This window comes from Sciurus vulgaris (assembly GCF_902686455.1).
Source record: "Sciurus vulgaris genome assembly, chromosome: 5".
Classification (NCBI taxonomy): domain Eukaryota; kingdom Metazoa; phylum Chordata; class Mammalia; order Rodentia; family Sciuridae; genus Sciurus; species Sciurus vulgaris.
The window spans coordinates 170,449,416-170,518,051 of record NC_136465.1 but is presented as its reverse complement, the minus strand read 5'-3'; the positions used below and the strand labels follow the sequence as shown (position 1 = coordinate 170,518,051).

Here is a 68,636-nt window from a genome sequence, read left to right as displayed (position 1 = left end):
CAGTATCTCAAGTAGATAAAAGAACACGGTGCCTGGATGTCATGGGCGCTGCACCCTCTCTGTCAGGCTGCAGGGGCTCCTGGGAGCCATGGGCAGTGCTGTTGGTGTGGGCACTGTCTGAAGGAGAGCGGGGCTCTGAGCCAGGCTTGAAGATGGCCCTGGAGGTTGAGGAATGCCACCTTCAGGCAGCCTAGGCGCTGAGGCAGGGGTTGGCCCTGTGCCCAGCCACGTCACGGGCAGGAAGTAAAGAGAGACAATGGTCGACGAGTTCGTCTTTAGGTGTTGTACAACTAGAGCCTTTCATGGGGCTCAGAAGGAATCACCTTGCCCTCTACCTAGAGAAGAGGGTCCTTCCTGACCTGGCCCTTGGCACACCAGGGCCAGACCCTGGGCACATGTGGCCTCCAGTCCACTCAGAGAAGGGACCACCCGGGGCCCACGTGTGTGCCCACCTGCCTCTGGTCACAATGTGTATTAGGGTTCTCTAGAGGAACAGAATCCACAGGAAGTATGATTATAAAAGAGGATTTATTAGATTGGCTCACACGACCAGAGCTGGACAGTCCACCATGGCCGTCTGCAGCTAGAGAGCCGGAGGAACCAGCAGCTGCGCAGTCCAAGAGGCCGAAGCCCCAGAACAAGAGGGAACAGTGCTGCCCTAGTCCCAGACCAAGGCTTCTGGAAACTCCCTGGAGAATCCCTGGCAGAGTCCGCTTTGGAAGAGTGAAGAAGCGAGACTCCGATATCCTCAGAGGATGGAAGCAGCGATCAAGAACCTGCTCAAGTAGAGTCCTTGTTTGTTCTTCCAGCTTCTATTCCATCCCAGCCACCATCCTATTGGGCGGTGCTGTCCCTGCTTAGGGAGGGGCTTCACTTCAGTTGGCTACCCCACGTGCCAATCATTCCTAGACACGCCCTCATGGACACACCCACAGGCCTCTTAATCATGGGCATCTCTCCATCCAATCAAGCTGACAATTCAAATTGACCATTACACAATGCAATGGCTTTTGTCCCTGTGGGTGTCTGGTGCCACCCCACACTGGCTGCGCAGCCCCCACGGGGGCCTGAGGCTGGGTGACACCTGGCTTCCATCCAGTGACTTCCCAGCGAGACCTGCCCAGGTGAGGGCATGCTGCACTGGGTGGCCCGCACCATCCGGCTCCTGTTGGATTTTTCAGACAAAAGAACATACATCTGGGCTGGGTCGTGGCTCAGTGGTGGACACTCGCCTAGCACGTGTGAGGCTCTGGGTTCGATTCTCAGCACCACATAAAAATGCATAAATAAAGGCATTGTGTCCACCTATAACTAAAAACAGGAAAGAAAAAAAAAAAAAAGAAAGAAAGAGAGAGAAAGAGAACCCGCCTGAAATTTCAGGAAATGATGCTGGCCTGACGGAATCCAGTTCAGAGAGAGGCCGGATTTGGATCATATCTGCAAATTCATCAAGATAAAGGCCATGAGACTTCCTGGTCAAAACACTGTTTCTGTTTGTCATACCCCAGCTGGCACGAGTCCAAATCTCAGTGTCACATCTGCCAGGGCAGCATACAGGACCCTGTGGCGAGGTCCCCAAAGTCATGTGCGGACCAGGATTGAATCAGGATGTTCTCACTGTCCTGTGGAATGAGAGGCCCACAGCAGGATGGCTGGAAGCCGGGAGTCTGAGACTAGCCTGGGCAACAGAGTGAGGCCTGTCTCAAGCCAAACAGAACTTTAAAATTAGGAAGTGATGCTGATAGTAAGTGAGAGTTTCTTTTTCCATTGTTCTTAACTCAAAAATAAAATAAAAGTTGATATTCCCCCCCCACACACCTGTTTTAAAACTTCACCATCAATATCAAGGAGAAATCTGATGGAGAAACTGCACGTGTGGAGGTTTGGAGTAGAGGCCAGCTGGCTCAAGGGAGGGAGGTCCCCGCACTCTGCAGATCAGAGTGTCTGGGAATCAGGAGCCTGGGAGGAGGAGTGGGCCCCGGGTTGCTGGCTCCAGGGTCCAGGAGTCCCTCCTGCCCTGGCCTGGCATCAGAGCAGGGGCACAGGGCTCAGTCACAGGGAGAGGAGGGCCCAGAAGCAGAAGCAGACAGGTCATTACCGAGACAGGTCCCGGAAGCGTGGCTTGAGGCCGGGAGATGCCTCTGGCCAAGGGCACCCGGGAGCAGCCGGGCTCTGAGGAGGCAGGCCATGCTGGCAGCCTGCACAGCACAGGGAACTGCCTTCATGAGGAGCCTGGCAGGGAGCTGGAGGAGAAGGTGGCCTTGGGAAGGCCTCCATCACTGCCACTGACCAGGACCTGCCAGGACCCGCAGGCTGCCCCGCTTCCGGGTCCTGTGTTCCTAGTTGCAAATGTATGCAAATACACTGGGGGGCAGGTGGGCAGCTGAGAACCGCTCTTCTCTGGACTGACTGTGGTTAGACTGGAACTTTCCATGGCTTTCCAGTGGATAACTTGATTCTTGGGGATGGGTAGCTCTGAATGACCAGGAATGGGGAGCACATGTCTGAGGATGGGAATGGGGGTGCTGGCGCGGGGCTGCCTCAGGGCAGCAGGCCCAGGGCTGAGGCTGGGGTCAGGTGGGGCATGAGCGGCAGGCGGTGGAGTCAGCTCCTGCATGGCCACACCAAGGCGAGGAGAGCCATCACCCACCGTGTGCTGCAGAACAGCCCCGGGGGACCAGCCCCCGCCCCAGGCCTCCCTAAGGGCCAGAGTGAAGGAGGGAAGGGCTCAGCTGGGTGGCTGTGGCCATGGGAGCTGACCCCAGTGGTCAGCAGCTTCCCTGGCCCCTGGCCACTGTACTGGGCATGTCGCAGTTTACATCAGGTCCTCCACCAAATGCTGTTCAAGAATAAATCCTAAAAAAGGACAAAATTGTGCAGATATGAAAGGAACACGTGTAAGGATTTTATTCAATTGGTTATTAATGAGGGACCCAAGCAGGTGTCCCACCCCATTTAAGGGGGGCCCAGAAATCCAGACGCAGCTCCCCTCAGAGACCAGGAGGATTGGGCTGAGTGGTGCGCCTGAGGCGAGGCTTGGGGACCCCTCCAGGGAGCGGGGTTCCTTTGCACATCTGTAGACAGGGGTCAGTCTACGTCCATCACGCAGTTTGCAGAGCTGTAAAATAGCGGAAAGGCAGTGACAGCCTAGGATCGGAGCCCACCCCACCCGGGGCGCCTGCGCAGTGAGGCGTGATGTTCCCCTGGAGACTTCCGGTCATCGTTTCTGCGTGTTGCGTTTCCTGAAGACACAAAAAGGAATTAAATATTTGGTAAAACGGGTGAGTTTTCAGCAAAGCAGGGAGGGACAGGAAACGGGTTGCCGCACACCCACGTTTGGGAAAGCAGATGGGCCTCGGCTCAGCATTCTCCTCTGTGACTCGGGCTGTCTTTCATGTCCACTTTAGTGATTATGAAAATGTAGGTCTAAGGACTTTCAGAACCTGAGTGGCAAGTCTTAGGCGTTTGACTTTTGTTACTCCCACTTGGGGTGAAGGGATGTGACAGGTGCCCCAGCCCAGCCCACTGGTCCCCTTGGGATTCGTGGATGTCCTGGGTGGCGTAGGGAGGCTGGGACCCTGCTGTCGTCTCCACGAGATGCTTCAGGCACAGGGGGGCGTGGACCGCTCTCACGAGAGGGTGAGGCAGGCTCAGCCCCAGGGGTCAGGGGCCAGCTGCCGGGGAGGGCTCTGGAGAGTCCCCAGTGCAGCCCAGCTCCCGGACACTGGCCCAGGGTGGATGGGCTCCTTGCTCCCCCCGCTGGCCCTGGCCCCCTCCGCAGCACCTCGTTGGGGAAGGGGCGGCCCAGGCTCCGTGGCCCCCGCGTGGTCCGCAGACACAGAGCCCCTTTCTCCCTCGGCTTCTCCCTGCCGCGGCCCCCAGGACATAGTGTGGAGCCCACCCTGACCTCACTGGCTCCTCACAGCGACTTTTCTGTTCCCAGGTCATGGATGAGGAAGTCGAGAGCCAACTGTGGTAACTTGTTTGGGGCCCACAGCTTGGTGGCAGAGCAGGGCTCCCCGGGGCCTGGCCGCCAGCTGTGACTCTACCTCAGGCCCCTTGGTGGGGCGTTGCGCAGGGGGATGGATGTTCCTGGCCCCACCCTTGGGAACCCTGCCCTCTGTGCCCCCCCCACCAAGCAGCCTCTGGCCTGTCTTTGGTCAGAGCGAATGTGTCACTTCCTTGCAACCCCGGGTCAGCTGTTGGTGTCTCCTTGGCCTTCTTGGTCCCTTTTGGGAAGAGACTTGCGGTTGAGGAGGGTTGGGGGTATGACTTTTTAAAAAAAAAGAAACAGGGTTGGCTGTATTTTAAAATCCAAAGGAACATGCCAGGAATTCATGCCATACAAGAAAAGGGGGCCTGGTCCATGGGTGAGGGCTGCGAGAGGGGTGCCCTGGAAGCAGGTGGGAGGCGGTGACGGGAAACAGACGCCTTGAGGCTGGGCCTCGGAAGGCCGAGGCCCAAGTGCTGCCTCCGTGTGTCTTTATCTTTCTTTCTTTCTTTTCTTTTTGTGCCAGAACTTGAACCCAGGGCCTCGCACATGCTAGGCAAGCCCTCTATCACTGAGCTACAACTCCAGCATCTTACTTTCTTTGACTTAATTGTAATTCAGTTCACTGATAAGGTCTCACTTAGTGGCCCAGGCGGACACAGAAAAGGGCGTTCAGCTGGAATCGATTTGCTGGATCTCTGTGTCCGAGTTCAGGAGGCTTAATGTAGGAAGATGGACGGGGCCCACCCGGCGGCCGTTCCCACGCGCAGGGGACCGGCTGACGGCCGCATGAGGAGGGGTTCCTCCTGAGCAGAGGGCTGAGCGCCTCCACTCAGAGGTGCACTGGGCCAGACGCAGGGGAGCACAACCGGCAGATGCAGAGGGAGTTGGCGGCAGACCCTTTGGCACTAGGTATTCTGTCCTGGGTTTTAATTCTTTTTTTATTTCCAGGTTGGGATTTTATCTTTTTGAAAAATCTGTTTTCTGCCAGGCACGGTGGCACCCGCCTGTCATCCCAGCGGCTCAGGAGGCTGAGGCAGGAGGATTGCGAGTTCAAAACCAGCTTCAGCAAAAGTGAGGTACTAAGCAACTCAGTAAGACCCTGTCTCTAAATAAAATACAAAATAGGGCTGGGGTGTGGCTCAGTGGTCGAGGGCCCCTGAGGTCAATCCCGGTACCCACTCCAATCTGTTTTCTTGTTAAATACAAGTACCCCAAACCGCATGAGAATATTTGGCTTACTACATTTCTAGGAAACTAACCGTGCAGTTGTCCCCCAGGAGAACAGAGGCCCGGCCTCCGGGAGCCCTCTGCCGCTCCCAGGCCAGCCCGGGTTCCAGGCAGGCTCCTGTCCTCACTCTGCAGGGATCCTGCACAGGCGCCCCTCAGCACGGGCCTGGGGCTCCCTGTCTAATCCGTGGGATCCCTTCTTTACCGTGTACTAGGCTTATGCCCTTTTTTTGGCTTATGTACTTTTTGTGCTGAAGTGGAACCAGTCATTTGTAAACACATATTTATTATGTCAAGAGGAAAATGCTGCCATAATTAATGATGGAGAAAGCTATTAACTTTATGAAGACAAACCATAATTAAGAACTCTGAATCGTTGGGTAGGGAAATAGACTGATCATTAATGCAAATATAAAGAGAGGTCCTTGCTGGAGGGTGGGAGGAGGATAGCGACAGGATCCAGCCCGACTGGACTGCAGGCCTCTCCAGCCACGGCTGCTGCTGAGTGTCCCTGGTGCCTGGCCTCCAGCACAGCACAGGTGAACTTAACCATGGGAGGGCGGTGCGGGCCTCTCAGGGGGACGATGTGCCTGGCGTCTCTCATGTTGACTGGGTACAAACCAGGCACATTCCAGCCTGGGTAAAACCACCTTTGTCCACGGCAGAAGCCCGAGCATCCCTCTGACCCAGGGTGCAGGGTCCACCTGTCTTGCTGCCGCCTTAGTCTCAGCTTCTGCCAGTCGATCTCACTCTGGATTCCCATTCTGCCTGCTTCCTTCTTGTCTCTCAACGCCTCTGTCCATGATAGTTATTCTTTTTCTCTGGATTTTCCCAGAACAATATTGTAGATCGTTTGAGCTTATAGAATTTAAATAACAACAAGAGGCAGAATCATAGCGATTTTATTATACTGCAAATCTAATCTTTGTAGGGCTTTTATTGCTTAGAGAAGTATCACTTAATGCTTAAAGTACGAGCATTCCTTAAACGAAATGCAATCCTCTGAGGAACACTATGTCTTCTTTAGGGCCATAGATCCTCCACACAGAAGCTGTATTTGAGAATTCTCCGCATCTCAGAAGGAGTATATCAGAAACAAGATTTCAACTTTGCCAGGTCCACCTTCAGAAGGAGAAAACAAGTTCAAAATCAAGTAGAAGAGCCATGATCAAATGTCCTTGATCCAGACACAATAAAGACAACGAAGAGAAAGGAGGGAGACGCTGTGAATGATGAGCACGTTTGTTTGTTATCCATCCGCAAAACGACAGGCTTTGCGAGAATGTGTCAGCAAAGAAATCCCTCGTGGGTTTGCATCTGGGGGGCTAGAACATAAATAAAGCACCAGCAATGATTGCCAGAGACTGCCAACAATTTTCAGAAGTTGGAGACAAAGACTGCGAGTATCTCCCCGAGCCGCTAATCTACAGGACAGAGATTCTTCTAGAAACTTTTACTTAAATAATGTTTGACTGAGCACAGAAAGATCAGGGCTGGTGGGACAGGAGCGGTTGAGTAGCTTGCCCAGGGCCACACAGCTGGAGAGAGGCAGGACAGGAGGCTCCAGCTATACCATAATCCCTTCTGGGACGTTGCTTCTCCTGACGCCCCTTCCAGAACTGTGTGGCAGCAACAATGGCCCCAAACTTGCCCTTCCTGTAGTACCAGAACTGTCCACGAGGTTCCCTTAGCATTATTTAGCTTAAAAGTATTTTATGGTGTAATGTATTAATAGCTTCGTTAAAAGATAATGAGGAAGTTCGTTAAATGAGATGATTTGCACAGGGCCACCCCGTCAGCAATACCAGGGTGGCAGTCAACCCAGGCCTGTGTGGCTCTGGTCTGTGACCACCTCCGTCATTTGCAACCCCCTGAAGCAAAAGGAGGAGATCCCATTGGAGCCAACTGGAAGCACGGTTTGCAGACACGAGTGGTGTGGAAATCTTCCAGACGCAGGAACAACCTTTGCCCAGTCAGTAATGCCTAAAATAAAATGAAAAATAGCCGATATCTTGATGTCCCCAGTTCTGAGAAGCCGGGAGTTGCTTCTGAGAGACATTTGCGCTTCCTCTTCCTGCTCCTCCTTTTCCTCCCCAAATAGGCAGCCCGAGGCTCGCTGCTGCCTGGAGGCTCCTGAGGAGGCTGGCGCACAGGTAGGGCTGGCTCCAGGGCAGGGCTGAAGGCTGGCGAGGCCAGGAGGGAAGGGACAGGGAGCTGGGGTGGCGAGCGGCGGCTTGCTCTTGGGACTTGGGAGGTCGGGGATCAGGCCCCCCAGGCAGGCACTGCGGAGAGGTGGGAGGGGAGAGCCCTGGAGCTGGGCACTTGTGCTCTGTCCCTTGCTTTGCCACAAGGTGCCATGTTGAAGGTGCTGGTGTCAGTGAGGATACTTCCTCGCCGCTGGGGTCTCTGCCTCCACATCTTTACACCAGGCACATTGGAGAGGATGGTTTCTGAGACCCAGCTTGGACCCACCCATGTGCGAGTGTGTGTTTGTGCGCGTGCAAGGGGCCCGCAGGCGGGAGGTGCAGAGAGCAGACAGCAGGCTGGGGACCTCCGCTCTGTTAGGCTCGAAGCCCCGGGTAGAGCTGCCCTTGTGCAGAGGTGTACGAGGACATGGACTCTCCAGGAGCACCAGCCACCCCTTCCTGTCATCTTGTGACCTTGCTAAATCCACGTGATTTTAATAGCTTTTTAAAAACACTTCCCCTAAGCCTTTCTGTCGACGTGAGTAGCATCCGTGAGTAAAGACAGTTTACCTCCAAAACACCTCCTACTGCCCACAGCCCCGTCGCGCTAGTCGGGTGGGTCGCTGAGAGACTGAAGAAGTCACCCAGAGACGTGGTGTGAGACACTTGGCTCAGGGAGAGGGTTCTGGGCAGAGTCAGTGGCTGCACAGATGCACCTCGGCCCTGGGTGCCCCCCATGCGTTGCCAGAGACAGTGCCTCTGTCCTTCATGACACTGTCCGTGGTGCCTGGGGAGTCTTGCCTCCCTCTGCACGGCGCTCTGATCTGCACCAGGCTCAGTGGGGGTTACAGCTTCCGCTACAGAAACAGCATCGGCTTAGCTGGCTTCCTCCCTTTGTGTGACCAGCATCCCAAGGACCCTGGCGTGCAGGCAAGAAAGCAGCTTTCCACGGTCAGCACAAACTCCCCCAATTCCCAGGGTACGTGAGGGAAAGCCAGGACACTGGAGGTAACCCGTATCTGGGCGTTCCGACCCAGACTCCTCTCACAGTGCCCTTAACGTGACCTGGTTCTTGGGACATGGTGCATCCCTGTCCTCCTTTTCTCCAGGGGTGACACACCCCACCCGCCATGGGTCTGAATGCCCTCACAATCTCACTGTGCCCATCTTCCATCTTTAGAGACGTCCCTCTGGTGGCAGCCAAATCCCATAACTGTACCAAGAACGTCTGACTGTGTCAAGCGCTGCCGTAAGCGCGAGTGGAAGAGGACCAGAGCTGGGTGTGCAGGGATGAGGTGGGTGTGACCCGGGGTCGAAGACTCACCATGGCGATGGGCCGGGGATGTGCATGACCCTGTTTCCGTGAGGGCACAGGCGCCTCCCTGGGCTGCAGTGCCCACTCCTGGTGCCACTCTGCTCTGAGGCTCCACTTTTGCATCTGGATTCTTCCTTGAGCAAAGCTCCTCCTCAGTATTAAGGCAGCAGGTGCCTGCTGGGCTAGGGCCTCGGTCTGGAACCCAGTGTCCATGACGAGTGGGTCAGACAGCTCTGTGCCTGACTCCGGTCACATCCTAGCAGGTGGGGGTCACAGGTACAGTGTGAGGCACCTGGGCTATTCAGTAAGCTCCTCCCAAGTGCATGGGCCGCACCAGTTATAAGCAGGCGTGACCGTCCACGGGTGCCGTGCCTATCCGGTCCCGAGGGGAGGGATATGCTCCTGAACGTAGGGAGGCCTTATTTATTGCAGTCAGCCTCTGTGCGCATTGAGGTCCCCGTTACACCTGCCAGCGCGTGCCACCAAGTGCAGCGCACCTCAGCAAAGCTCAGCCATGTTCATTTGTCCCTATATTGACAGAAGCGTCCTTAAAAGACAGTCTATTTCAGTCCAGGTCCACAGGGCAGTTGGTCAGCAGTGACCACGCATCGTGGATGCTGCTCCAGCCTGCTGTGCCTCTTTGCAGCAGGGCGGCTGGTTGTAGAGGCCACAGAGACCAGTAGGGGGCGACAAAGGAAGCGCATTGCAGGCCCAGCCGTTGGTTCAGTTCTGCGGCTCTGAGTTGCCTGCGTGGGACAAGCTGAGCTATAGGGTGAAATGCAAGGACTTCTAAGAGAGCAGATCTTGTTAGCCAACAATACACGAGCAACCTGACCAGCCTGAGTGAGGCCCAGCCTGGGCCCCAGGCTTACGGTACTGTGCCCTGTCTGTCCCTGAGGAAGACCATCACAGCAGGCGGTTGTTACCGGCCACAGTGCAGCGACAGGTTCTTCTGTGGTGATTAAGGGCCCTGGGTTAGGGATCTTATTAGAAGAAAGATCCTCCCGCTCCAGGCTCGGGTCCGTCTTGTTCCAGTCCCCTTCCCGGGGACCTAGGAGCCCACACCAGGCGGCCTCGGTTGCCCTTCCCGTGGCCGGCAGATGCTCTGGGCCCCTGCGGTAGGTCCTGCCCCGGCAGCCACAGCAGACCATTTGGTGTTCTTGTTTGGGGTGCAGGGTTTCCTTAAGCCCTATTGCTTGGATCTGAATGGCATCATCAGGTCCTTGGGCTGACATTCGGCAGGCAGTGGGGCGTGGGCTGTGGCTGTGTACACTTGATGGACATCATGGTCACTTGGTCCACGTTGCCAAGGACCCACCTTCCATCTTTAGTTGTTTTGGGGGCCACCCACCCACCCATTCAATTAGCCCTGTTGCACCTGGTTATAAGGTCAGAGGAAAGGACGGCGCATGCCCACATTTTGGGCCCATTCCTGCAGCGTGTCACCAGTAGGGGGTCTCCTGTCAGCGTCCACGTCAGCAGGGATGCCGCACGTGGTGCCAAGCATTTCAAGGTCGTGCATGGTGGCTCTCCACGGGCCGTTCTGCAAGCACAAGCCTGCCGTACGTAGTCCTCTGCGTGCGTCTTCCCGCGTCGGGTGAACTCGAAGCCCTCTGAGCACAGGGGTGCACTGAGGTCAGCCCATCTTTCCACAACCCGCCATCTTTCCGCAGCTCCTTCCTGGAGCCCTTCGCCTGCTACGCAAGGTCTTGGCTGTGGTCGTTGGTGAACAGGCAGGCCAGGGTCACGTGGGAGCACAGTGTCTGGGCCCCTCACGAGGAGCCCTGCTCTTCACTGTGGCCCAGGTCTCCAGGGGGCCAATCAGTGCCTGTCAGTCGGCACGTTTTCCAGCCCACAATCGCAGCCGGCACACCTGCCTCTCGAGTGCCTGGCAGACACAGGGCTGGGTGCTGCCACAGGCCATGGTGGCAGTTGTTTCTGAATGTCTTTTCATATCTTCGTTCCCTTTCATAGCGGTGACTAAAATCCTAAGGGAACTCTTGCCTTGCTGTTGCCCTTGGACTCACCCAAACCCACCAGGGCAGCTGGACCTGTCCAGCACATAGGGTGGCTCTTGGGCCACTAGGCCCGAGGCTGGTAATTCCTTTACAGTGGTTTGAGAAAAACCGTGGCGCTCAGCTTCCCGGACTCCCCCCCGCCACACACACACACTCCCTTTTTTCACTAAACGGCAGAGTGGTCTTAACATCTCTGCTAAATATAAAGTGAAGGGACGCCCGGCTTTAACAATCCCAAAGGATCTGCACCTCCTCGGGCCTAGTCAGGCTAGGGAGAGCTTGGACTCTCCCTAGGGTGTGGCTGGTGGCACCGTCCCCACCCAGTCTGCCCCAGGACTTGACAGGGAGCCCTGGTTCTTGCAATTGCAGGTGTGACGGGTCCATCCGCTCTCTTGGAGATGAGCCACCGTTCCGATTGCTTTTTCGAGGTGGGGCAAACAACCAGAAATTAGCATTGTATTAATGTTCAATTTACTATCCAAACCATGACAGTTAAATTTAACTTCTCAAAGTGTTTTCCCCAACAACCCCCGTGATGGCTGGTACCATCGCGTCTTCTAACCTACACAGAATGGGGGTGAACCCTGGCCCCAACTGCCAGGCCCTGAGACAGCCTCCTGTATCCTGGTGTGTGTTGGGGCCCGTCTGCCTGGGTCTGCGGCACAAAGGCAGAGGCAGTGCAGAGGCTGGGGCGTGTGGGCCCCTGGACAGCAGCTTCCTCCCTCCTGTTCCAGTGGCCCCGCTGCTGGCCCGCCCGCGCCTCTGCCAGACACCATCTTCTCCGGCACGGTCAGTTTGTATCCATGGTGCTTGGGACTCATGCCAGCTTTTGGTGGGAGCGATGGAGTGGTGGTGGCAGCTGCAGGCCCGGTGCCCCTGCCAGCAGGTGGCTCTGGGCACTTGTGTGGCCTCCAGAAGACTCCACTTATTTTGTCCCCAAGTTCTCCAGGCAGCTGCCATTGAATCTCGGCCTTGGTGCTCACCTGCACAGCTGTGAGGAGGGGCCCCTGGCTGCCGTGACCTTAGGGAGATGTCGCCCCTGTTTAAGTCGCGTCGCTCACCAGCAAGCGGCAGTATTTCCCCAAATCCACGGGGCGGGCTTCCCTGTACTCACCCAGCTGTCCCCAAACGCCCATGATAGCTGTCACTCCCCATGGCGGCTGGGGCAGAAGGCCATCCCTGGAGTCTCCCCCTGTAATGTCCTCTCTTCTCAATTGCCATAGTTCTGATGACCCTGGGAGAGTCCTTGCTCTGGCTGGCCTGTCAAAAGTACTATTCACCGCCAGATGTACTAGGGCATCGGGGTGGGTCACCAAGAGACCAAAGAGGACACCTGGAGATGGGGCGCAAGGCATAAGCGTTACTGAGAAATGCTTGCAGGCAACAACCGTGGTGACAGGCTTTGCCAGAAAGTCCAGCATCTACAGCCTGGACGGGTCACCCGTTCCACATGGTACCTCTAGGGCTTTGCCAGAAAGCAGCACTTCTACCCCCAGGTGCTTCTATGTCCTCACTAGATGAGCACTTCCTTCTCCACAGTGCTCCGATCCAGTCCGGGCACCAGAGAGAAGGCTCTGGAGGACTAGGTCACGGCCAGGTGTGGTGGTGAACACTGTGATTCCAGCACTCAGGAGGCCCCAGACACCCTCTCTTTTCCCTTTAACTCTGTTTTTGAGAACAGTGAAGGACACTTTAGGGACATGGTACTTTAGTGTCCTCCTTTTCTCTAAGGATGACAAAATTTTACTTTTTTTCTTAACTTATTGCATTGACTGAGATCTCTAGTGAAATGTTCAAAGGCAGCTGTGATAGCCAGCTTTTCACTGATGTAACCAAAATACCCAGCAAGAACACGTGAGAGAAGGAAAAGTTTATTTTGGCTCATAGTTTCAGAGTTTCATGGTCAGCAGACTTTATGGCTCTGGGCCCAAGATGAGGTGCAGCCTCATGGCAGAAGAGCAGAATGAAGGGAAACTGTTCAGGTTGTGGCAACCAGGAAAAAGAGCAGGGAAGGGGCCACAGGGAACCCCCCCCCCCACCCAGTACCACCCAGTCGGTCCATTCAAATGATGGAGGGGCTGATTAGGTTATGGCTCTTGTAATGGAAGCATTTTACCTCTGAACACTCCTGCATGGATGTGGGAGCTTTTGGGGTATCCAAACCACAATGGCCGTGTGAGACTGTACATTCTCACCTTGTTACTTCTCTTGGGGGAACCAGCTTAGTTTGTTCACGGATTCTCTTGTTCAGATTGAAGAGGTTCCTTTTTTCTCCTGCTCTGCCGTCAGGACTCTTGGGTGCGCATCATGGGTGGATGCTCAACGTCTTCAGATACTTTTCGTGTATTGGGAGAAACGTCTCAGTTTCTCTTCTTTAATCTGCTAATTCGATAAAGTCTATTCACTGATTTTCAAACCTCAGATCGACCTTGCATATCTGGTATAAACCCCGCTTGCCCACTACATTTTCCCCAAACTGTGGCCCCTTGAACAATGCTTTCTTTGCCCCTCCTGGCAAGATCGAAAATCGTCACATAACATTTTTTGTGCATCTGTGATGCTGGAGATTTTATTGTAAAAGATCACTTTTCACTGACATGCAAAATTCACTGGAGAGAGAAACTTCTCACAGGGAAATAATGAGTGTCACACCTATTTTAAGTGGATTCAGACAACACTTGAGCTCACTGCAATACCAGTGGGCAGTAGCTACAAAATTAGTACAGTGCTATAGTGTGTAGTGTCGTTTCTTTGTGCAGTTATGATTTAATATTACACTGTTTCTTTTGCTTACATTTTTCTTCTCTGCACGTCTCCATGTATTCTCTATAAATGTTCATGTGCATAAGTTTTGATAAATGTTAATTTTTATAATAAATTCATATTTTTTTGGTAGTAAGTGATAAAATAGATCATTATCTACACACACACACACACACACACACACACACACACACACTTTTTTTTTTTTTTCTGTACTGAGAATCATACCCAGAGTCTTGTGCATGTTGGGCAAGGGCTTTACCACTGAGCTACATCTCCAGGAGCAGTCTCCATTTACTTTACGTGTTTGTAACATACCTTACTTTTTCTTGAAGATTTTCTTTGATTTCTGGGCTGAGGTTCATCTATAAGTTTTTCCAAATTGTTGCAAATCTTTTAAAAAATGCATATAAGCAGACCCACACAATTCAAACCCATGTTGTTGGGCTGGGGAGATGGCTCAGTTGGTAAAGTGCTTGCCTTGCAAGCACAGGGCCCTGGGTTCAATCCCCAGCACCGTCAAATAAATAAATAAATAAATAAACAAACAAACAAACAAACAAACAAACAAACAAATAAATAGGATAGATTCAAACCCATGTTGTTCAAGGATCGATTGTGTATGGTGGATTCAATTTGATACTATCTTATTAAAGATCTTTGTGTTTGTGTTGATGAGGAAGAGTTAGTCTAATTTTCTTGCAGTGTCTTTGTAATGATGACCTCATAAAATTAATTTGGGAAATAGTCTTTTTTTCATTTGTGAAGAATTAATGTTATTTATTAAAGGCAACTGGGCCTGACATTTTTTTTTTTTGAGATTTTTTTAAACCATAAATTCAAAACTTTAATAGATACAGGGTTATACAAATTTTAAAATTTTTTCTTGAGTTTTTGGTAATTTGTGTCTTTTATCTAAATTGGTCAAAATATTGGCATGAAGTTGTTCATAAGATTCTCTCTCTCCTCTCTCTCTCTCTCTCTCTCTCTCCCTCTCTCACTCTCTCTCTGGTTCCAGGGATTGAACCCAGAGGCACTTAGCAACCGAGCCACATTCCTAACCTTTTTTATTTTATATATTGAGATAGAGTCTCTATAAGTTGCTTAGGGTCTTGCTAAGTTGCTGAAGCTGGCTTTGAACTTGTGATTCTCCTGCCTCAGCCTCCTGAGCTACTGGGATTACAGGTGTGTGCTACCATACCCAGCTCATGAGATTCTCTTGTTGTCTTTTTAGTATCTATAGAATATCAAGTGATGCTTCTGCTTCATTACTGATATTGGATATTTGAATCTTCTCTCTTTTTATTTTTGATTAGCCTAGAACTAATCAAAACTTAGAGCTTTATACATTTTATTGACTTTTTAAAAAACAACATTTGGATAATCTCATAATTCTTCTATTTCTTTTTTTTCCCTTCTATTTCTTATTTCAATGATTTCTACTCTTAATTACTTCTTCCTCTTACTTACTTGTGTTTGATTCACTCTTTTTTTTGTTGGTCCTTAAGTTAGAAGTTTAATTGCTTTTATACTTTTATTCTTCTGACAAAATTACCTAAAGCAATGAATGTTCCTCCAAATGCTGCTTTAGCTGCATCCCATACATTTTGGTATAATGTGTTTTCATTTTCATCCATTTCAAGGCATTTCTGATTTCCCTTGTGGGTCCTTCTTTCACTCATGCATTATTTAAGGATGGCAGAGTTCTTCCTTAGGAGAAGACCGTCCTGTGTGTTGTAGGATGCCCAGCGTTTGGCATGTAGATAGCTTACACACAGCAGTTGATCTTTTCAAGGCTTGTTTTTGTGCTTTCTTAGCATAGCTTTGGCGTGGCCTTACTCTGGATAGGTTAGTGCTTCTACAAAGGTGCTTTCTTCTTGTTTCCTGGTCAATGTGCTGGGGGCATTCAGTGAGGACTTTCTATTCTGCCTGGTTGGAACTCAAACCTGTTCTGTCCTCTGAAAATTGTTCGGGATCTGCTTTCTGCTGCTTGCACACTCTTGTGGAATTTCATCATACACCTGCATTGTTTAGCATTGAATAATTCATACAAGGAGAAGCCTATGCACATTGTCTGGAGTTCTTTCTCTCTCTAGCTCTGTCCTCTCTTGTTTTCCACACCCAAGTTTCTTCTCCTCTGCCTCAGATCCCTGTCTCCCTAACTCAGCAAGACCTCCCTGGCCTCCTTGGGGTTCCTGTCCCTGTACTGTACTCCAGGAAGTGTTGGAAAGGCAGGGTGATCCCAGGACCCACGTCATCTGTTTCCCTTCCATGAGAGATCACAGGCCTATGGTGACTATTTTCTAATGTCTGAAAAGAGACTTCTAATATATTTTGCCCAGTCTTGTGCTTTTTAAAGCAGAAATTTAAGTCCAGAAAGTTAAACTCCCCTCATGCCTATCTCTTTCCTCTTCTCCTCCACTGTGAGACATTTGTGTGTGGTTGGCATGTGGGTCCGGGGTGTTGGTGTGTATGTGATTGTGGGTGTGGATGTCTGTGCAGTGGGCGAGTGTGCCCGACTCTCCATGGTGGAGGCTGGGCCTGAGCAGGGGTGGCAGTGGAACTGGAGGTGTGAGGAGGGAGGGTTTCTCCTGGGGACTGGGGAATGTCACATGGGGGGTCTGGCAGCATTAAGGGCCCAATCCTGGGTCACAGTCATCAACTTAAGTGAGACTAGTTGGTTTGGTTTGTTCAACTGTGCAAGGGCAGGACACATGAGTTAGAGAAAACCAAGATGGCGGGCTTGCCTAGATGTAGAGAAAGAAGGGGAGGGAGTCAGGGGAGCTGATGGAGGGTAGGACACGATCCTTTCTCTACCTAGAGGTGCTGGAGCCGATCACCCCTTCCTCCCTCCTCGCTCCTTCCTTCTTTCAGCATTTTGAAGAGCCCTTGTGGGCAGTCAGTTCACATCCTGGTTTTCTGAGCAACTGTGTGTAGGTGTGCAAGAGTGTGCATGCTTGTGTGTTTTATAGGTTTCAAAATTTTTGAGGAAGAAAAGATAAAGTATTTGTACTAAATCCCAAAGGCGATCAGGGAAACAGGAGCTGCCTCAGTTCCTGCAGGGCAAAGGGCATGGGCAGAAGCAAGCTGGGGCAGGGCAGGAAGGACAGCTGAGCACGTGGAATTGGGCGAGGTGTGGCCCAGAGGTGACATCCCAATGACCCAGAGAAGGGAGGCTTGCTCTGTAGGCGGAGGATCCCAAAAGTGTGTCAGTCCAAATCACGAGGGGTGCAAACCCAAGAGCAGAACGTCAAACAGGTGGAGTTCACTCCAGCTGCAGGTGACAGACGCACAGCTGCAGATGAGGAGACCAAGGCTGATGGGAAAGTCAGCACCCTCTACCTCAGCTTCTCTCTGTTCTGGCCATGTGGAGGCAGGGAGGCTGGTACGATCCTCTTCCATATCTCCTTTCTTATTTCCTGAGCAAGGAGCTGCTGGCAGTGAACAGAAAACAAAGAGCTGGCCAGATCTCTGGCTGTGAAGGACACTGGATTAGGCAGTGTGGACCTCCACCCCCACCAGCCAGGCCTCCCCTGGACGGCCACCTGCAGATCCACAGCTGCCTGGGGAATGGCGCTGAGCTGGGGGCTGTTCCTCCTGGCCCTGCTGGCCCTGTGGGGGCGCGGGGTCGCAGGGGCAGAAGGTGAGTCCGATGGCTCCCTCCCCTCCCCTCTCCCTTCCCTCCCCCTCCCCTCCCCCTCACTGCTGGGCCCCGAGGGGGCCGCTCCCTCTGGAGCCCCCACACTCCCAGAACCACAGCTCCCCCCCAAGCTCCCCTCATGGCTTCTGTTGCTTCTCCCTGGACCTCCCCTGGCCCCTGGCCCTGTCCACCCTCTGGCTTCCTGGAGAACCTGGCGGAGGCCCGGTCACTGCTCTGCCCAGGTTCCTCAGCCTGGCACTCGAGGCCCTGCCTCCACGCTGGTCCAGGCCCCTCTGGCCTCCCTCCCCACTGACCCTCTGCTCCTCTGGCGGCATCAGGGTCCCACCTCCAGGCCCCGGGGTCCCTCCCGCTTCAGCCCCTGGTGAACTCGACTTGGGGGTGACCCCGGGAACCTCGTTGCCTTTCCACACTCAGCCTGGCGGCTGTGGGCAGGGCGGGGCCCGTGGCGTCTTGGGCCTGGCCCTGCCTCTCCTCCGTGGTGCCCGTGGGGTCAGGGCAGGACGTGCGTGTGAGGCAGGGCCCTGTCCTGAGGGCCTGGAGCAGCATGGGGCAGGGGCCCCGAGTGGCCGGCAATCAGCCCACCTGTGTTTCTGTCAGGAGGGGAGAGTCCCCGCCCGCAGAGCCCCCAGCCCACGCAGGCCCAGGCCCTCGCGGGGATCCAGGACCTCTCCCCAGGGCTGCACATCCCGAGGAGCTGGGCGGTGGCCAGGGACACGGGAGGGGACAGAGTGACCCCTTGCGCTCTGCCGTCAGAAACCGTCCCGCTGCAGACGCTGAGCTGCTACAACGACTACACCAGCCACATCGCCTGCAGGTGGGCGGCCGCCCGAGCCGCCCAGGGGCTCCTCAACCTGACCCTCCACCGCAGCGTGAACGGGTGAGCCACCGGGCGCCCGGGCGGAGGCAGGGCAGCCGCGTCGTCCTCCCTGGAGTGGAGGGGGCAGGTGGGGTCAGCGTGGGTTGGACCAGACAGGACAAGGGAGGAGGGCGGCCCAGGAGCCCTGCCCGGCCTGCCTGCTGGCCTCTGATGTCGGGGGCCCAGGGACAGACGGGCCTCCACACTGAGGTGGTGGTGGAGGTGACGGTGACCTCGCCTGGGCAGACTTTCCCCACGTGGCCTGTTCATCCTCCCTGGAGCTGGACGGGACAAGGACACCAGGCCTGGTTCCCAGAGGGGGAGATGGAACCCAAGGTGGGGCCGTCAGACACGGGGAGGGCCGCCGGGACAGGCGGCAGCACAGAGGCAGTGTCTGCTGCCCGCGGGGCTCCTCACCCTCCGGCCCCTCCACCTCCCCACGAGGGGTGGCCACCTCCTGTCCCACGGCCTCTGTGCGCAGGCCGCCTGGGAGGTGGCTGGCCTCACTCTGGCCTTGGGGCTCTGAATCAGCCGCAAGTGGAACAACGAAACGGCCCGGGCGTCTCTGCACCCGCCTCCCTCAGAGCTCTCCGGGACTCAGTCCTCCCTGTGCTGTTCCCTGTCCCCTGTGCCGCCTCCCACCCCTGGTGACCACTTCCCCTGCCTGAGACAGCAGGAGCCTGGGCGGGGAGCCCCTCCCCTCCCCCACCTGCCTCTCCCTGGACCTGGCTGGTGAGGGCCCCCGGCCCCCCAGGGAATCATGTCTCAGCCACTGTCTGAGCCTGAGGCTGGACCTTCAGGTCTCACTGCTCAAGGACGTGGCTGCCACCACGGTCCCCACCCTCCCCTGTGTCCCTGATGGTGCCCTCAGGTCATTCCCATCACCTGGCAAGTGTGGCCCAATGCCCGGTCCCAGACCCAACAGTGACTGCAGCCCCGGGGCAGCTCCTGGGGCTGCGTCCCGAAGCCCCAGCCCCTCCCTGCTTTCCCGGATGGCTGTACTCCTCTGCTGTACCCCCCTGGAACTGTCTGATAAGGTTTCCACCCCCTGCCTCCAATTCCCGCTGGTCAAGATCGCCCATGATCTTCTGTCCTGCACCTGGGCATTGAACTCCCTGTCTTCTTACGTTGACCCACGGGCGTCCCCAGAGGACATGACCCCACCACTCGTAGCTCACCTTCCCCGGGCTCCTCCTGCGAGCCCTCGTCTCACCTTGGTTCTGGAACCTCTGCCTCTGCACGGCAGCCTGCGCTGGGCCCTGTCCTGTACTCTCCCCAGTGTCCGACACGGTCCCTGACCTTCTGCAGCAGGTTGCACTCGGGCAATGCAGCACACCTGAGTCTCCAATGCGGTTTTCCCACTACTTCTGTGTCAGTGTCTGGCCTGTGTCTCTGTCCCCAGGCAGTCAGGGCAGGGGTCTGCGATGCTCACTGATGGCCCCGACCCTGGATGACCCAGCACGTGGCAGGCAGCAACTCCCCGACTGTCTATGAACGGATGCTTCTAGTTCTCTTTAGCGGACGCTGTCCTCTCCTGACAGGGACCCTCCGCAGCCCGTGTCCTGTGGCCTCAGTGAGGACACGCCCTCGCCAGCCTGCCCGGCTGCCCCGTGTGTGCACAGAAGCTGCCGCATCCCGTACCAGGACTTCGTCATCGCTGACGAGGACTACTACTTCTTCCAAGCAGACCGGCCTCTGGGCGTCCAGCTCTCGGTGCTACTGACCCAGCACGGTGAGGAGCTGGGGCCTGGCCAGGGCGGGTCCCGTCTACCCAGGGCCACCAGGGGTGAGAGTCTCCAGGTCTGGACCCTGTCCTGGGTGGGGATGGGACGTGGCGTCCTCACAGTGCTGGCCTCTGAGCGGCCTCTGAGCGGGTGCCATGACAGCACCCTGCCACCTGCCAGGCCCCTGGCTGCCAGCCCAAGGCCTCCCTCCAGGAGAGCCCTTCCCAGGAGGCTCAGGGAAGCTCTCACTGACAGGAGCCGCCATCTTTGCTGCCCCCTCTCGTCTCTGCGACAGCCCTTGCTGTGGATCAGGCCCTTGAGGCCCAGGAGTGCAGAGTCACCGCTGAGCAGACGCGGCCGTGACAGGCCCACTCTCCCACGGGCTTCCCACACTCAGGCAAGGGGTGGTCTGCTCACGCCCTCGCCGGGGCCCCGGGGCCGCGTGGTGGGGCTACGCAGGCTCCCGAGGCCGCCTGGTCGGGTGCAGACACGCGTCTGGAGCTGTGGTTTGACCTGCTGTGTACGAGAGGGAAACGCGGTGGCCCTTCAGACTCACGGACTCAGGGAGGTCAGGGCCGAGGAGGCCGAACACGGGCCGGGGCGGCTCAGTGGTGGGGCGCCGGCCGAGCCGCATGGGGCCTGGTCCATTCCCAGGCCTGGGGAAAGGGGAGGGGGCTGTGAGGAAGGTTAGGGGACCGTCCAGCCAGTGCACGCAGGGCTCGTGGGGAGGCTGTGTCCATGTCCACCTCCCGGAGAGCAGGGCCAGGGAGGGCTGACCTTCGGCCTTTGACTTCCATGCTGCTGAGGCGGGAGGGAGGGGCCGTGCCCGCCGCTGCCCAGCATGGGGAGCTGCACTGAGCCTGGGCCCCGGCACGTGGCCTTCCTGCCCCTGACCCAGGGCCGCCCGCTACTCGGCAGCTTGGAGGGAGCCCGCTCTGTCCCTGCCCTGGCCACAGGCCATGCAGCTGTGCCCTGGAAGGGGCACGTCAGGCCACTGGGAATTCCTCTGAAGGGTGTTTGCAATGCGGGCTTGGAGACAGAGGGTCTGGACCCCAGGGGAGCTCAGCACTGCAGCTGAAGCACTTCCCGTGTGAGGCCACCTGGAGGGGACATGCACCAGGAGAGGCAGGGGCCAGGGCTGAGGGAGCAGGACAGCTTCCCAGGGAAAGGAGGGCCTGGCAGGATGGGAGGGATGGAGCCAGGGCAGGAGGAGCCCCTGGCAGCGGTGACCACCTGGGCAGGACAGGAGGCTCAGGAGACTGCGGCGCTGGAGAAGTAGGTCCTTGAGTCCAGGGAGCATCAAACTGTCCAGTCCAGGCGGCGGAGGGCAGAGGTCTCCATTTCCTGCACAGGACTGGAGAGGCCCCCTCTAATCACAATGGGAGGCTGGCATGAGGATGCTGGAGGCAGGCGTGTGTGTGCAGAGTGGACGAGAGGCCAGGGAGGCAGGGAGGCTGGTGTCCATGATGTGGCCGGAGCAGCCTGGACGTGTGGTCTCTACGCAGCGGACAGACAGGGACAAGAACGTGGGAAGGCACAGGCACAGGACGCGGGCGCTTCATCTTCTGCTTGTTCTTTCTGTGGCACCCACGGGAACCAGGAGGCGTGAGCAGACCACTGGCAGCCGTGCCCTAGGGAGCTCAGGCCTGGACGCGGGAAGGGCTCTGGGGAGATGGGCCCTGGCAGCTGGGAGGGAGAGCGGCTCCGGCCTCCTGAGGGCCGGGTGTGTAGGACGTCACTCCCAGCCTGAGTGCGCTGGCTCTGACTGGGAGGCCGGGAGGCGAGGGCACTGATGTGCATCTGGCCTCTGAGGCTGCCCTGCAGACCTGGGACAGTCACCTCCTCCGTCACTATCTCCACCTGTGCAAGGAGCAGGTGGAGGAGAGTCGCTGAAGTCCCGTGACCAGGGTGGTGCCTGGTCCCCAGGCAGCCTCGCTGGCTGTGTCCGTGGAGCTCGGGGCTGAGGCTCCCACGCCCCGTCAGCCTCAGAGGCGGGAGTGCGGCGATCCATTACTGATGCCTGTACCAGCCGCGGGTGGGGACAGGGTGGTTTCTGTGCTGAGCACCTGCCATCCTGGGTTATGACTCCTACAAGGCTCCAGCTGGGACTGGCTCTAACACACCATGTCCCATGGCCACCACGGGACACTCACCTGCCTGAAGTGGCTGTTTAGAAGTCGTCTCCCAGCATGAGCCACAGAAACGGGCCCCTAGGAGCCCCTGCACCTCGATGGCCTTCGGCGGGCTAGCCCAGGGCGCCCGAACACCTGCTGGGCTAGAGACTGGTCCCTGTGCACAGTGACCTGCCCCGGGGCCCCTGCTCACACCCCGGTCCCCGTGTTTGTGCACATGAGGGGCCACTCAGCCTGGGCTCCTGCTCATGGTCACCCTGCTGCCGGGGCAGCTCTGGGCTGGCACTCAGGCACCCAGGCAGGTCCCGTGCTGCCCTCACGTGCCCTCTGCTTCCTCCCCTGCAGTCCAGCCGCCCCCACTCAAGGACCTGCAGATCAGCAAAGCCAGGGACCATTTCCTGCTGACCTGGAGTGTGGCCCTTGGGGACGCCCAGACACCCTGGATGGCACAGGGGGACCTGGAGTTCGAGGTGGTCTACAGGCGGCTTAGCGACTCCTGGGAGGTAGGATGGGGTCGGCTGGGCCCTGTCCCGGGGAGGCGGTTTGGCCCTTCCTGCAGCGCCCTCTGTTCCTCAGGATGCCAACAGCCTCCGCTGCAGCTCGTCCCAGGCCGTCTTGGAGGCAGAGCGCCTGGTGCCCAGCAGCACCTACATGGCCCGGGTGCGGACGCGGCTGGCCCCCGGCTCCCGCCTCTCGGGCCGGCCCAGCCAGTGGAGCCAGGACATTCTCTGGGACTCGCAGCCAGGTACTGGGGCCCGGGCAGCAGGTGTCCCTCTGGGGCGGGGCCTCCCAGGCAGAAGGGGTCTAGGCGTCCACTCCGTGGCCTTGCAGGCACTGGGGCTATGTGTCCTGAGCCTGGGGCAGCCCCGTCTGTGGGCGCTCTCTGGCCGTCCTGGGCCCCGCAGCTTGTGTCCTGTGAGCTCTCTGGTCACCAGACACTGTCCTCACAGCTGTGTGTGAATGAGCACCACAGGCGGGCCTGGCCTCGGCCGCTGTGTCCAGTTCCCCATGAGGAGCTTGGAGACGTCCCTGCCTCGGGCGTGGCGCGGACCTCCCGGCTCCTCGGGTGCTGTGGGCACCTAGCTGGCAGGTGCCGGCCGAGGGTGAAGCCCAGGCTGCTGCCCAAACCTGAGACCTGCCCGTGCTGAGCCCCTGCTGCCCCTGAGCGCTGAACCGGGCCGGCAGTGACCCAGGATCTTCCCTGCCAGGGGACGAGGCCCAGCCCCGAAACCTGCAGTGCTTCTTCGACGGGGCCCACGCGCTGAGCTGCTCCTGGAAGCTGAGGGCCCCCGTGGCCAGCTCCGTCTCTTTCGGCCTCTTCTACAGGGCCGGCCCCCAGGCGCGGTGAGTGCCTCCCGTCCTTCTGCTCTCGGCCGCCCAGGTCAGGCCTCCTCCTGTGGCTGGGTCTCAGCTCTCCCTGGTCTCCGTGTCCCCCGTCCCTGTCCTCAGGGAGGAGGAGTGCTCCCCGGTGCTGAAGGAGGCGCTCAGCAGCCTGGACGCCCGGCTCCGCTGCCGGATCCCGGTGCCTGACCCCGTGACCGGCGGGCTGTACGTCGTCTCTGTCCGCCCACGCAGGGAGGGGCGGCTCATCAAGAGCTCAGAGCACAGTGAGTGGCCCGCGTCTGGGCGCCTGGCTCTGGGCTTGTCCTTCCCGTGAATGCCCCCAGTGTCCCTCCTGGCCCGTCCAGTGTGTCCCTTGGAGGGAGTACTGTCCAGTGACCAGAAGGGTCCTGCTCTTCAAACCTGCCCCCTGGGCCTGGGTGTGCTTAGCCTGGGGCAGCCCCTTCTGCCAGCCCTCTCCGTGTCCTCTCCGGCCTTGCAGCTGCCCCAGCCTCTGAGACCTTCCAGTGACCGGAAGTGAAGGAAGCGTGGTTGAAATCCCCATTTGAAATTCTCCAGCAATGCCCCTGCTGCACTTGGCCACCTCCCAGGACCTGGTTGAGACGTCCCCTTCCCTTCCCAAGGATTCTCCCTGGAGCTCAGGCCCCTGTCTGAGTGGCCCTGCTTTGCCCCTGCCCTCTCCACACCTCCCTGGAACATCCACTGGCCATTTCACAGTGGACATGTCCCAAACCCAAAGTCCCCGTGTGCCTCCCAGCTTGCTCCTCACCCCTCCCCCGCCCTAAGTGGCCCTGTGCTCTTCATTTGCTCAGTGGAGAACTTGGGGTCTCCCTCGTCCTATTTCCTGAATGCCTCCAAACTCCGCCACCGCCTTCCCTGGCTCCCGGTGTTGGCACGGGTCCCCGACGCTCGCTGAGCTCTGTGCCCGGCTCCGCCTCCCTCCTCTTGGCACCGCCTGCTCACTGGCCCCCTTGCTTTGCCACAGCTGAGTCCCCCTCCGGCAGCCCCTGTGACTCGCCATCCAATGCGCCCATCTTCTGCCCAAACCTCCCCAGCACTCCACCACAGAGTGGCGTGGCGTCCCCAGCAGCCCACGGTGCCCACCACCTCTGAACAGCTGTGCTCCCCACCCCAGCCTCGCTCTCCCCACCACACGGTGGCATCTCCAGCTTGGTCCTGCACCAGGGCCTTCACGACCAGCCTCCTCTGCTGGGTTCTTCCCTCACCTGCTTGGGGCTGTTGTTCCAATGTCACAATCTCCGTACGCCTCTGAAGTCCGCACCTGGGTCCCCCTGCATCTTTACTCGCCCAGCTCTAACCACCACCTGCCACGTCACCCATTTCTGTGTCACACTGGGCGCACGTGGGCGGGGACTCTGCCCCGCTGACTGGGCTGCTCCTGTGCCCGGCACGGAGCAGGAGCTCCAGCATGCACGGCATGTTGTGTGTGCCCTTGCCCGCTGTCCCTCTGCTCCCTGTCCTGTGGTCTCCCCCGCAGCCCTCCCTGGTCCCACTGCACCTGCCCCCCCCCATGGGCCTTCTTAGGTCGGGAAGGAGGGGGGCTGAGGAGACCCCCACCCAGGGACTTCCAGCAAAGCAGAAATAAGAAAGTAACCGAGTGGGCGAACGCGCCCCTCATCAGGATGGTTCCTGGCCCTCTGTGCTTAGAGGACCTGAAGACTCGCTGGAGGCTGTCCCCGGGCGCCTGGCCCCTGGAGGACACCCTGCCCGATGCCCAGCCATGGAGATGGAGCAGGCGGAGCTGGGCCGAGGAGGGGCGTTTGGCAGGCAGGGCCTGGGCCCTGCCACAAAGGGCAGGTGCCTGTAGCCAGGGCCACTAGGAGGACGACCCAGGCCACCCAAACGACCTGGAGTCAAAGGCACGGCAAGGGCAGCTCAGCTTCCACAGCGACCATGGGAAACCAGGAGTGCGGCCACCTTACTGCGAGGAGCAGCGGCCTCTCAGCCCCAGCCAGGGGAGGGCTGCTTGGGCCACCACAGATGTCGACTTCAGAATTAGGACAAAAACACCCCAAAAGCGTGGGTCGGGGTGACCAGGCCACGCGGGATCACAGGGAACCTCCCGCTGGAGCGCGGACGTCATGGCCTCCTTTAAAATCCCCCCTGCAGTCAAGATGATGCGCCCGACCCTCAGCGTGACCAGAGGTGGAAGCAGCTACGGCCTTCGCTGGCAAGCAGACGCGAGGAAGCTGCTGGAGCCCACCTTCCAGGTCCAGCACAGGAGGGACGCCGAGCCCTGGGAGGTGAGAGCAGCCCTAGGGTGCCAGGCAGAGGCCACCACCGGGATGTGGGACCATGACCCGGTGGCCAGCAGGTCCTGGTCCCATCGCTTGGGAAGGAGCTGAGGCTGAGTGAGGTGGCGGGTCCCGAAAGAGCCAGCCTGGGATGCAGGGGGCTGAGGCCCTCAGGGCAGGCTAATGCCCTGGGATTCGGGTTCTGGACAGTCCTGAGCCCGAGCTTCAGGGCAGTGCTGCCTGTGCAGACCCCGCAGCTCCTGAGCCCGGAGCAGAGCCCGCAGGGCCTCCCTAGAGCTCCAAGCCGGGAATGGGGAGGCTGAGGCCAGGAGGGGCTCGGCTGGAGGCAGCAGAAGGTTACAGACTGCGGGGCTCCTGCCTCAGGGCCCAGAGCCGGGTCCACTGCACTGAGTTCCTGGGACAGCCACAGGGAGCCCCCGGCAGGCGGAGAGTCCCCAAGTGAGGGCTGGCCAGGAGGCCCCAGGCCCGGGCCTCAGTGTCCCCGGGAGCTGAGAGCAGGGCTCCCGGCCCCCGGGCAGCACTGTGCTTCAGGGTCCCCGTGGGCACCAGGTGGTGGCGGGGCTGCAGGGGCGCCGTGGGACAGGAGGGGAGGAAGGAGGCCAGGGCTCAGCCACCTGCCCCCCAGGACAGCAAGACGGTGACCCTACGGAGCGCCCACAGCATGGCCCTGCCGGCCCTGGAGCCCTCCACCAAGTACTGGGCCAGGGTGAGGGTCAGGCCCACCCCCGGTGTCTACAACGGGATCTGGAGCGAGTGGAGCCAGGCGCAGTCCTGGACCACTGACTGGGGTAAGTCCGGGCCCACCTGCCCTCCCGGGTCAGCCCACGGGGCAGAGGACACAGGAGGTGTGGGCACAGAGAAGCGAGGCCCCAGACCCCCACTACCCAGCCTCTGTTCCCCTAGCGTGTCTGTCACTGGAAGGGACACCTGCTGTGCACAGGCACCTCAGGTGAGGACTTGAGAAAGTAGAGGAGAGTAGGTCTCACGATCACTCCTCCTTCACATAAGGGCTTCTGCCTCTAGTAATACGCCCCTGCTAGTATGAGCCTTTTTGACAACCTCTGCCCAGCGGTGGTCAGCCTTGGCTTCCTGTTACCATGGCAGTGAAGACACCAGGAGCTCTAGGCTGGGGCCTGGGATTGAGGTTTTGGCTCTGAAGATTCGTGTTGTCTCTACACTTGTTGCTCTAATTTGGCCCTCGCCTTTTCCATGGTGACTGTCATGGTTTGGATCTGGAAAGTCCCCCAAAGCCTCATGTGTTGTGGGCTTGGTCCCCAGAGCAACAATCTCCAGTGGTGGGGCTTCTATGAACACACAGATTGTGAGGACTCTAACTTCATTATTCTTTGATGGATTAGTAATGTGGACGGGCTTGGGGAGGTGAAGGAAATCTCAGGAGGTGAGACCTGTGGAGGAAGTAGGCCACAGAGCTCTTCTCCTTGGCCCCTTCCTTTCTCCTTCTGCGTCCCGTCTACTGTGAGCTGAGCACTGTCCTCTGCCACATCCTTCTGCCATGATGCTCTGCTTCACCTCAGGCCCCAAACATTGGATCCACCAGCCCATGGATCTGAGCTCCGCAACCATGTGCTAAAATAAAATCGTCCTCCTTTAAGTTGTTTATGTCAGGTATTTTGGCCACAGTATGAAAAGATGACTAACCCAGACATTGATACACAGAAGTGGGATCTGTGCTGTGAATATATATATGGCCTTGTGATTGAGAAGCCTTTGGAACTGGTTTGCAGGATGAGATGCAGCCAAGGGAAGCCTTGGGATGTCGTACGCAGACGCAAGTGGCCCATTCTGAAGTGATCTTGGAAGACCAGAATGTTGTCAGGAGCACGGACAGTAAAGACTGTGCTCACGAGGTTCCAGATGGGAATGAAGACTTCACTGGGACCCGACTAGAGGCCGTTCATGTGAAACCCTGGGGAGAACCTGCCTACACTTGTCCACATCCTGAGACTTTATATGACGTTACATTTAAAACTGAAAAACTAATTAACCTGGTGGAAGAAATTTCAAGGCAACACAGCATTTAGGTGGTGACTTGGGAGTTTCTGGCAGTTTTTAGCCAGTTCTATAGTGAGGATTGGAAGCAAGAAAAGCAGAAAGATTTTTAAAATCTACAATTTGGCCAGAAAAGCCCATTTAAACTCAGGGCCAGGGAAGCTGTGGATGCTGAGATTATTCCCCTAAAAAGGAGCTAAGTACTTAGCATCAGGACAATAGGACTTCTCAGTAATCATCAAGATCTCAACCATCACAGACTCAAGAGTATAAAAGGGAAAGTTCTTTGAAAATACTGCTTGGAGAAGTTCCTGGCTACCCTGCTGTGTGGGAAGTGGTTTCCCAGGATTTGTTTCAGCTGCTCAGTCACCCAGGCATTCAGAGACCTCAGCAGCTGTGGTCCAAGTAAGACCAGTACTGCTCGAGCTGGTGGAAGACCGGGCCTTGCCTACATGGTGCTGGTTTTGCAGGAATGTGGGATTCTGGAGTTAGGGGGTCATAGAGGCTTCCCCCAAGACTTCAGAGGAAGGCCCAGGAAGCCACACATCGTGTAGGAGGGGTGAACCCTGTGGCAACCCCTGTGACCATGGCACATGAATCTGTGAGAGAAGCTGAAGCTGTAATGAAAACCCCCAAGAAGCTGAGGTTCCAGGAGCACGAGTGTCTGCGGAGGAAATCTGTAGGCAGTGAGCAGGGCCATCGTGCGAGAGAGGCCACGTGGGCTGCAAACCAGCACAGTCGTGGGGGTAAGGCTGGCACAGCCCTCTGGACTCACATCTCCACCAGGTGCCAGACATGAGCTGCAGGGTTCCATCCTGCTTTCCCCTTCCATCCTAAGATGCCCTTATTTCTCCCTTTTGGAATGGGAATGTTCACTCTGTCCCATTGTGTGTAGGAAGCTTGTCACTTGCTTTTAAGTTTTACAGGTGCTCACAGCGAAGAGTTTGCCTAGACTCTGAAGAGACTTTCAACTTGGACTTTTTTTTTTTAACGTTCACTTTTTTAAGATTTTTATTTTATTTTATTTTAATTTATTTTTATTGTAAACAAATGGGATACATGTTGTTTCTGTTTGTACATGGAGTAACAGCATATCATTTGTGTAATCATACATTTACATAGGGTAATGAGGTTTGATTCATTCTGTTATTTTTTCTTCCCCCCACTCCTCCCACTCCTCTTTTCCCTCTATACAGTCCCTCCTTCCTCCATTCTTGCCCCCTTCCCAACCCCCATTATGTGTCATTATCCACTTATCAGCGAGATCATTCGCCTTTTGGATTTTTGAGATTGGCTTATCTCACTTAGCATGATATTCTCCAATTCCATCTATTTGCCTGCAAATGCCATAATTTTATTATTCTTTATAGCTGAGTAATATTTCATTGTATATATATATACCACAGTTTCTTTATCCATTCATCAATTGAAGGGCATCTAGTTTGGTTCCACAGTCTGGCTATTGTGAATTGAGCAGCTATGAACATTGATGTGGCTGTATCTCTGTAGTATGCTGATTTTAAGTCCTTTGGGTATAGGCCGAGGAGTGGGATAGCTGGGTCAAATGGTAGGTCCATTCCAAGTTTTCTAAGGAATCTCCACACTGCTTTCCAGAGTGGCTGCACTAATTTGCAGCCCCACCAGCAATGTGAGTGTACCTTTTTCCCCACATCCTCTCCAATACCTATTGTTGCTTGTATTCTTGATAATCACCATTCTAATTGGGGTGAGATTGAATCTTAGTGTAGTTTTGATTTGCATTTATCTTATTACTAAAGATGGTGAACATTTTTTCATATGTTTGTTGATTGCTTGTAGATCTTCTTCTGTGAAGCATCTGTTCATATCCTTAGCCCATTTGTTGATTGGGTTATTTGTATTCTTGGTGTAGAGTTTTTTGAGTTCTTTATATATTCTGGAAATTAGTGCTCTATCTGAAGTATGAGTGGCAAAGATATTCTCCCACTCTGTAGGCTCTCTCTTCACATTGCTGATAGTTTCCTTTGCTGAGAGAAAGCTTTTTAGTTTGAATCTATCCCAGTTGTTGATTCTTGCTTTTATTTCTTGTGCTATGGGAGTCCTGTTAAGGAAGTCTCGTCCTAAGCCGACAAGGTGAAGATTTGGACCTACTTTTTCTTCTATAAGATACAGGGTCTCTGTTCTGATTCAACTTGGATGTTTGATCCATACTGGAACTGTTAAGATAGGGGAACTTTTGGACATGGGATAAATTTTGCAGGGGTGGAATGTTATTATTGAGATCTGGAAGGTTCTTCAAGGTCTCATCTACTGCAGGCTTGATCTCCAGAGTAGCAATGTTCAGAGGTGGACCTTCTATGAAACCATTGATTTCGAGGACTCTAAACGCATCAGGGCCTAATCCAGCTGATGGATAATGATGTGAAGGGATTTGGGGAGGGGAAGGAAGATAGGAGCAGGGAGATCCACTTGGAGGAAGCGGTCACTGAGGGCACTGGAGGCGGGGTCCTGCAGGGTGTTTCTTGTGTCTGGCCCTTTCCTTTCTGCCTCTGCTTCCTGGCTGCCATGAGCGGGGCCGCTCTCCTAAGCCACATCCTTCTGGCCATGATGCTCTGCCTTGCCTCAGGCCCAAAGCCTGAAACCTCTGACACCATGAGCCAAAACACAGCTCTCCTCCGTAAATTGCCGAGGACAAGTATTTTGGTCAATGAGATGAGAAGCTGACTAACCCAGTGGCCACCTAGGCACACGTGCAGTACGAGACCAGCCCCAGGGGTGTCCCCGGCAGATGCAGGAGGTGTGGAGGAGCCCCGCCAGGCAGTTTGTGGAGGGAGGAGCCCAGGGAGAGGAAGGAGGGGTCTGGAGGGGCCTGGCCGTGAGAGGCTCAACTGCCTGACAGGAAGTGTGGGGCTCCAGGGCCTTTGCACCTGCTGCCCCTCAGCTAGCTCCCCACTCCCTCTGCACCTCTCAAGTTCTCATGGTGCCTGGATGTCAATGTCCAGACCGCCTCCTCCAGGAAGTCGCCATGATGGCTTGGGCTGCAGCCAGCCAGAGCCCCGGCCACAGCACCTGGTCTTTGCCAGGCTCGAGACCCCGGGTCCTCCCTGACCCCTGAGCACGGGTGGGGCTCAGCCAGGCCCCCTCGGGGTGTCTGTCCCCACCCCGTCTGGCAGGGAGCTTCCGCAGCCTGACAGGCAGGGTCCTGGGGTCCCTGGTCCTGCCCTGGGCCCGCAGCCCTTCCCTCCCCATCCTGAGTGTCCCCCCACTGCCGGCAGTGCTGACCACGTGGGTGCTGGCGCTGGTCCTGGTCATCGTCACCCTGCTCTTGCTGCTGGCGCTCCGCTTCTGTGGCGTCTACGGGTACAGGTGAGCCCTCCGAGGGTGAGTGGCCAGGCCCCGGGCGCCCGAGGGCTCGGCCTGGTGCCGCCAGTCCCTGCTGTCCACCCTCCCTGGCCTCGGCGTCCCCTTCCTGGGCACGGAGCCCCGGCCTGCGGTCTCTGCAGCTGTCCCTCCCTGGTGCCTGCTGCAGGCTGAACAGGCAGTGGCAGGAGGAGATCCCCAGCCCTGGCAAGAGCCGCCTGTTCCAGGTAGGTCGCGGGGAGGGCTCCTCGGCCGCCCTGTCCACGGCTGTCCTGGCCCTCCCTCCCCTTCCCGGGGGGTCCCGGTGGGGTGCGGGTGGGCCTGGCCGCAGGAGCCGTCCCTGGGCGCCTGCAGGAGCAGCAGCCCCGGCCCGGAGCCTGTCTTCTGCCTGTCCCCACCTCCCCGGCCCCCACACCATGGGCACGAGTGTCCTCTCTTGCAGAACGGGAGCGCAGGCCTCTGGCTCCCAGGCCGCCTGGGGGCTGCCCCCCGCTGGAGCCCCCCTCCCCAGGGACCCTGGGACAGCCTCTTCCCTGAGCTGGAGAGGTGAGTGAGGGGCTCCAAGGGGCTCTGGGCCTCTGGGGAGCAGGCGGGCACTGCATGGTGTGCTGGGGCGTCTCTGGAGGTGTCCCTGGCTGACCTTGAGGAGTTCAAATGTCCATTTCTTCAACCTGGAGTGGGGTACGACTGCCAACCTCATCGTCTTGTGAAGACCCACTGCGGGGAGGGCAGTGTCCCCGCGGAGGGCTGTGGCCATGCTGCCAACCCCAGGCCTCCGAGGCTCCTGGGCTGTGCCCTCACCTGGGCCGGCCAGCACTTCCTGCCCAGGCGGGCGGGGGGAGCCGTGGGTCCGCCAGCCCTGAGCTCACTGGGGTTGAGCTCCAGCTGTGGGTGTCTGCTGGGGAGAGCTGGCAGGCGACCACCCCACGTAAGTTCCTTCTCCTGGAAGCTCTGGTCCCGGGTACCCAGTGTCCATGAATTAGCCAGGGTGACCACGCGGGCTCCTACGGTAGGAGTTACCCACAGGGGGATAGGAGAGTGTCCAGCTTCCCCCAGCCCCATGTGTGTCCCCCTAGTGTGACCGTGATCCTGGAATCAGCAGCAGCTGCCCTTCCCGAGCCCCGTGTGGGCCCAGCCAGGTGCGTGCACGGGCTGGTCACTCTCCACTGACGCCCATCCTTCTGGATAGAGATCGAGGCCTAAATTCCCCACAGTCTGTCCTGGCACAGGGCAACCTAAGTGGCACACTGTTCCCTCTGCCTTGACATCTCCCTCTGTCGCCGCGGGTCCACCAGCCCCTGGGGGGAGGGGACCTGGGTGCGGGTTCAGGCGAGCGTCCCCCAAGCTGTGGACCCAGCAGGAGTGCAGCTTCAAGCCTCTCTCGAAGGTCAAGGCTAAGGTCAAGGGCAAGCTGCGGGCCGTCCCCAGAGCTGCAGGGCCGGTGGAGGGTCTGCCGGGCAGAGCTCTTCCTAGTGCCAGCCAGGAGGTCAGCGGTGGGCGTGTGAGGCCTCTGCTCCTGTCCCGGGATTTTGCTTTTTAATTGATTGTACAGCCGATATGACCCCTAGGGAAAGCTCAGGGTGAGGCAAAGCGTGCTTTGGACTCTTTCCCAGCCTCTGAGGGCCCGTTCATCTGTTCTGGTCCCCTTGGCTACAGGCCAGGAGATACTCAGGAGGCCCTGGCCTCAGGTTGGCCAGGTCCGCAGCCTCCCTGCCTCCACACATCTGCAGGAGCCTGGGTTTCCTGGTTCCCAAATTGCAGGGGTGTCTGGCTGGGGTCTCGTCCCTTCCTTTGCCTGGCAAGCAGAGAGAAGCTTGGGCTTCTCCTCCTTATAGATGGACAGATGGACAGACAGGGAGGGAGGCTCAAGTGAGACCACACATGTGACAGATGCCTTACAGAGGGACCTGTCCTTCCAGAAGGTGACCCCAGCAGGGAAAAGGACAGCCACTGTGCAGAGCACCTGCTGGCCAGGCTGGGGAGGCAGCTGTAAAGGAATGGGTGGGCTGTCCCTCTAGGGACGCACCATACAGGGAACAGGTGTCCACAGCTGCCTCCTGCCCAGGGTCTGGGGTCGGGTGGAGGAGTACCGGTCACTCAGGACCAGGAGCAGAAGGGCAGGGAGGCAGGGCCGGTGGAGGTGGAGGGCAGGGGATATGCTGCGCAGGACGGGCAGGCCTCTCCAGTAGAGGCACCTGGAGGCAGCTGTGAGCAAGCTTGAGGCCCGAGCACAGGCCTGAACAGGAATGTGGCCAAGGGCCAGAAGAGGAGGAGAGTGGGAGACAGCCCCACAAGAGGAGGAAGCCAAGATGGTCAGGGCTGCCCAGGACCCAGGCAGGGAGGGACACGGGCTGCTGGCCCCTGAGCATGCAGGCTGACTTGGTGACCTTGACCCAACCAAAGGGCGGGAGGACAGTCGGGTGCCACGGGGCGTGAATGTGGCACCCTGAAGGGTCAGGAGGGGTGGGAAGAGAAGCAGCTGGGATGGAGTAAGGTGGACCCTCACGGAGAAGGGGGCAGGGGGTCTGTGGTCTCCTCCCAGGCCTTTCCACCTGCGCGAACCCTGCTCCTTCCCCAGCCCCATGCATGTCCTTCACTGCCACATTGTCCTCTCTGTTCCCCCCGCAGCGCTCCCTCTGCAGACTTTGGAGACTGCCAGGTGTCACCTCTCACCACAGAGGACCCTCACGCTGTCTGCAGTCCACCCTCCGGGCCCAGCACCACCCCAGCTGCCTCGGGCCCGCACCCCGAGCCGCCCCACAGCCCCCCGCCAGGCCCGCCAGCCCCCTCGGGCAGGCCTGCAAACCGGCTTCCCAGCTTCGACTTCAATGGCCCCTACCTGGGGCCGCCCCTCAGCGGCTCCCTGCCTGACCTCCCGGGCCAGCCGGCGCCTCCCCAGAGCCACAAGCCAGTACCGGCAGGCTCCCTGGAGTACCTGTGTCTGCCCCCTGGGGGACAGGTGCAGCTGGTCCCCCTGGCCCAGGTGACGGGGTGGGGCCAGGCTGTGGATGTGGAGCGTCAGCCCAGCCCGGTGGCCGAGGGGAGCCCCTCCCTGGAGTCCAGGGGAGGCCCCGCCCCTCCCGCACCTGGGCTGAGGGTGGGTATATGGGACCCGGAGCCCAGCCCGGCCCCTCTGCCTGTGAGCTCTGGAGACCCCGAGGTCCCTGGCATGGACTCTGCCTATGTCACCACGGCAGACCTGGCTCTTGCCCTGCCCTCGGGGGCCCCATCTGCCTCCCCTGCTCCCCCTCTGGGCTTCCCCTTAGTGCACAACCCCGGCCTCTGTCCTGGGCCTCCAGGTGGACCCCCTGGAACCCCAGACCCCAGGAAACCAGGGTTTGAGGGCTATGTGGAGCTCCCTCCAACCGTGGGCCAGTGTCCCAGGTCCCCCCTGGGCAGTCCTGCCTCTCCTGTGTCCAGCACCCACATCCCGAGCCCAGGAGAGCCCCGGGAGGAAGTGGCCCTGCCGTCCCCACATGCTGAGGGGCTTCTTGTCCTGCCGCAGGTGGGTGACCACCACCTGCTCTCCAGTACTGGAGCCTGATGGCTCCCTCCCCAGGCCAGCTGCCCCTCCTGGAGATTCAGGGTCACTGAGACTTACGTCCTGACTAAAACGTCCTTGTCTGGGCCTGTGTCAAGGGCCAGGTATAATGTCCCTCTTCCAAGCAATGAGGGCAGCACTGGCCTGTAGAGTGACCAAGGCTGGGAGTGTGGCTGCCTCTCTACCACAGCTGGGGCCTTGGCACCCACCTCCGTCCTCGGCCATGCCTGCTCCTTCCCCAGAATGTTCTATGTGCCTGGAGGAGGCCTGGTGATGAAGAGGGTGGTTCTCCCACGTAGCCGAGTGCCTCCAAGCTGGTCAGGACAGAGTTCAGGGTCAGTGGCCTGGGGCAAGGCCTGGGAGGGGACACTGCCAACCAGCCCCCGGTTACGCTGATGCTGTCGAGAACCCTGCCTTCCCGTCTGGAGGGGAGGCTGGAGGAGCCGGCCTGCGGGGTCGCGGGGATGGAGGAGGGAACCACGGAACGGGAGACTCTTAGGGCAGCGAACCCGCTCTGGATGCAGGTAGACAGGTGTCACTGTACGTTTGTCAAAGTTTGTCGAGTGTGTGGCACCAAGAGCACACCCGGGTGGACACCAGGGGCTGTCTCTGCGGAGTTCCCTCGGTCGTAGCCAATGTCCTGACCACCGACGGGATGGACGAAGCCTTCTGGCCCCCCAGCCTCGTCTGTTGAGGCCCTGACCCCCAAGGCCCTGGGAGCAGGAGAGGAGGCGTTAGTGCCCATGTGTAAGAGACCCCGGGGAGACGCCGTGCCCTCCTGCACGAGCGCAGAGCAGGAAGACCCCCCAGGAAGCGGCCCTCCCTGGACGCCACGTTCCACGGCATCTTACCTCCGCTCCAGCCTCCAGAACCGAGTCCCACCTGTCTGCTGTTTATAAACCCCCGAGGGTATCGGTTTCCCTTTCTTTTGGAGTGGTCCAGATGGATTTAGAGCATGGGGTGAGGACGCTGGTCACAGGGCAGGAAGGGCGGGACTGGGCACGTGGGGACCTGTGGCCCTTGTTCTCAATTTCATTGTGAACCTAAAACTACTGTAAAAAGCTATCTGCTCTAAAAGTAGCATAAGCCGGGTGCAGTGGCCGCACCTGTAATCCCAGTGGCTCCGGAGGCTGAGGCAGGAGGATGGCAAATTCAAAGCCAGCCTCAGCAGTATAGTGAGACCCAGTCTATGAATAAAAATGAAAAAAAAAAAGGGGGGGGGGCTGGAAACACCCAGCACCCCTGGGTTCAATCCCCATACCAAAAAAAGTAAATAAATTTTTAAAATTCTAAAGAGCTCAGTGGTTAATCACCTCAATCCCCAGTACCAAGAAAAAAAAAAAAAAAAAAGTAGCTTAAGAATACCAGACCTCCACACATTCCCAATCCCGAATGTTCTCAATGGTTCCCCACCCCCAATATTGACCAACCTGGTAAGAAAATGTATTTCATTTTAATTTGAATATGTCTACTTACTAGTAAGGACAAGAAGCCCACCTTTTATTTATTGCCATCTGTGATTTTTGTGGATCATTCAAATCATTTGACCATTTTTTTTCTACCAAATTCTTATTGATTTGTGGAGACTCTTTATTTACCGTGGCTACTAAGCCTTTCTCTGCCATCTTCAGCCCCAAGTCAGCTGGGGCTTCCCAGCCCTGAGCTTTCAACATAGGTTGCCTCAAAGCCCCATACCAGTGCCCCGGGATGTCACCCCTGCACCCCATGAGTCCACATTCCCAGAGGTGTCCAGCGTCCCTCCAGACTCTCCAGCTGCTTGCCTCTAGGAGGCTGGTGGCTTCTGGGAATGTGGAGACATGAGGCAGCAGGGAAAACTTTACAGGACCTTGGATCATCCCACATCCACGTGTGGATCTTTAGAGGAAAGGCCTCCCTTTCAAGGGCAGGCTCTGAGCCTCAGGGCCAGGGTTTGAATCCTGCTTCTGCTTCTGAACAGCTGGTTAACTGGTGGAAAGTTGGGCAACCTCTCTGTGCCTTAGTTTCTGCCTAAAAAAAAAAAAGTCAGGATAAAGTCAGTGTCTCCATCAGAGGGTCATGAAGATTGAATGAGTTCGTCCCATGAATCGCTTGAGTCAGGGTGTCCGAAAGAAGCTCTCAACCATTCTCGGCCATTGTTAGGAGTAGCCCAGTCTCTTGCTTAGTTCTGCATTCTCCTGACTAGTATTCCAACACAGGACGCCCAGGGAAATTTGAGTTGACATCAACAGGTGATCATTTCCAGGTGTGTTCCTCCCTCCCTCCGGGATTTCCGCAGACGCCCACCTGCTCCTCTCTCCACCGATCTCTGCAGGTGCCCGTCCCACACAGAACCCGGCACTCACTCAAACTGACGCTGCACTCACAGCAGGGCCCAGAGACCAGGGGCCCTCGGTCTTAAGAGTCCCCCTCCCGGGATGCCCCTCCCCACCCAATGCGTACACACGGGGTTAGCCTCGGTTTCACTTTATATTATAAATATTTTATTGCAATGTCCACCACTTGACAATGCCCAGGCATTGGGGGATCAACATTCTGGACTTCCTCGTGATACACCAAGGTCCAGCTCATTCCTTTTCCAAAGACGGCTCTGCTCTGGAAGGTACCCACACGCGGTTTGGGACTGGATGATGAAGTCGTTTATGATTCTCTTCAACCACAAACAGCTTTAACGAAGGGGGATTGACAGACAAAAGACGGGAGGCCCCCCCCGCCCCCCACCAGACCAGTCACAAAACCAGGGCCCTCAGGACCGTGGGTACCGTGGAGAGGAGGAGGCCAGGACAGGAAGCCCAGAAACCACAGAGTCCATTCTAGAACTTTCCTCCTTGTAAAGGTGGCATTTCAGACCCATGGACCAAACGGGCAATTGAAAGCGGCAAAGACACCTGGCTCACATTGATGGGTTCCAAAATAATAAACCTTTGACATGAAATGCTTGAAGCACAAAAAGACTCGGAGAAGACATGAAAGCAGGGCAAAGGCACCTCTGCACCACACGGCCTCGGTCAACCTGGCACCAAAGGAGGAGCGGTTGGTGGCCCCCCGCTGGGAGCACACGCGGAGCGCACCCCGCGGCCCCCTGTGCAGTTTTAGGGCGAACACCCGACCCGGGGAGTCACGTGCACTTTGGATGAAGGGCCATATGGGATCAGAGGAGCAGAAAACCCCCAACAAAACCGACCGGCTTAGCCCAGCAGGAAGCAGCAGCGCAGGGGACACGTAGGAAGGCCTGGGCAAGCCCAGGGACCCTCGGGTAATGCCAACCACACTAGGTAATGCCATGACTTTGTAGATCAGAGAGGCAATCCCCAGGGCCAGCCCAGACGCGCCCCACCACTGCCGCTCGGCTGTGGACAGCGGGACCAGAGTCTCTCTGGAGGGAGGGCAGCGGGCCCGTCCAGGCTGGACGCCCTGGAGCATGGCTGTCCTTTGATCAGCCCCCGTGGCCCCCCAGGGAGCAGTGTCCCCAGCTTCTGTACGGTGGACAATGTGGGTTGCAGAGTCCCTCCTCTCGCCCCACCTGCCTCTAACTGTGGCCCCCACCCGGCCTCATCCAGATTCCTGGGTTCCCTACGTGGCAAGGGCTGCTGGTCTCACGAGGCCCGTCCCCTGGAATCTCTGCGAGGACCAGCGGGGCTCCCCAGGAGCCCTGCATGCTGCCCCCCACGCCGTTGTTCTGAGGGACAGTTGGGATGGGTGGGGAACTACCTGCGGCTGCCGTGAGGACCCCAGTCCTTGTGCCCCATCAAGGTCTGACCCCCAACCTGGAGCCTCCTGCCCGCTCCACATGGGCTACCAGCAGGCCCTGTGCATCCGTGTCTGCGGGGACAGGCGGCTGACAGGTCTTCAGGCACGCTAGACAGGCCACACTCAGAAGAGGCCCCCGGGACCCCAGCCTCCCTCCAATACCGAATCAATGAAAAAGAAGGAAGATGTATAAGAAAAAAAAAAAAAAGAAGAAGAAAATCTGGTTTTTAAAAAATGAAAGAGAGGTAGAGGGGACACGTGTGGAAAGCTGAATACCCAGGACCAAAAACTCAGCCAATCAGAAAGAAAACTGCACGAGAGGGGGGGGGGGGGGGGGGGGGGGACAGCGGGACAGAGGACACGGGCTCTCTCCAGGACCCTCACTCAGCAGGGGAGCCCCCTGGGCTGGGCAGGGGTGGCTGGGAACAGGGGCAGGGCTCAGGAAGAGGTCTGCAGGGCCTTGGAGCACCGCCCCGGGCCACCTGGCGCCCCAGGGAGGTAGTCCTGACACTTCAGGGACTTGAAGAACTGAATGGCTGGCACCTGCGGCTTGGGTGGCCATGGGGCCTTCTTGGCTGGATGAACCTCATCTAGGACCCCGATCTCAGGACAGGGTCCCGGAGAGGAGGGCTTGCTCTGGGGTGAGATAGGCCCAGGCCCGAGGCCAGGAAGAAAGCAATAGTCACCCACCTGCTGCAGGACAAGGAGCCCCTCAGCATGTGGGGACGGCAGGGCCACTTCCTCCCGGGGCTCTCCTGGGCTTGGGATGTGGGCGCTGGACACAGGAGAGGCAGGACTGCCCAGGGAGGACCTGGGACACTGGCCCACGGTTGGAGGGAGCTCCACATAGCCCTCAAACCCTGGTTTCCTGGGGTCTGGGGTTCCAGGGGGCCCACCTGGCGGCTCAGGATAGAGGCTGGGGTTGTGCACTAAGGGAAGGCCCAGAGGGGGAGCAGGGGAGGCAGATGGGGCCCCCGAGGGCAGGGCAAGAGCCAGATCTGCCGTGGTGACATAGGCAGAGACCACGCCAGGGACCTCGGGGTCTCCAGAGCTCACGGGCAGAGGAGCCGGGCTGGGCTCTGGGTCCCGTGCACCCACCCTCAGCCCAGGTGCGGGAGGGGCGGGGCCTCCCCTGGACTCCAGGGAGGGGCTCCCCTCGGCCACCGGACTGGGCTGACGCTCCACATCCACAGCCTGGCCCCGCCCCGTCACCTGGGCCAGGGGGACCAGCTGCACCTGTCCCCCAGGGGGCAGACACAGGTACTCCAGGGAGCCTGCCGGTGCTGGCTTGTGGCTCTGGGGAGGCGCCGAATGGCCCGGGAGGTCAGGCAGGGAGCCGCTGAGGGGCGGCCCCAGGTAGGGGCCATTGAAGTCGAAGCTGGGAAGCCGGTTTGCAGGCCTGCCCGAGGGGGCTGGCGGGCCTGGCGGGGGGCTGTGGGGCGGCTCGGGGTGCGGGCCCGAGGCAGCTGGGGTGGTGCTGGGCCCGGAGGGTGGACTGCAGACAGCGTGAGGGTCCTCTGTGGTGAGAGGTGACACCTGGCAGTCTCCAAAGTCTGCAGAGGGTGTGCTGCGGGGGGACAGAGTCAGATGGAGACCACCGGGGTGCAGGCAAGGCAGGGCGGACCTCGCCCTGTCCACCGCCCACAAGAGGGAGCAGGCCCTGGCAAGGGACCTGGCCACCGACGTGGTGTCCCCAAGGATCCCATGCTTGATCCTTGGTACTTAGTTCCAGGTTGTCCGCCTGGAGGAGGCGGCTGGCTCCTGCCCTGCAGCCCAGACCCCGGCTGTGCCGCCCCCTGCCTGCTCCTCCGCAGCTCCCAGGGCTGGGCCACCAACTCTGCCTGACCAATGAGCAGCCACCAAGGACTGAGGCCCTGCAGCTAATGTCCTTCAGTCACCCTATGAGGCCTCTGCAGGGTGTCACCTCCCTGGATGGGGGACAGGGAGAGGCCATGTGCTCCTGTCCCTGCCTCTGCCCGGCCTCCCTAGCCTGGCAGTCGGGAGTCCTTCCTGATGTCCACCTGGGTGCCTCTGCTGGAGTCCCGCTGACCCTGTGGAGCTCTGCGAGGTCAGCCAGGGACACCTCCCGAGACGCCCCAGCACACCGTGCAGTGCCCGCCTGCTCCCCAGAGGCCCAGAGCCCCTTGGAGCCCCTCACTCACCTCTCCAGCTCAGGGAAGAGGCTGTCCCAGGGTCCCTGGGGAGGGGGGCTCCATCGGGGGGCAGCCCCCAGGCGGCCTGGGATCCAGAGGCCTGCGCTCCCGTTCTGCAAGAGAGGACACTCGTGCCCATGGTGTGGGGGCCGGGGAGGTGGGGACAGGCGGAGGACAGGCTCCGGGCCGGGGCTGCTGCTCCTGCAGGCGCCCAGGGACGGCTCCTGCGGCCAGGCCCACCCGCACCCCACCGGGACCCCCCGGGAAGGGGAGGGAGGGCCAGGACAGCCGTGGACAGGGCGGCCGAGGAGCCCTCCCCGCGACCTACCTGGAACAGGCGGCTCTTGCCAGGGCTGGGGATCTCCTCCTGCCACTGCCTGTTCAGCCTGCAGCAGGCACCAGGGAGGGACAGCTGCAGAGACCGCAGGCCGGGGCTCCGTGCCCAGGAAGGGGACGCCGAGGCCAGGGAGGGTGGACAGCAGGGACTGGCGGCACCAGGCCGAGCCCTCGGGCGCCCGGGGCCTGGCCACTCACCCTCGGAGGGCTCACCTGTACCCGTAGACGCCACAGAAGCGGAGCGCCAGCAGCAAGAGCAGGGTGACAATGACCAGGACCAGCGCCAGCACCCACGTGGTCAGCACTGCCGGCAGTGGTGGGACACTCAGGATGGGGAGGGAAGGGCTGCGGGCCCAGGGCAGGACCAGGGACCCCAGGACCCTGCCTGTCAGGCTGCGGAAGCTCCCTGCCAGACGGGGTGGGGACAGACACCCCGAGGGGGCCTGGCTGAGCCCCACCCGTGCTCGGGGATCAGGACCCAGGGTCTCGAGCCTGGCAAAGACCAGGTGCTGTGGCCAGGGCTCTGGCTGGCTGCAGCCCAGTCCATCATGGTGGCTTCCTGGAGGAAGCAGCCTGGACATTGACGTCCAGGCACCATGAGAACTTGAGAGGTGCAGAGGGAGTGGGGAGCTGGCCCAGGGGCAGCAGGTGCAAAGGCCCTGGAGCCCCACACTTCCTGTCAGGCAGTTGAGCCCCTCACGGCCAGGCCCCTCCAGACCCCCTCTTTCTCTCCCTGGGCTCCTCCCTCTACAAGCTGCCTGGCAGGGCTTCCTCCACACCTCCTCCATCTGCCGTGGACGCCCCTGGGGCTGGTCTCGTACTGTACATGTGCCCAGGTGACCACCATGGAAAATGGCCAGGGGCATATGGAAGGATCAGGTGTGGAGCCTTCCAATCCAGGCCCCAGTCTAGAGCTCCTGGTGTCTTCACTGCCATGGTAACAGGAAGCCAAGGCTGACCACCGCTGGGCAGAGGTTGTCAAAAAGGCTCATACCAGCAGGGGCGTATTACTAGAGGCAGAAGCCCTTATGTGAAGGAGGAGTGATCGTGAGACCTACTCTCCTCTACTTTCTCAAGTCCTCACCTGAGGTGCCTGTGCACAGCAGGTGTCCCTTCCAGTGACAGACACGTTAGGGGAACAGAGGCTGGGTAGTGGGGGTCTGGGGCCTCGCTTCTCTGTGCCCACACCTCCTGTGTCCTCTGCCCCGTGGGCTGACCCGGGAGGGCAGGTGGGCCCGGACTTACCCCAGTCAGTGGTCCAGGACTGCGCCTGGCTCCACTCGCTCCAGATCCCGTTGTAGACACCGGGGGTGGGCCTGACCCTCACCCTGGCCCAGTACTTGGTGGAGGGCTCCAGGGCCGGCAGGGCCATGCTGTGGGCGCTCCGTAGGGTCACCATCTTGCTGTCCTGGGGGGCAGGTGGCTGAGCCGCGGCCTCCTCCCTTGCTCCCGTCCCACGGCGCCCCTGCAGCCCCACCACTGCCTGGTGCCCACGGGGACCCTGAAGCTCAGCGCTGCCCGGGGGCCAGGAGCCCTGCTCTCAGCTCCCGGGGACACCGAGGCCCAGGCCTGGGATGTCCTGGTCAGACCTCACTTGGGGACTCTCCGCCTGCCGGGGGCTCCCTGTGGCTGTCCCAGGAACACAGTGCAGTGGACCCGGCTCCGGGCCCTGAGGCAGGAGCCCCGCAGTCTGGAACCTTCTGCTGCCTCCAGCTGAGCCCCTCCTGGCCTCAGCCTCCCTGTTCCCGGCTTGGAGCTCTGGGGAGGCCCTGCGGGCTCTGCTTCGGGCTCAGGAGCTGCGGGGTCTGCACAGGCAGCGCTGCCCTGAAACTCGGGCCCAGGACTGTCCAGAACCCGAATCCCAGGGTGTCAGCCTGCCCTGAGGGCCTCGGCCCCCTGCATCCCAGGCTGGCTCTTTTGGGACCAGCCACCTCACTCAGTTCAGCTCCTTCTCAAGCGACAGGACCAGGACCTGCTGACCACCGGGTCACGGCCCCTCGTCCCGGTGGTGGCCTCTGCCTGGCACCCTGGGGCTGCTCGGGGGCTCCCTCCCGCTGACACTCTCACCTCCCAGGGCTCGGCGTCCCTCCTGTGCTGGACCTGGAAGGTGTGCTCGATGTGCGTGTAGTACATCTTCTCCACCTGCCAGCGCAGGCTGTAGCTGTCCCTGTCCTTGGTCACTTGCAGGGTCGGGTGCTTCATCTGGACTGCGGGAGGGAGAACTTCAGGGTGTTCTCCACTCCAGCACCACATTTCCTGTGAGTCAGGATGGCCACCCTGCTGTCTCCCCAGCCAAGACCCCAGGCCCAGCCGCTGGGGCCTTCGTGCCTGTCTGCATCGCTGCCTACTCTGGGAGACTGGCTCCTGGGGTGGAGGCCAGTGGCCTGCTTCCTCCTCGTGCACAATGTGAAGACCCAGCCAGCCGCTCAGCTCCAGGCTAGATGTGCACCTTGTCCCCAGCACCCAGTGCCACTCGGCACAGTGAAGGAAGTCCCTGGACAGGCGGCTCAGCAAGAGTGACTCCCGACATGTGACTCCGCAGCCTTGGCCCAGCCAGTCCCCACACTGCCCCAGAGCCTCTGAGACCTGCTCTATTCTGGGCTACTGTCCCTTGACACCCCAGAGGGGTAGGGTATGTCTGAAGCCATGAGCCGCTCAAAAGCCCTCCCCCTGAAAAGCCCGCGTGCATCTGCTGCAAAGGGCCTTCAGTGACATCTAGGGGACACTGTCTCCAACCACATTGTGGCTAAGCAGAAAGGTGAAGCCCCTTTGGGACAGCTCCTCCCTTGTGGGCAGTAGACCTGAATTTGGAAAATGCCAAAGACAGAGAAGGCAGACACCAGGTGTGGACTCAGAAGTCCTGCGTTTCAACCTCGACTGACATCTTGCTAGCTGTGCAACTTTAAGTAAGTCACTCAATCACTCTGAACTTCAGTTTATCAATCAGAAAGAAGGAAAAAAGAGAATGTTTATAGCCCGATGAGGGTGGGGCTTTTATGAAAACAGCACACGTGTCCCCGAGTAATGAGTTGTCCTATATGCCACGTGTCACTCCACGTGCACTTGACCCATGGGAAACTCTTTAGCAGGGGCGACTCCAAGAAAGCAAGTGGAGACCCTAGGCAACGTAGGGTCACCCTGTGTCAAAGAACAGGAAGGGCTGGGACGCGGCTCTGTGGTAAAGTGCCCTGGGTTCAATCCCGGGGGTGGAGGACTTGCCATCGCAGGAAGGGACACTGCATGGGGTCCCTGGTGCCCATAGGGAGGAGTTACATCCACCCGCCAGTCCTCAGTCCGACTGCGAAGCTCCAACCCACAGTTGACAAGGAAGTCACAGATCACGGGTAGAAAACAAGAGGAGTCGGAGGAGAGCTGGGAACCAGGAGAGATGGAGAGCCAAAGGGTCTGGAAGATTCTGGGGGCTGGGGACAGCTGCAAGGCCAGAGAGGACACGGGGAGGGCCAGGGGCCTGGTTTAAAAGAAGGTCCCTTCCGGTCACTGGACAGCACTCCCTCCACAGGGACACACTGGATGGGCCAGGAGGGACACTGGGGGTGTCCACGGGAAGGACGAGCACAGAGGCAGGCGCCCACGACACGGCCACTCACTGTGCTCCGAGCTCTTGATGAGCCGCCCCTCCCTGCGTGGGCGGACAGAGACGACATACAGCCCGCCGGCCTCAGGGTCGGGCACCGGGATCCGGCAGCGGAGCCGGGCGTCCAGGCTGCTGAGCGCCTCCTTCAGCACCGGGGAGCACTCCTCCTCCCTGAAAGCAGGGACGGGGGACATGGGGACCAGGGAGAGCTGAGACCAGGCCACAGGAGGAGGCCTGACCTGGGCGGCCGAGAGCAGGAGGACAGGCAGCACTCACCGCGCCTGGGGGCCGGCCCTGTAGAAGAGGCCGAAGGAGACAGAGCTGGCCACGGGGGCCCTCAGCTCCCAGGAGCAGTTCAGCGCGTGGGCCCCGTCGAAGAAGCACTGCAGGTTGCGGGGCTGGGCCTCGTCCCCTGGCAGGGAAGATCCTGGGTCACTGCCGGCCTGTTCCAGCGCTTAGGGGCAGCAGGGGCTCAGCACGGGCAGGTCTCAGGTTTGGGCAGCAGCCTGGGCTTCACCCTCAACCGGCACCTGCCAGCTAGGTGCCCACAGCACCGGAGGAGCCGGGAGGTCCGCGCCACACCCGAGGCAGGGACGTCTCCAAGCTCCTCATGGGGAACTGGACACAGCGGCCGAGGCCAGGCCCGCCTGTGGTGCTCATTCACACACAGCTGTGAGGACAGTGTCTGGTGACCAGAGAGCTCACAGGACACAAGCTGCGGGGCCCAGGACGGCCAGAGAGCGCCCACAGACGGGGCTGCCCCAGGCTCAGGACACATAGCCCCAGTGCCTGCAAGGCCACGGAGTGGACGCCTAGACCCCTTCTGCCCGGGAGACCCCGCCCCAGAGGGACACCTGCTGCCCGGGCCCCAGTACCTGGCTGCGAGTCCCAGAGAATGTCCTGGCTCCACTGGCTGGGCCGGCCCGAGAGGCGGGAGCCGGGGGCCAGCCGCGTCCGCACCCGGGCCATGTAGGTGCTGCTGGGCACCAGGCGCTCTGCCTCCAAGACGGCCTGGGACGAGCTGCAGCGGAGGCTGGTGGCATCCTGAGGGACAGAGGGCGCTGCAGGAAGGGTCAACCCGCCTCCCCGGGACAAGGCCCAGCCGGCCCCATCCTACCTCCCAGGAGTCGCTAAGCCGCCTGTAGACCACCTCGAACTCCAGGTCCCCCTGTGCCAGCCAGGGTGTCTGGGCGTCCCCAAGGGCCACACTCCAGGTCAGCAGGAAATGGTCCCTGGCCTTGCTGATCTGCAGGTCCTTGGGTGGGGGCGGCTGGACTGCAGGGGAGGAAGCAGAGGGCACGTGAGGGCAGCACGGGGCCTGCCTGGGTGCCTGGGTGCCAGCCCAGAGCTGCCCCGGCAGCAGGGTGACCATGAGCAGGAGCCCAGGCTGAGTGGCCCCTCATGTGCACAAACACGGGGACCCGGTGTGAGCAGGGACCCTGGGGCAGGTCACTGTGCACAGGGACCAGTCTCCAGCCCAGCAGGTGTTCGGGCACCCTGGGCTACCCCGCCGAAGGCCGTCGAGGTGCCGGGGCTCCTGGGGCCCCGTTTCTGTGGCTCATGCTGGGAGACAATTTCCAAACAGCCACTTCAGGCAGGTGAGTGTCCCGTGGTGGCCATGGGACATGGTGTGTTAGAGCCAGTCCCAGCTGGAGCTTGAAGGAGTCATAACCCAGGATGGCAGGTGCTCAGCACAGAAACCACCCTGTTCCCACCCGCGGCTGGTACAGGCATCAGTAATGGATCGCCGCACTCCCGCCCCTGAGGCTGACGGGGCGTGGGAGCCTCAGCCCCGAGCTCCACGGACACAGCCAGCGAGGCTGCCTGGGGACCAGGCACCACCCTGGTCACGGGACTTCAGCGACTCTCCTCCACCTGCTCCTTGCACAGGTGGAGATAGTGACGGAGGAGGTGACTGTCCCAGGTCTGCAGGGCAGCCTCAGAGGCCAGATGCACATCAGTGCCCTCGCCTCCCGGCCTCCCAGTCAGAGCCAGCGCACTCAGGCTGGGAGCGACGTCCTACGCACCCGGCCCTCAGGAGGCCGGAGCCGCTCTCCCTCCCAGCTGCCAGGGCCCATCTCCCCAGAGCCCTTCCCGCGTCCAGGCCTGAGCTCCCTAGGGCGCGGCTGCCAGTGGTCTGCTCACGCCTCCTGGTTCCCGTGGGTGCCACAGAAAGAACAAGCAGAAGATGAAGCGCCCGCGTCCTGTGCCTGTGCCTTCCCACGTTCTTGTCCCTGTCTGTCCGCTGCGTAGAGACCACACGTCCAGGCTGCTCCGGCCACATCATGGACACCAGCCTCCCTGCCTCCCTGGCCTCTCCTCCACTCTGCACACACACGCCTGCCTCCAGCATCCTCATGCCAGCCTCCCATTGTGATTAGAGGGGGCCTCTCCAGTCCTGTGCAGGAAATGGAGACCTCTGCCCTCCGCCGCCTGGACTGGACAGCTTGATGCTCCCTGGACTCAAGGACCGACTTCTCCAGCGCCGCAGTCTCCTGAGCCTCCTGTCCTGCCCAGGTGGTCACCGCTGCCAGGGGCTCCTCCCGCCCTGGCTCCATCCCTCCCATCCTGCCAGGCCCTCCTTTCCCTGGGAAGCCGTCCTGCTCCCTCAGCCCTGGCCCCTGCCTCTCCTGGTGCATGTCCCCTCCAGGTGGCCTCACACGGGAAGTGCTTCAGTGGCAGTGCTGAGCTCCCCTGGGGTCCAGACCCTCTGTCCCCAAGCCCGCATTGCAAACACCCTTCAGAGGAATTCCCAGTGGCCTGACCTGCCCCTTCCAGGGCACAGCTGCATGGCCTGTGGCCGGGGCAGGGACAGAGCGGGCTCCCTCCAAGCTGCCGAGCAGCGGGTGGCCCTGGGTCAGGGGCAGGAAGGCCACGTGCCGGGGCCCAGGCTCAGTGCAGCTCCCCACGCTGGGCAGCAGCGGGCACGGCCCCTCCCTCCCGCCTCAGCAGCATGGAAGTCAAAGGCCGAAGGTCAGCCCTCCCTGGCCCTGCTCTCCGGGAGGTGGACAAGGACACAGCCTCCCCACGAGCCCTGCGTGCACTGGCTGGACGGTCCCCTAACCTTCCTCACAGCCCCCTCCCCTTTCCCCAGGCCTGGGAATGGACCAGGCCCCATGCGGCTCGGCCGGCGCCCCACCACTGAGCCGCCCCGGCCCGTGTTCGGCCTCCTCGGCCCTGACCTCCCTGAGTCCGTGAGTCTGAAGGGCCACCGCGTTTCCCTCTCGTACACAGCAGGTCAAACCACAGCTCCAGACGCGTGTCTGCACCCGACCAGGCGGCCTCGGGAGCCTGCGTAGCCCCACCACGCGGCCCCGGGGCCCCGGCGAGGGCGTGAGCAGACCACCCCTTGCCTGAGTGTGGGAAGCCCGTGGGAGAGTGGGCCTGTCACGGCCGCGTCTGCTCAGCGGTGACTCTGCACTCCTGGGCCTCAAGGGCCTGATCCACAGCAAGGGCTGTCGCAGAGACGAGAGGGGGCAGCAAAGATGGCGGCTCCTGTCAGTGAGAGCTTCCCTGAGCCTCCTGGGAAGGGCTCTCCTGGAGGGAGGCCTTGGGCTGGCAGCCAGGGGCCTGGCAGGTGGCAGGGTGCTGTCATGGCACCCGCTCAGAGGCCGCTCAGAGGCCAGCACTGTGAGGACGCCACGTCCCATCCCCACCCAGGACAGGGTCCAGACCTGGAGACTCTCACCCCTGGTGGCCCTGGGTAGACGGGACCCGCCCTGGCCAGGCCCCAGCTCCTCACCGTGCTGGGTCAGCAGCACCGAGAGCTGGACGCCCAGAGGCCGGTCTGCTTGGAAGAAGTAGTAGTCCTCGTCAGCGATGACGAAGTCCTGGTACGGGATGCGGCAGCTTCTGTGCACACACGGGGCAGCCGGGCAGGCTGGCGAGGGCGTGTCCTCACTGAGGCCACAGGACACGGGCTGCGGAGGGTCCCTGTCAGGAGAGCACAGCGTCCGCTAAAGAGAACTAGAAGCATCCATTTATCGAAATGGATGTCGTCTGTACAGGATGGAATATTTTTCCCCCACAAAGTAGAATGAATGTGTGGCATGTGCTGGTAAATGGACGGAGCTGGAGACTGTCCTGCTGAGTGAAATAGGCCCACCCCCAAAAAACCCCGAAGGCCGAACCTCTCTCTGGTTTGCGGATGCTGCCTCACAATAAGGCGGGACGGGGGAGGGGAGATGGCAGCCCCTTGTTTTGGAGAAAGGGGAAAGAAGGGAGGGGGTTGGGAACAGGAAGAGAAGGGCGCGGCGTGAGGTTCCTGTGTTCGCAGGTGGATCGGGACCAGCGTGATCCACCCCACGCAGCACCATGGGAATGGGGAGCCAGACTCCGTGTGTGTGACACGTGTAAACACCTCCTCCTGTCCTGTGTGTCTAAACGGAACACATTAAAAAGAGAAGAAGGAATCCTTCACTCATCGGGTGTCACTGAGTGCCCGCCACGTGCAGCTTCGTCCTGGTCAGGGGCCGTCCGTGAACTCCCCAGGTCCTGCCCGCCCCTGGGCTGCTGGGGGCAGAGACACGGGCTGGACCCCTGATAACAGAGGAAGTGGGGACAACTTCATGAGGACAGCACAGCAGGGAACAAGGGGTCTGGGAGCTGTGGGGGTCAGGTGCGGTTTGAAGAAGAGGACAGAGAGGACTTGCTGAACAGGTGGCCTGTGGGCTGAGCCTCCTAAGGAGGTGGCCAGGAGAGCGCACAAGTCCCAGGAGAGGGGGCTCCAGGCGATGGGAGGGGCCCGTGGCCAGCCGCACTGCACCCTGGTGTCTCACAGAGCATGGGGTAGTGGCCTGTGGCTGGTGGTTGGTGGGGATCTGACTGCTCAGTGCTCACAAGAGATCTAAGTGACCAGATAGGACCCGTAGGGACGGACCATCTGTAAGGAGTGGCGTAAGAGCAATCTGAGAGTAACCGAGGGCTGACCTACAGGACCCCCTGGTTTCGCGGGCTTTTAGTGGACTTTAAAAGTCACTAATTATGGAACTCGCAGGCCAGTCTACAGACCACGAGTCTCCCACTAGCTTGGCTGCAGATGGCACCTCGGACCAAAGCTACCAAAGTCTTAAACCTCTTCTCCAGCAAAGGCTGTGTCTGCTCCTCCTCTGATCTCTATCTTAAATTGCAAATCTAACTTTTCCTGGGAAAAGAAACTTCAAAGATCCAAATCATAAACTCACTGATCAGTATCTGGCCTCTGGTGCCCTCCAGGTGACAGCATGTGTGTGTCGGGAAGGCACCACAGCCTGGGATTGATGCCCCCGCCCCGCCTCAGGGACTGAGCTACTGCCCGACCCCTGCGTGAGCTCAGCTTGCCACCAGAGGTGGAGATGATCTCTCCTGGGTTGTCTGGCTTTCCAGATCATTCTTTTACCTCACCCCAACTAACCCCCGAGGATTAGCTTGTGAACTGTGAGCAGAACAGACCTGGGTCTGGTCAGTCAGAATATTTGGATTTCACAGTGAGTTAGGGGCAGAGGTTTGGAGTGAGAGTCACAGAAGGTGTGGCCCATGGACTAGGCCACCAGGGGTCCTTGGGTGCTGGCTGTGGACGGGGCGGGTTGGGGCCACCCAGTTACTTCTGGGCCACCCCTGGGATAGGAAGTGGTTTGGACCATGGAGGAGGATCAGCATGGTCAGACATGCTGTTTGAAGACAGATTTGACAACCTCTGTGTCGGGTGCTGAGCAGGGAAGGAGCGGAGATGGGAGACTTCAGCCAAACCTAACTCCTCGCTCTGCCTGAGCCCCATGGCTACTGGCTCAGGCAGAAGGAGGGGAAGAGGAGACGGGAGCACCTTTGGGCAGAGGCCCTAAGTGAACAGGGACATCTGGAGTCAGAGACACCTATTCCAAGTGACGCATGGAGAGGCACGAGGCCCAGCCGTTAGGGGAGGCCCAGCTGGAGATTTCCATCTAAGCTGGAGGCCCTGGCCCGAGACCAGATCTCTGAAGATCGGCTGTGGATAACAGAGGAGGTCCAGCATCAAACCCACCCATCTCGCCCTTTCCGTTGAGATAAAAAAGGAAGCGAAGAAGCCATCAAAAGGGGCTGGCGGGGACATGATGGGGGCTGGGGGACATGGCACTGAGTCCGGAGCAAGAGGAGCCACAGGACACTGAGGTCATTGGAGACAAGTGCCTCCCATGGTCAGAGGGAGAAGGCCAGACCTCCCCCAGCTGCGGAGGTGTTGCTGACTGACAGGTGGCAGTAGGGACAGCAGAATCCTGGGAAGGGCGTTTGTGGAGGAAAGACCTGACATCAGGCACTGTGAGACCTGAAGACTTTAGAGGAGAGTCGCAGTGAGGGACAGCAGGGAGGGGCTGGGGCTTCGGGACGCAGCCCCAGGAGCTGCCCCGGGGCTGCAGTCACTGTTGGGTCTGGGACCGGGCATTGGGCCACACTTGCCAGGTGATGGGAATGACCTGGGGGCACCATCAGGGACACAGGGGAGGGTGGGGACCGTGGTGGCAGCCACGTCCTTGAGCAGTGAGACCTGAAGGTCCAGCCTCAGGCTCAGACAGTGGCTGAGACATGATTCCCTGGGGGGCCGGGGGCCCTCACCAGCCAGGTCCAGGGAGCTCCCCGCCCAGGCTCCTGCTGTCTCAGGCAGGGAAAGTGGTCACCAGGGGTGGGAGGCGGCACAGGGGACAGGGAACAGCACAGGGAGGACTGAGTCCCGGAGAGCTCTGAGGGAGGCGGGTGCAGAGACGCCCGGGCCGTTTCGTTGTTCCACTTGCGGCTGATTCAGAGCCCCAAGGCCAGAGTGAGGCCAGCCACCTCCCAGGCGGCCTGCGCACAGAGGCCGTGGGTCAGGAGGTGGCCACCTCTCGTGGGGAGGTGGAGGGGCCGGAGGGTGAGGAGCCCCGCGGGCAGCGGACACTGCCTCTGTGCTGCCGCCTGTCCCGGCGGCCCTCCCCGTGTCTGACAGCCCCACCTTGGGTTCCATCTCCCCCTCTGGGAACCAGGCCTGGTGTCCTTGTCCCGTCCAGCTCCGGGGAGGATGAACAGGCCACGTGGGGAAAGTCTGCCCAGGCGAGGTCACCGTCACCTCCACCACCACCTCAGTGTGGAGGCCCGTCTGTCCCTGGGCCCCCGACATCAGAGGCCAGCAGGCAGGCCGGGCAGGGCTCCTGGGCCGCCCTCCTCCCTTGTCCTGTCTGGTCCAACCCACGCTGACCCCACCTGCCCCCTCCACTCCAGGGAGGACGACGCGGCTGCCCTGCCTCCGCCCGGGCGCCCGGTGGCTCACCCGTTCACGCTGCGGTGGAGGGTCAGGTTGAGGAGCCCCTGGGCGGCTCGGGCGGCCGCCCACCTGCAGGCGATGTAGCTGGTGTAGTCGTTGTAGCAGCTCAGCGTCTGCAGCGGGACGGTTTCTGACGGCAGAGCGCAAGGGGTCACTCTGTCCCCTCCCGTGTCCCTGGTCACCGCCCAGCTCCTCGGGATGTGCAGCCCCGGGAAGGGGTCCTGGATCCCTGCGGGGGCCTGGGCCTGCGGGGGCCGGGGGCTCTGTGGGTGGGGACTCTCCCCTCCTGACAGAAACACAGGTGGGCTGATTGCCGGCCACTCGGGGCCCCTGCCCCATGCTGCTCCAGGCCCTCAGGACAGGGCCCTGCCTCACACGCACGTCCTGCCCTGACCCCACGGGCACCACGGAGGAGAGGCAGGGCCAGGCCCAAGACGCCACGGGCCCCGCCCTGCCCACAGCCGCCAGGCTGAGTGTGGAAAGGCAACGAGGTTCCCGGGGTCACCCCCAAGTCGAGTTCACCGGGGGCTGAAGCGGGAGGGACCCCGGGGCCTGGAGGTGGGACCCTGATGCCGCCAGAGGAGCAGAGGGTCAGTGGGGAGGGAGGCCAGAGGGGCCTGGACCAGCGTGGAGGCAGGGCCTCGAGTGCCAGGCTGAGGAACCTGGGCAGAGCAGTGACCGGGCCTCCGCCAGGTTCTCCAGGAAGCCAGAGGGTGGACAGGGCCAGGGGCCAGGGGAGGTCCAGGGAGAAGCAACAGAAGCCATGAGGGGAGCTTGGGGGGGAGCTGTGGTTCTGGGAGTGTGGGGGCTCCAGAGGGAGCGGCCCCCTCGGGGCCCAGCAGTGAGGGGGAGGGGAGGGGGAGGGAAGGGAGAGGGGAGGGGAAGGAGCCATCGGACTCACCTTCTGACCCTGCGACCCCGGGCCCCCACAGGGCCAGCAGGGCCAGGAGGAGCAGCCCCCAGCTCAGCGCCATTCCCCAGTCAGCTGTGGACCTGCAGGTGGCCTTCCAGGGGAGGCCTGGCTGGGGGCGGGGTGGAGGTCCTCATTGCTGCAGAGGTCCGTGTTCCTGTTCTTGCAGGCGCTGGGCCTGACCCATGTCACCGCTCCTGTGATCGCTCTCCAAGACTCTGGTCCTCTGGGCCTGCGGAAAGGTATGGCTGCTGGGAGCTGCCCAGGGCACTGACCCTCTCCTGGGGGAGACCCGGCCCCAGTGAAGCATCCAAGACAGGCCCTTCCCTGGAAGCTCAGGGTCCTGGGGCGACCGTGAGGGGATGGGCTCAACGCCTCTGAGACAGACGGTCCTGGGCACAGGGTGCAGTGGCCCCCGATTTGAGAGCCCCGAGAGGGAGGCCCGGGCTCTGACTGAACCCAGCTCCCATGGCCTTCTGCCCGCGCTGCTCTGGGGAGTCGGCGCTGGCTGCACCGTGTCACCCCAGGTGCCAGCTGTCTCGGGCCTGGCGCTCCCCGCCTCCGCTCCGTTACCGGCATTTCTCCCACAATGCCGTCTGCCCCAGTTCTCCTTTCCCCGAAGAGGCTGGGGATTTCCTCATCTCATGAGCTCCTGGGCCCTGGGAAGTACCCAGAGCAGAGCAGACTCGGGGGCTCCCTTCTCTGCAAGGCTCCGACGCCTCCCTCAGGACGCACATGCCACACGCTGGGCCTCCCCTGCCTGCCTGTCCGACTCTCTGTCCACCTGCCCACCTACCTGTCAGGGGACACAATAGGGTTAAACCGTATTTTACTCCATTTTCCTCTATGATAAAAGAAGAAGTAAACAGTATGAAGTGATAGAATATTCCTGTTTTTAAATGTTAGGGTGATGGAATAACCCGTCAAAACCTTCTCACCCCTTTCCCCACACGGAGGTCAAACAAAACTTCAAATGTAAAAAGTCAAATCATATTAAACTCCAAACCATAGACGTGAACCTTTGACCTATTAAAACTTAAAAACAATCAAAGAAATCAGAGAGCAAAGACTGACAGATAAAAGGACATCAAAGCAAGTCTTCTGTGTTTTATAAAACGAACAGAATCCTAAAGCAAGGCACAAAAAGCACAAACGAATGTCTGCACTGGTGTCTTAATCTGTTAGGGCGGCTGCAACAAAATCCCACAGACGACGCAGTTGATAAACGGCAGATGTTCATTTCTCTTTTTCCGGAAGCTGAGGTCCACGACTGAGGTGCTGGCAGATTGGTCTATGGGGAGGGCTGCTTCTCGTGGACTCTCCTCTGTAATCCCATGTGGCGGAAAGAGCCGGAAACTCTCTGGGCCGCTCCAATCGGACACTTATCCCTGTCAGGGGCTCCACCTCCCAAATTCCAACGTATGAGATTTGGGGAATACAAACATACAGACCATAGCAACCAAAATGATAGAAAACAGGTGCTATCTTCCACTGTGAAAGAGTAAAACGTACAGACCCCATTAAAGAATGCAAAGAGAATATTCACCCATGCCCAGAGAATTCACCCGAGTCCCCGGCAATTTTTTAATGCCTACCATTCGCCAGGCACTGTTCACAGATGTTAATGAACCTGTGTGGGCTACAGGTAAGGAGCCTCACTTTGCAGATGAGGGAAGCCACCTAGGGGCGTTCAGAAGTGTCGTGGGGTCACCGGCTGGTGCGGGACACAGGCTGGCGCTGAAGCCCACAGCAGGCTGGCTCAGGACTTTGCGTCTTAGCCGCAACATCAAGAGTGATCGTGATTCCCCGATCGCCAGGGTCAGACGGGTCCTCTGGGACCTAGCCTGGCTTGACGGACATTTCTACAGACCTCACAGTCATGGCCAAAAGAAAGGAAAACTTTGAAGCCTGGAAATCAGCATCCTCAGGGAGATGGGAGACATCAGAGCTATTTTAAAACACAGACTTACTTGTGTGCAAAAAACAGAACCCAGAGTTCCTAGATTGTGAAGCCAGGATTTAAAGATCAATAACCAGCCAAATCACAGAGCAAGCACCACAAATGATCGCCTTGCCGAGGTAGACGTTTCGCGAGAAAGCAGCAGACAGGAGGCGGGTGGAAAGTTTTAGAGACAGATTGAGACCTGGAAAAGGATCCAAGAATCCCAACCTCCAGAAGCAGAGGCACAGAGGATAGGCACACATGGGGAGCAGCGCCAGCTGCCTGGCTGCCCCCGTTCTCCTGGTAACAAAAACCCAAGCTGGGCTATTGTTGTATACAATGAAAAGTTATATTTCTTATCCTTTCCTGCCAGAAGGCATGGTCAGGTTAAAATCATGTCCAGGGAGATATGAGTAGAAGCTTTATGTGTGTCTTGCAGAAATGACTGCTTAAAGGACCCAGGTGAGAAGGAGTCCATTGTTGCTCCTCTGCCTTTCCTCCTTCCTCCAAGCCCGTGATTCAGAAGTGAAGGCCGGAACCCCAGCAGCCATCTGGACCATAAGGTTACCTTGAGGATGAAAGCCGTATGCAAGGACTATGTGAGAGAAAGAGAGGTGCTTGGATTTCTCTTGTTGCTTCAGAGCAACTGTACCAGCCTGAGATGACCAACCCTGGACGTCTTTTATGTAGGGGGAAACAAATTTCTATGTTGTTGAGCCACTGTTGCTTGCGAATTTTCCACATTCAGTCCATCAGATGCAGTAGCAAATGTTCTCAGGTCTTTTAAGAGACAACAGTCTGCTAAGGGAAGAACAAGACGACTTTGTTTCTAAGACAAGGAAGACTTTTTTAAGGGAGAGAGGCTACTGCAATGGGGATTGTAATAGAAGAGAGATCAGGCCCAGGCCCAAGGTTCCTCTCCAACACAGCCACACCCAGTTACATGCAGATTGAACTTTTCCATCTTCCCCCAATAAAAGGGCAATCCTGCAAAAACTTCCAGAGGGAAGTGAACAAGCAGGTTACTTTCAATGGGACAAAGGTCAGGTTGGCAAGAGTGTGGTCTTGAAAACTCCCAGGAAAAAGATGGATAACCAAGAATCACGAGAAGCAAAGTTTTTTTTGTTTGTTTGTTTGGTTGGTTGGGTTGGTTTTGGTTGTTTTTGTTTTTGTTTTTGTTTGGTTTTTTTTTTGACATTCAAGGGCAACAAAAATTTTTGGTCACAAAGGTAAAGAAAAAGTTTCAGATCTTTTCTTTAAAAAAATTAACCTAGGATATATTTCGGGAAAGACAAATTTCAAGAGAGAAAGATCATATGCAGTACTGGAGAAAAGAAATGGCCAAGACTTAAAGGAAGAAGAATCGTTATGGCATAGAGTAAAAAGAAGCCAAAACAGGAAAATGATATTGAGCTAAAACTCAAAGGACTGGCGTGGGAGTTGGCTGTGAGGTCGGGCAGAGGGGAACTGAAAACTTGGTAAGGACCTTGTCTTGTGTTGGAAGAGCACACGTGTGCTAATTAAGCCCAAAAGTTGGTAGAAAATTTAAATTCAATGCTGCTGTTAAGAATGTTAAGTATTCCCCAGAACCACAAAAAAAAAAAAAAAAAAAAGGTTAAGTATTGCCGGGCAGAGTGGTGCAGGCTATAATTCAGCAACTTGGGAGGCTGAGGCAGGAGGATTAAGAGTCAAGGCCAGCCTCAGCAACGGCAAAGCACTAAGCAACTCAGTCAGACCCTGTCTTCAAATAAAATACAAAAATAGGGCTGGGAATGTAACTTGGAGGTCAAATGTCCCTGAGTTCAAACCCAGTACCCCCAAAAAAACAGGACAAAGAAAGGAATGTTGAGTATAAGCCAGGTGTGAGGGTGCACACCGTAGCCCCAGCAACTCGGAAGGCGGAGAGGGGAGGTTGCCTGAGCCCAGAAAATGGAGACCTGTCTCAAATAAATAAATGGACAAATAAAATAAAAAATAAAAAGTTACTAAAATTAAGGGGTTTGCATTGGGACAAGAGAATGGAAGAGAAGAGGTGGAGGAAGGAAAGAGGAACTCTCAACGCCTTACTCACAATGAGCAGGCACATCAGAATTCCTCAAGGTAGGAAGAAGTTGAATGGAATAAAAACTGAAATAAAGAAGCAAAACACAAATTCACTCGAGACAAAAGCAACTTCGCGGGGCCCTGTCACGGAGGTGTTTCAAGGAAGGGTACTGGGTGGCCAGGTGGGACGGTCCCAAGGGAAGGGGACCCCAGTGAGACCCAGAGAAGGGGACACCAGAGACGCAAAAGAGGAGACGCCCCGAGGAGACGTCCTTCTGGACAGACGCCCGCCGTCCCTGGCGAGGCGCAGACCGGTCCCCGTCACACGAAAGCGAGACTCACCCAACGGAAAGCTGGAGGGAACTCGGGTGCTCCGGAACGTGCCAGAAACCTGGGGCCGCATCGGAGGGGGACGCTGGTGCCCTCCTGGAAAACGTGCCCGCGGAGGTGCCCACTCGCCCACCGGCCCGAGTCCCTCCCACCCCGTGATCCCTAAATTCAGCGCCATCCGAATGAAGCTTCCAGGGATTTGTAACCGGCTCGATCGGCTCATTCTCATTGACAACGCACCAGAGATGGGAGACCCGCTCCGTTAGCCAGGAAAATAATAAAGGCTGTAACGGGAGGACGGGAACAAGGGAAGAAGCACACACGGGGAGGGTTCGCGGTGGCATCCAGGAGCAGAGGGGCTACACCCTAACTACGGCTTTCAGATAACTAGACGGCAGGTTATTAAAGAGTTAAGATTATCACTGTACATATGACCCATCCCTCCAAATTCCAGGTGCATCAAATATCTAAAAGGCAAAACTAAAATAAGGTAAATTAAATAAAATATAGTTAAAAGTAAGCTGGGCACCATGGTGCACACGTGTAATCCCAATGGCTGGGGAGGCTGAGGCAGGAGGATCGAGAGTTCAAAGTCAGCCTCAGCATTTAGCCAGACCCTGTCTCTAAATGAATATAAAAATGGTCCTGGGGATGTGGCTCAGTGGATAAGTGTCCCAGGTCAGATCCTTGGTACCAATCAATAAATAAACAAGATTATAAAATCATTGATATTAAGGGGTTGAATAACAAAACCAGAAACAATGGCAGCTTTGACCTCTAAACTCATAAGCAGAGCATTTTTACATGCCATGAGACTTCTCAGACCTGGCCAAGAACAAGGAAGTGATGGGAGGACGTATTTCCAACCTACGTAGATAAGGCATTCGTCCACCTTAACGTGAATCTGCCGTGAGGGGAAGCTTCACTCCAGAACAGGGAGAAAGAACTTCCCTGCAAAGGGGCCTGGCAGGAGGGGCCAGCCCTAATCAGGGAAAGGGGCGACTCTGGCAGCAGGGGCGAGATTTCATCCAGGACAGTGGACACAGTGGGCGGTGGATGACGTCCCCAGAGCCGGCCTGTCACGCTGGCTCAGCCACTCGGGGGCAATTCCACAGTCCCTATTAAAATGTCATGTGTGTGACCAAGATCTTGCCGGGCAACTGCTACTCCTAGGGACCCAGGCTCCCGGGGCACTTGGATGGGGGCAGGAAAGCTGGTATCAGCCGAAGCGTCTATGACGTGGGCTGAGGTGGATCTCGAGGTCCCCGTGCCGACAAATGCCACCTCTTCCTTGGGTGGATTCATGAGTCAGATCTGTACGCACCACGTGGAATACTGTCCAGAGCCGACAGCAGATGAAAACAGAGATTCGTGGAGCAGCCTAGGCCAGAGTCCCAGTCCTGCACAAAGGGAAACGCTGTCCTCTGTCACACATGGAGAAGGTTCCTGAAGGACGACCAGGCAGGGTGGGATGTAGGACGGGAGACGGGGTCCATGGGGGACAGGGGCCGCCGGGGACGGCCGTTCGTCTCCCTCCTGCTGGGCTGTTCCGATTTGATAATCAGGGGTGTCGACTCCTTGGACACGAGGCACCCTCGGCAAACCCCCGCGGGCCCTCCCGTGGGAGCTGGCCCTAGAGGGGTGCGGGCGAGGATGGAAGAGCCACCTGAAGCTAATGGGAAAGCTTCCCCCCTCGCAAAGCCGTTCCACAGCGGGGAGACGATAGAGGAAATGAGACTCTGATTTTGCAAAAATACCGAAGCCGGGGTTCTGGAGCAGAGCCACACCCGGCGGCCTGGAGGCTGTCTGGCGAGGCCCCGCACACTCACACCCCAGCGTGGGCCCCAACGCCTGCCCTCGGGTCTGCGGCAGACCTGTCTGTGCCCGACGTGCCCTGGAGCAGACGGCACGGCGCCCGGTTTGGGTACAGATTCAGTACGCAGTGGTGGAACCAGAGGGGCTGTCAGACGCCCCCTCTGCCCCGGTCTCTCTGTGGCCCTGCTGTGTGTCCAGTGTCCTCTCTTCCTCTCTAGGTCTCTCCGCCCCCTTCTATTCCACAGATGGCGACGCAGAAGCCCGGGCACAGAGGGGATATGTGCACTGCCACCAACAGCCCAGAGACAGCCACGACGGCACGGCGCCCGCCTTCCCGGCGGCTCCCTCCACCCCGCCAGACTGCCGAGGCCGGCCCCAGCCCTCACATGGAACCGACACGTCCCACCCCGCTGCCCCCCACCTCTCGAGTCTGGGCTCGAGTCTTCCCCAGAGGCCGAGCCCTGATCTCCACCAGTCCCCAGAGCAAGCTGTCTCCCTGGACACCCTGTCCCTTCCCTCCTGGACTCCGCGCCCTTCAGCCCTGCCCTGGGAGCCAGGCCCTACCTCTGAGGGGGACAGGCCAGCCTTCCCCGGAGCCTCCAGGCAGCAGTGAGCTGGCGCTTCCTATTTACTTCTGCTGCCCTGGCGAGGAAACAGGGCAGAAAGAGGAAGCGGGCCTGAGGCGGTCACGGCTTCTCAGAACTCGGACCTGACGGCCTTGCCGGGCATGCACGTGACCTCTGCCTCCGCTGGGCAGACTCCCGCCCGCTGTAAACTCCTCCTCGGCTCACGCAGGGCCTCCTCCGGGCAGCCCTCCTGACTGTCCCAGAGGGAGCCCAGGGAGGTGGCCAGACCATGCCAGCGGCAGGTGTGCCCAGAGCCAGGCGGAGCTGGGCAGGACTCTGAGCCCACTGCTTCTGAGAGTGCGACCTTGTGCAGACCCCCTGCAGGTGACGTCTCCCAGGGCCGCCATCTGCTACTTTCACAGAAGCATCAACGAGGCCGGAAGGGCTGCCGAGGGAGACCTCCGCTCAGAGCTGCCCACAAGGATGTCCAGCGAGGGGTGGCCACGCTGTCCTGCAGTCCGCGGCTGTCCTTGCCCACGCTGTCCTCAGGGCCACCGTGTCTGGCTCCTGTTTCTGCCCCACACTGGTCCGTGGCACAGAGGAGGCGCGCGGCCTGCGGGGAGCTGTTGAACGGGGAGACACCGACGGCTGGCGCCCTGACTGCCATGGCTGGCAGGCTTGAGGCCGGCCGCGCAGCCCCCAGGCGAAACCCAGAGGGACACCAGAAACCTCGCCTACCCACACCAATGACGTTCTTATGCAAAAAGTCAGAATTAATGCAAAAATACAACGGACGAAGAGCACCATTTAAAATAGAGGCAGCGTCGGCGGCAGTGCCTGCGGAGCTGGGCTGGGGTCTCAGGCGGAGGGAAAAGTAGAGGGAAGGGAGAGCAGGTGGCCCCGGGGGCGGGCAGCAGAAGGGCGGGTCTGCTGCAGCCAGACCTCTGGCCTGCTTGTCGTTTGCTTTCCCGAGGCCAGGAAGGCCGGGCACCCTGCACTGCCCCCCCCCTGCAGAGGAAGCCAGGGCTGGACGGCAGCGACAGGGCTGCCCTGGGTGACGACCCTTCCCGGCGCGTCAGGGTCAGGCAGGAGCTACCCAGGCTGGAGAGGACGGATGTGAATACTGTCCTGTCTTCCACCTGAGCATGTCCCCTGGGCTCTGTCCCTGAGCTCTGAGCTCCCCTGCTGTGCTGGACAGAGGCAAGGCGCCCGGAAGGGGCCACGCTGGGTGCAGAGCCGAAGAGTAGAGGCCAGGTGGAGGCCAGGTGGACGGTGGGTCTTCAGCCCCGTTCATCCCTGAACCAAAGCCCTCGGGCCTGACAAGCCCCAGCGGGACTGGGACTCTCCAGGCCAAGGGCAGATCATTGCCACCCGGGGGCTAGAAAGTGCCAGGGCCCCAGGGAAGGCCTGACCCCATTGCTCACCAGGAGAGGCTGGAGCCCACCAGAGGCTGGGAGAGGCTGGAGCCCACCAGGAGAGGCTGGGAGAGGCTGGAGCCCACTCCAGCGAGGAGTGCGGCTCTCCAAGTCCTCCAGCAGGTCTTCCGGGCTCACTCTTCCTCGTTCGTGGGTTTCATTCTTTGAATTCACGAGACCCCAGAAGGAGGCACGGGCAGCAGCAGGGTCTGCGGCAACCCCAGTGTTTTCCTCCTCTCCCCGCCCGGCGGGGCTCCCGAGGTCTGAGATGCCATGACCTCCGGTGTGCAGAGGTGTCCCTCAGCCTCGGGGCTCCGGTGGGACCAGGGCACGCCGGCGAGGCAGCCAGAAAATGGGACGACCATGTTCAACTTTTAAACATGAAATTATCAACGACCGCAATGCCCACAAAAGGGACGAGACAGGCTTGGTCACATTTTTAGGGGGCAGTGGGCGGGCATGGGGGCCCAGGGCGGGGAGGCTGGGGGCGAGGAGGCTCCTTGTGAAGGACCCACCTCCTTCCTGGGGGTTTTCCTCCCTGTTTCCCTGAATGTCAGGGCGTCTGGCTCCTCTGTGTCTGGGACCTAAACTTTTCTTACATAATTGAAAAAACTCTCTATTTGCATGAAATAATTTAAAAATTCACATTCTCTGAAGTGTGTGATTCTCAAGTGTACAGTGTGGTGAATATTTATCAGCCCGTGTGCTCGCCCGCCACGCAGCCCCAAGAGGCAGATCATTCTGGCCCGCTGTCCTCTCTCGAGTCACTGTCTCTCAAAGGTGACCGCTACTCTCTTCTGTCACTTTAGACCATCTCTGTCTACTTTTTAAGATTGTGGTACAATACACAAAACATAAAATTTGCCATTTTTACCTTTTTTTTTTTTTTTTTTTGGTGCCAGGGATTGAATCCAGGTATTCTTGACCACTGAGCCACATCCCCAGCCCTTTTTATTTAGAGATAGGGTCTCACTGAGTTGCTGAGGCTGGCCTGGATCGTACGATCCTTCTGCCTCAGCCTCCCGAGCCACCGCAGGGATTACAGGCATGTGCCTCCATGCCCGGCCATTTTTACCATTTTGAAGTGTACAATTCAGTGACCTTAGTGCAGACATATTACTGTGCAACCATCACTTCCGTCTCTAGAACTTTCTCATCATCTCAAACTGAAACTCTGCACCCACTGAACAATAACCCCATTCCTACCTCTCCTACCTCCAGGCACGTCCATTCTACTTTCTGTCACTACACCTGACTACTCTAGGGACCTCATATAAGTGAATAAGAATCTACAGTATTTGCTTTGTGCTTTTGTGACAGGCTTAGCTCACTTAGCATAATGTCCCTTAGGTTCATCTAAGTTGAAGCATGTGTCTAGGTTTTCTTCCTTTTCAAGACCGAGTAATATTCCCTCATATGCATACACCACTGTTTGTCTGTTCACCAGTCAGTGGACACTCGGGGTGGTTTCACATGTTAGTGGTTATGAATCGCCCTGCTATTGCCATGAATGTACAACTACCTGCTCAGCTCCCTGCTTCCCCTTTTCTGGGTGTATTTCCAAAGAGAATTACTGCTCATATGCTAATTCTATGGTTAAATTTTTGAGGAACCACTCAACTAGGTTATCTGTTTTTAAATTTGACTTGCATGGAATTACTTCATATTTGGTTGAAATAATATAAGTATTTCAATTAAATACAAATGAAGAGATGAAGTTTCTGACACCAGCCTGGTCCGGGAGCCTGCCCTGTCCTGCTTGGTCATCCTGACCTGACTCTCCCCTGAGGAACACCACTTCTGACTCTTCAATCCTGGTCCAAAAACAACACGCAACTTCGGAGGAACTGTCAGACACGTAGACTTCCAGACTCAACGACGGAGTGGAGCAAAAGCCAACAAAAAACACTGGAGACTCAGATTCTAAAAATGTACAGTAGCAACCATAGCAACCGATTGAGGAAGCGGACGGGCCCTCTGCTCTCAGTTTTACAGTGGGGCCTGTGACGGCAACACCAGGACGTGTTGTGAAATGAAATTATAAAAGTGTCGTGGTAGGAGACGAAGCCTGCGAAGGCCAGCCCTGCCCACACCCTCCGCCTTCCTCCAGGAAGCCCGCGTAACCGCTGCCTTTTGGGTTGTAAATAACCGCCCTGGGAGGCTGACCACTCTGAAAGAGCCCTTCTCCTCTGCTCTGTGAGCCCCTCTACGTTAGAGACCCTGCACAGGCCTGCAGCCACGGAGATTAGGAATTTTGTTTTCTAAAACAGGAAGAAGCCCAGCAATAGGATGGGTCTAAGATGATGCCAAATAACCTACCAATGTTTCGAGAAGCTGTGGCTCAGGGCGCAGGATTGGAGTTTGTTCTCCGCTGGGCCCGCCGGAGTGAAGTTCAGGGTCTTCCTTCTCTCTGGGTGATGCTTGCTGCTTCTCCACCAGGCTGTTTCCTGCAACTGACCAAGAAAGTCAGCGGAATGAGTCGAAGGAAGGAAGGAAGGAGGAGCAGGGTGCGCCTGTCTCGTCCTGCACTCTCCTGCCTGGGCCGTGGACTTGCTCATTTCTCCAGTGAGCTCTGGACCCTCTTAGTGGAGGGTGACATTTAGAGTCAAGGCACACTTGTGCCCTGTCACTGGGGAGCCCCTGCCCTTGGGTCTCTTGGTGGACAGAGTCAGGGAACGAATGAAAGAACGAATGAACGAATGAATGAACGCACACATTGACTGCTGTGCACGTCTGTCGACCATCTTCAAAGCGTGTTCTTCCTGATACTACCCACTTCTGTCCCTCGCCCCAAGGTCCACCCTCACTCTCGTGTCTGCACTTGCACCTCCCTCTGGACTGTGGGCAAGCAGACATGGGTCATCAGTATACTGACTGACTCAGCTACTCGCCTCCTGCAGCTGTTCCTCACAGGGCTTCTGCCCCATCCTGCACTGACACCCTCTATTACAGGGTAGGTTGTGTTCCCACAAATGACAAGCAAAGTCTAAATCCCAGGAGCCTGCAAATGTGACAGTCATTTTAGGGGGAAATAGGATCTTTATAGAACTGATCAAGTTGCAAAGAGGTCTTTAGGAAGGGCCCTAGTCCAGCGTGACTAGTGTCCTGAGGAGAGGGGGACAGGCTCATGTGCAAAGCTTGTATCCTTAATTATTCTGCTGTCTTTATAGACCAGTAGGAGAGACCAAAGTACGCCCGTCAGCAGGTGCTGGAATGTTGCAGGTTGAGCATATATGCAACTTGCTCTTGTCTATCCTGTGAGTTATGAATGACTTGAACATTATTAAATGTTTGGGAAAAACAATCAAAAGAAGAACAATGTTTTGGCAAGGGGAAATTATGTGAAATTATTAAAATTTCAGCATCCACGAATGGCTGGATTGGAACGCAGATATGTTCTTCCATGTTCTCCACACGTCTGTGACGTTTTTGCAAATGCCAGGGTAAAGTTAAATCCTCGGAACACAGACCGTGCGACCTCAAAGCCAAGCTTACTCCCTGGCTCTTTATTTAAAGTGGGCCAGCGATGTTCTAGCACAGGCAGGCACACGGCATCCTGTACAGTGTGAGAAAAGAGAAACAATGTCCACTGGTCTGAGGGAGGACTTCCAGGGGCAGGACGAGGGCACTGGGTTGTGAGGGAGGATGTGGGACGTTGGCGTTCATTAACTTACTCATCCATCCAGTGAGCATGGAGCACCGCGATTTGCACTAACAGAACATGAAGGTGACATGGGCAGAACCGCGGCGTAGAGGCTGCACAAGCCTGTGACTCCTGTGCTCCTGGAGGACTCACGCCCACTGGAAGCAAGGACTCGCCTCCTGCTAGGCCGGGGAATGCTCCACAGAGGAGGTGCCCCAGAGCAAGGACTGAAGCTTCTTGGTGACAGAGGCTTTTGCCCTGGGGCTCCTCCTGGGTCTGCTCCTGGCCTGACGAGGGAGGGGCACACCAGGCAGTCAAGAGGGCCTGGAACAGGACGGGACCCAAAACCCCACTTCCAGGCTCACCGGCAGCAGGTAGAACCCAAGGTCACAGTCAGGGAGTGGCAGGATTAAGACCAGGGTCCCAGGATCCGGAGTGGGTCCTGAGCCTTCTGTGGCCCTTCTTCGCCCCGTGCACGCCAGCTCCCGGAACTCTGGGAGGCAACCTGACCAAGGGAAGCTCTGACCTCGTTGTCCATAGGAAACGCGGGGAGATCCAGGCCCTGCCCGCCTCCCTCTTCTGTGGAACCCACGCTTCAGCCTCTTTTGGGCTCCGTGGTGGCTGCCGGCCCTTCTGTCTCGAGCCTGAGCACCAGTCAGGACCAGGGACTAAGCCATCCCTTCTTATCCCTAACGCGGAGGAGTTTAGACACTCATCTCGAGTCTGTGGAATGGACTAGAAAGGAACAGACAGGATGGCACTGGATCAGGTGGGAAAGATGAGCGCACCCAGAGATGACTGCAGAACAGGGTGGTCTCCCTGCATGACTCTCGGAAGTTCTAGGCTCTTCACAGCTCCTTTTACGGCTCGGTGCTGGATTCCCTCCATGGCGCTCATCTGGGAATTTACCTGCGATCTTCTCTTCTTTCTCCGACCTTACGGTCTCTAAGTGGACTTCCTCTTCTTTCTTGAGCATCTGCAACTACCAAAACCTCAGGTCGCTATCTCCCCAGCATGGCCAGCCCTGTGTTTGGAGGTCCTTCCTTAAACAATTGACATCCGGTCCCCCTGGCCTAACCTTCCCCCACTGTGGCCAGATCTGAATTTGTGTCCACTCTGCTCTGGCAAAGCCTCGGATGTCAGTCACTGTCTACCCGTCCTTCTTCCACCCCCAGGTCAGGTCTTAATTGTGTCCCTAAGAGCTTCCCACTGGGCAGGCCTGCTCTTGTCCCTCTTGGCACCAGGCCTTTTACAGGGTGGCCCTGAGGCACAGCTCCCGGGTGCACTCAAATGTGCCACACGGTGACCATCAGCACAGGCCCACTCCCCAGGGCCCTGACCCTGAGTCCCTCCCAGTTAAGGACCCTCTGAGAGCCTGCCTTCCCTGCCTCAAGGCACCCAGCTACCCCCACAGGTCTCACAAGTCAGCCCTGACCTTGCCCTCCCCAGCCTCCCATGACCTCGCCCTCCCCAGCCTCCCCTGACCTTGTCCTCCCCAGCCTCCCCTGACCTCGCCCTCCCCTGACCTCATCCTCCCCAGCCTCCCCTGGCCTCGGTTCCCGCTCCTCTCTCCTATGTTCCCAAGGAGCTTCTCTCAGCCACAAATGGGATCGTCTTTAAAAGCCAGAACCTTCTTTGACCCTGCGTTCCTCTCTGGCCCATCCTGCTCCTTCTTCCTTCCTTCCTTCCACTCATTCCACTGTCCTTTCTGAACCGCTCCTGGGTGCCCTTCCCTTGTCACAGAGGACATAGTAGTGACCAAGCCGCCCAGTCTTGGTGCCCCCTCCAGTCTTGCGGGGAGATGACAAGCTCCGGTGGACACGCAGGTGTAGGTTGTAAATCGCGAGGAATTGTGGAAGACGGGATGAAGGCCACGAACACAAAGCAGAGCAGTAAGGGGCCTGGGCACTGAGGGGCAGCCCGGCCACCCGCTCGGGCAGAGGGGTGCTGGCTTCTTGTCTCCACTGACCCTCGGAGTTCCTCACCTCCCACTTCTCCCTCAACCTGAGGCGCAGGCTCCCCACCCTCTGCAGCTCAACCAGGACCTCCCTCTGCCCGGTCCAGCCCCTGTCCGGCAGAGCGTGGCCAGGTGAGCACGCTGCCCGAAGTCACCTTGCTTCCTTCTCTTTCTCTGGCAGGTCTTCCGCAGGCTCCTGGCCGACTCTTGTCTCACTGACCGTCCATCAGGCGAGGCCTTCCTAGGCCCCCACGCGCCTCGGCTCCTCTCCAGCTGTTTCTTCTCCTCACCGGCTGTGAACCCACACCTCTTTCTAGCCCTGGTCTCTGGTCTCTGCAGAGGGTGACGGCTCCTTCCATGTATGAAGGGTGAGGACCCTGTCTGCCTGCCACTACCTTGCTCAGTGTGGCTCTATCAGGAATCTGGGATTCCCTGGAAGAGCAGGAAGAAGAAGACGGAAGGTTTGGGATGGGAGGAGGGATGGGGCGGCCACCCTGTTAGAAAAGCAGAAGCTCAGGCCCCACTGATGATTGAGGTAGAGCCGGTGACCCTGGCCCTGCAGCCACAAATGAAGCCAGTGAGAGAGAGCGCTGGGGTGGGGCAGTGACATCGGGTGGTGGGTTCTGTCCTATGCGGACTCAAGGCCGGAGTCACACAGGTAAGGGCAGGTAATCGTGGGTAAGGGAAACGGGGTGTCAGGGGACAGAACGTCTGCTCAGCCTGTCCCTGCTTTCCACTGTCTTCCTCCAGACAACCTTGCCGAGGGGAGGGACAGGCATGACCAGGTGACCACGTAGCTCGCTCTGCAGGCCATCCTGACCAGACACCAGGCGGAGCAAGGAACACCTGGACCCTACACATCTTCAGGCCCTGGGCTCTAGTTCACTCCTTGTAGGAAACAATCTTCTTTTTCCTGAGCCTCGTTGGTTTCCTCCTGGTCCCGTCCTCCCTACACAAGCCTGCAATTAACAATCCCGGAAACCAAGGAACCAAGCCGCCTGGAGAGAGGAAGCAGAGAGAACCCGTGGTAGATGTGGACCCCCAAGACCCAAAGGTGTCAGAACCCTCAGGCCTCAGACGTAAACACATCCCTGTCCCCAGTCCTGTGACGGTGGGGCCTGGCTAGTCTAAGCTCCTGGTGGTAATTCTCTTGCCAGTGACCGGCTCAGGAAGGGCCGCATCTCCACCTGGCCACGAGAGGTGAGGGGTGCCTCCTTGGAGGAAAGGGGTCATTCCTGCCTGGCCGTTGTGCCCTCACGTGACCCTGGAGCCCCTCTGCATCACCACCATATTCTGAGCTGACGAGCAGAAGGGGAGCCCTGTCTGATGGGGGTGAGCCTGGGTCTCCCTGCAGGGTCCTGTGGTGCCTCTGGTCCTCTGGGTCTTTGGCACTGGAGGCTGCGGGCACCATCCTCTGTGCCCTTTTCCCTGCTGTGGTTCTGGTCTTCTTCATGACGTGCCTCTTAGTCTGCTGCACACACTCTCCAAGTCTCCCTCCTGCTCCTAGGTGACATCGACCAGGTCCTTGTTACTCAAAGTGTGGTCCCTGGCCTGGCAGGACTGGCTATTTTGTTAGAAAATCAGAGGCTCAAGTCCCACTGACCACACAGAAAACCAGATCCGGGGAGGAGCGAGCGCGTCACCCTCCAGGAGCCGAATAAAGCCCTGGCCGCCTCACCTGGACGGTGGCTCCCTCTCCCATGCTGGGTCTTCCTCCTCACAGTGCCAGGACCGTGGGTGGTCCAGGCAGCCAGAGCGGAGCACGTGCATGTGGCCTCGGAGACCCTTACTCCGCCTGGCCCAGCTTCCCTCTGCTGCAGGTCCCCTGGCTCCGCTTCCGCTCCTCTTCCGACCTCCCTGGGTCTTCTTTCCACTTTACACCAGGGCTGATTCTGACTTCTACAGATGGAGCGCCTGGGATGGAGGGCTCGCAGACTTTGAGTTGTTTTGAATTTTGGGACACTTGCACATGCCTGACGGACGGCTTGGGGAACTCACGGTCTAAACGTGAGTTCATGTGCGATTCGTGTCCACTGGTACCATATGTTGAGTGTAGCTGCGTTCGGACTGTGACAGAGATCGGAGTGGAATTTCCCACTTGTGGGATCACGTTGACCCTCAAGATGTTTTGGATTTGGGCTTTTAGGAGTAGGGATGCTCCCTCCGAATTTACTGCTCGACTCCCTGGCTCTCCCCTTCCCTCCAGTACCAAGATGGCGCTCTGTGATCCACACCTTGCCTGCCAGCACAGCGTCCCTTCCCAGCCCTCAGCTCTGATCCTCTGAGCCCCGACCTTCAGCAGTCCTGCCTTTGCCCACCTCCTGTCTTTGAAGGATGTCGTGGGCTGACCTCTGGCCAGTACTGGCTTCGTTTTGGATCTCCCTGCGATGCTTTGGTGATCGTGAAGGGCCGGACGCTCGCAGCTGAGGTTTCCCATGCATTCGGCTAGGACGTGACGTCTGAGCAGACCAGTCACACAGCCTGCAGAGAAGCCCAGCTCCCGAGGTGCCGAGCTACAGCACGTCTCAGGGTGCTAAGCCTCCCGGGGAATT

General features: G+C 58.4%; 2 protein-coding genes across 2 annotated transcripts; one reads left to right on the top strand and one right to left on the bottom strand.

Annotated features, from left to right (window-relative positions):
- Positions 1-16,965: 16,965 nt before the first annotated feature.
- Positions 16,966-34,884, top strand: LOC306662101 (cytokine receptor common subunit beta-like). Its single transcript, XM_079141616.1, has 13 exons — positions 16,966-17,146; positions 17,918-18,041; positions 19,562-19,752; positions 22,222-22,379; positions 22,453-22,621; positions 23,085-23,220; positions 23,326-23,483; positions 25,348-25,481; positions 26,119-26,281; positions 30,758-30,848; positions 31,012-31,069; positions 31,285-31,388; positions 33,471-34,884. Exons 1-13 carry the CDS (start codon positions 17,074-17,076, stop codon positions 34,384-34,386), a joined length of 2,475 nt encoding a protein of 824 aa, XP_078997742.1. The 5' UTR covers positions 16,966-17,073; the 3' UTR covers positions 34,387-34,884.
- A 3,654-nt stretch (positions 34,885-38,538) lies between these two features.
- On the bottom strand, positions 38,539-59,866 carry CSF2RB (colony stimulating factor 2 receptor subunit beta). The gene is made up of 14 exons (XM_079141615.1): positions 59,068-59,866; positions 52,365-52,605; positions 51,470-51,593; positions 47,957-48,147; positions 45,332-45,489; positions 45,090-45,258; positions 44,491-44,626; positions 44,228-44,385; positions 42,687-42,826; positions 41,865-42,027; positions 40,833-40,923; positions 40,612-40,669; positions 40,293-40,396; positions 38,539-39,697 (listed from the first exon to the last, which is right to left on the bottom strand). The coding sequence occupies exons 2-14, from the start codon at positions 52,435-52,437 to the stop codon at positions 38,569-38,571; spliced, it is 2,694 nt and encodes an 897-aa protein (XP_078997741.1). The 5' UTR covers positions 52,438-52,605; positions 59,068-59,866; the 3' UTR covers positions 38,539-38,568.
- Positions 59,867-68,636: the final 8,770 nt, after the last annotated feature.

Bases quoted from the DNA above. Each gene is read 5' to 3' on its own strand.
- LOC306662101 (XM_079141616.1), top strand. From the start codon at position 17,074: ATGGCGCTGAGCTGGGGGCTGTTCCTCCTGGCCCTGCTGGCCCTGTGG. The intron at 17,147-17,917 runs GTGAGTCCGATG...CTCTGCCGTCAG, and splicing joins CGGGGTCGCAGGGGCAGAAG to AAACCGTCCCGCTGCAGACG. The intron at 19,753-22,221 runs GTGAGGAGCTGG...CCTCCCCTGCAG, and splicing joins GGTGCTACTGACCCAGCACG to TCCAGCCGCCCCCACTCAAG.
- CSF2RB (XM_079141615.1), bottom strand. From the start codon at position 52,437: ATGGCGCTGAGCTGGGGGCTGCTCCTCCTGGCCCTGCTGGCCCTGTGG. The intron at 44,627-45,089 runs GTACTGGGGCCC...CTTCCCTGCCAG, and splicing joins TCTCTGGGACTCGCAGCCAG to GGGACGAGGCCCAGCCCCGC. The intron at 39,698-40,292 runs GTGAGTGAGGGG...GTCCCCCCGCAG, and splicing joins CTCTTCCCTGAGCTGGAGAG to CACACCCTCTGCAGACTTTG.